The sequence below is a fragment of the Mercenaria mercenaria genome, chromosome 2 (genome assembly GCF_021730395.1).
Source record: "Mercenaria mercenaria strain notata chromosome 2, MADL_Memer_1, whole genome shotgun sequence".
NCBI lineage: Eukaryota > Metazoa > Mollusca > Bivalvia > Venerida > Veneridae > Mercenaria > Mercenaria mercenaria.
Genome location: NC_069362.1, coordinates 54,134,548 through 54,195,495, shown reverse-complemented (window position 1 = coordinate 54,195,495; position 60,948 = coordinate 54,134,548). Strand labels below are relative to the sequence as shown.

At 37.1% G+C, this 60,948-nt stretch overlaps 1 protein-coding gene across 2 annotated transcripts; it reads left to right on the top strand.

Moving 5' to 3' along the window:
- Positions 1–7,927: 7,927 nt before the first annotated feature.
- Positions 7,928–38,698, top strand: LOC128555133 (echinoderm microtubule-associated protein-like 6). 2 transcript variants are annotated; one of them, XM_053536643.1, is made up of 6 exons: positions 7,928–8,128; positions 9,635–9,727; positions 16,018–16,283; positions 29,512–29,661; positions 30,521–30,708; positions 38,518–38,698. In XM_053536643.1, exons 2-5 carry the CDS (start codon positions 9,664–9,666, stop codon positions 30,527–30,529), a joined length of 489 nt encoding a protein of 162 aa, XP_053392618.1. In that variant the 5' UTR covers positions 7,928–8,128; positions 9,635–9,663; the 3' UTR covers positions 30,530–30,708; positions 38,518–38,698. The 2 variants fall into 2 exon arrangements, 1 of the variants encoding a protein (XP_053392618.1); XR_008369815.1 differs by lacking the exons at positions 16,018–16,283; positions 29,512–29,661; positions 30,521–30,708; positions 38,518–38,698 and adding an exon at positions 10,142–10,198.
- Positions 38,699–60,948: the final 22,250 nt, after the last annotated feature.

Here is a 60,948-nt window from a genome sequence, read left to right as displayed (position 1 = left end):
TATCTAATACTGTTAGTTTTGCGCAGATCATTGTTCGTATTTTCACAAAAAACACAATTTTTGTCCGATGTAAGGAATAGTGTGCGAAAATTAGAGGAAAAGGGTGCAGTGCAATTTTTTCAAAGGGATTTTACAGTTTTCTCACATCGTTTTGAAAAAACCAGTAGCCATTTCTCTACCATGTAATAATTAAAGAGGTCTGAATCATGATCCTGGCTGTTAAACTACACTTATACTGTAGGTGGAACCATAGTGTAAACCCTCCTATCGTTAAAAAGTCGTTAATGACGAACAATCGAGTGTTCCTTATCGTGCTCGTTTAAAAATAGGCCCCAGAAGCAAATTAAACATACTATAATGCCAATGAATATGTGTTTATACTTGTTACCTAATGTCAATTGGATTTATCAGATCCATAATCCAAAAAAATGTACTAAAGACAATTTAAAATAATACATACGTTACTGACGCCATGCGCAATTTTTATACAAAAATTCACAACGCTTGACCGCTTTTATAGTTAATGACGGATTTTTTAGTAAATGCAAAGAATACATATTCCCTAATTATTAATAACTGCATCATAATGTGTATGTTTGTGTTTTTACGATTCCTAAACAATAAAACAGATATGACGCCGATGAAGGAATACTTAGGTTATGGATCTATCATACTATGAATTATATGAGCTTGACATACAAAGAATAGCGTTTTGGTGTTTTTAAAGGGTTTATTTCTAGTTTTGTTTCAATAACATGTTATAACATTTGATACAAGATATACTTAGTAGTGATATATTTTTCACATAAACTTTCCTTATGTTAAGATTCCACTTTCGATGATACAAACGTTACCTTTATTCTAAGACATTGAAAATCACAGCAATTCATGTTGAACTGAGAGTAGTTTTTTTCACGCCAAAACAGTGCATGCATTTTAAAATAAATCTATTATGAAGCAGAGGTCCTTCTTAATTTAAATGGCATAAGAAATGGCAAAATGATATGTGATCGATACAAACATTACTAAAATAACATAAACAAATAAGTTCACTCAGTTTTAATTGACAGTGTCATCAGTTTGTATCGTCTACTCATAAGATGCAGATTTCACACATTTAAAGTTGCATATTTGTCCTTGAAGACGTGTTTTCTTTTTATGAAAATGTTCAATGGGCTCCGCTGGTAATGTTCGGTTTTAAATAGGAAGCTAATTTGATATATCTTAAAGTAAAACCTATTTGTGATTATTGACAATTACATTTTTGTTTCAGTTATATTTATGTTGTTATAAATATTGAGTACGCCATAAACACAGTACAAACTATTGATACATACGTTACGTATGGTAACGTATGTATCCTTTCATACTTGATATCTTACTGACAGTCCATTTTATACAACATGAGGCTTCTTTTATTTTTTGAAGTCAAGGGTTTCCCAAAATAAAACGCTCAGGCATTAAATAATTGCTGAAAAGTTTTGTTTTTATCACTATTTTTGTTTAAAAACATGTCATGCAAATTCTATTTTAAAAACTTTAAAATATATGCTTTAATATTAATTCTTGTTAAAAAGGTTTATTTACAGAATTGGTCGTATGTCATAAAGATACATGTTTGACATTTTTAAATACAAAATGAATGGAAACAGCATACCCGTGGTACCCATAGCACAGGATCGGTAACGTATGTATCAATACATATGTTATTGGTGTATGTGTGCGTATATCAGTAATAATAACTCACTGTTGACTTGTGGCGGTTGCACATCAGGTTAACATTATTATAAAATCGAGGGCTGAAGTCTGAAAGGTGTATCGTGAACGTGAGAAGGCTAAAGGCAGTGCAATCCTTAAAAAGAGAGAATCAGACAGTGAAACTATTTAACCCCGTGCTAATTAAATCCTTGGGCAAACAGAAAGGGAGGAGAGAAATAAGAAAAACAAAATGAGAAACAGACTTTGAGACTTCGAAAAAAAAAACAGTACTTTTTCACAAGAAATGTATAATGTCATAATATGACATTATACATTCCCTGTGAAAATGTACCATGTTTCTTTCGGAGTTTTGAGAGTCTGTTTCTTAGTTTGTTGAATAGGCTTTGGTTGTTGGAGCGCAGGGTTAACCGAAAAGATAGTGTTTGTAGTTTTTACTAGAACGTATGCCACCTTATATTACTTTGTTTTCGTTTCTATTAAAATTGATACCTTAAAACGAATCGCTGCCGTAGAACTGGTAACTAAAAGGTAAAAGAGCTACCTTGAATTACTGTTAAGGTAAAAATCTGCAAGTAAAAGGGCATAAAATTTTGTTCCAACCGTGATATATCTTGAAATATTTTTTACAAGACTGATGATATATTTGAAAAAGTCTTTACAGTAAAGACAGACTTAATAAAACTGTTAACTCTCTGAATGAAATTTTATATGTAGAATTGTCGGTTTGTGTTGGTGCTTGGTTCATGAATGTGGTTGTACTCAAATAAAATTATCTTTTCTTCATTTTTTGGAAAAGTTCTGACACGTTGACTTGTGATTACATTTAATTTTCAATATTTGAATAAGTACTTTTTCTTCGTGCATTCATTTTATACAGCTTAATGTTGTGTGATCATGGATCCAATGACAAAAGCGCTTGTTATAAGGGCTGTCACCTTATAAATATACAAGAGAACGAGATTTATCAAAGCTGTCTATACGAATAATTAATTTGACAATCGTAAAAAATAATTGATTTGAATAAATAGTATTTGTGCTTTTGATTTACAATGGTTGGCTTCAATTTGATGGCAATCTTGAACACGAACTTTGGTGCCCGAAAATGAATTTATTCGTTATTCTTAACTTGGGATACATACGTTACCATCAGCATATTTCTGATCAGATGGTAACCCAAAATTGTAAAGTCATAAATTTTGCATAAGATTATGCTAATAAAATGTCAACGGTTTTACTACAAAGGTATAACCACAATATTTGTTGTTAAAAAGTATTATTGTAAAATAAAATTAATTAAATTAATTAAAGTTGCATGTTTTATGTTTGACAAGTTTGATACGTGTTATTGTTGACTGACATAAATGTTTCCAAGAAAAGCTTGATAATTAAATGCACTTAAATTCGTGGTAAAAGATACATAATGTTTGGGAAATAACAATCATATTTGCCACATATTAAGCCATTACTTGAATGTATCTTTTCTCATACCCAGGTAATTCAGTGCAATGATACTTACGTTACTTTTGTAGTGCAGCTTAAGATACAAGCAGGACACATAAAATATTCAAAATTGCTCTTCCAAATGTATATGTTAATGGCATCGTAAGAGTATATCTATGATTTTATGAGCTAATTATGTTTGCGATTTGCCTTTTGTCAATGTTTAAATATGTTTTGTAACAGTTAAATGTCTGTTCAATAATCTACTAGCGAACTTGCGAGGTAATATTCTTAATAACTCTAAGTCAACGTTAACTTATAATGTAAGAGTTAACCATAATTATGAAAAGTCATATACATAGTTATAGCTTCAGCCACGAATGATTTCTTGTGTTTATGTATCCATAAAGTCGTGAATTAGTGCGCCTAAATGTCGCATAACGTATGTATCTTAACGCAAAATTACAAAGAAGAGCGGTATACTTCAACAATGCATAACACCTAAACAAGTTAAGTGGTGTTGCTGATTTTTCACTATCTTTAGTAGCACACTTTGTATTTAAGTAGGGTTTTAAATTTTAATGGTTTCTTAAGACAAAAAAAAATATTTCAACATTTTTTTTAAGGCAATTGCTTGTTATTAACGACTTTGGCGCTATACCAAATAGAAATTTATTGATACTTAAATGTTGGCGAGGGATACTATATTAAATACTTGCTAAACATTTGGCTTCAGTACATCACGTGTCTGAAAGACAGGCGGATACCTTTTAAATCTTACTACATTTAGCAAGAGATAGTTATAAATGATCCCCCAAAATATTATTGTAACAGACTTTTACTTGATTGTCTCTGAAAAGAGCGAAGAAAAAAGTTGCTTGAAGAAGTGAACTGCACCTAATCCTCTTATTTTCGTACACTGTTCCCTTTCCATCAGACAAAAAACTGTGTAATTTAAAATTACGACTTTTAATCGGCTCCAGACTAACCATGATGGAAATATTATTGAATTTTTTTTCTTCTAATCAGAAAATAGCTCACAACTATTTGAATTGTAAGGAAAAAAGACCATTTTGCTAATCGCACTATTCCTAATCCCGTGTTTTCCGAAGGATTTCCATCGATTCAAATCCCATGACCAGCATTCCAGACAAAATTACAGCACTGTTTCCAATGTTAAAGGTACCGATAGATAGAGAAAACAGTGGAGCAGGTTGATAGCCATGTGTCATGGTCTAGAAATCCTTGAAAAAGATAAAAAGTACGAAAAACTCACATTTTCAGTTTTGGCCGCCATTTTGTTTTGGTGGTAAGGAGTAGATCGAATACCCCCCTTGATTCTACCGGCTGAAATTTCCTTGTTGATTTTTTCTTGAACAATACATGGATTTTTTAACGCCGATCGAAGATTTTTACATTCCCGAGCTTTTCTGGGCCCTGAATAATGCATACTGAAACCTGACTGAAACCCGTTCAATAAAGACGATGAATTTTTGTGTTTATACAAAGAAATGTATCTGCATAAAGCCGAAATGTTAATAGGTGTAGATGCCAAATTTGTGACGTCAAGGTTTTGTGGAACATAAGGTGCTTTACTGCCGACTGTTTGAGCTTCTGCTGAGGTTCGAACCCTTAAAGGCACCACGGCCTCTGGCTCTTGCATTAAAGTTGCCTCTGAAGTTTTGAAAATTACTTTTTCTCGGATACGGGAAAGTACTCGTCGGAAGCATCGGTTTTTCAATGTGTGACTTCATATAACAATTAACTGCTGAATGGGAGGCCCCACACTCTGAGCAAGAATGAGTAAATTTACATTCGGGCCACAAACATACACCTTCATTAAATTAATGGCACAACCTACGACTACTTGGCACGGGCATCTTTTCTGAATAAATAGACACGGGGCGCAATTGGACGCATCGCCACCACAATTCATTATTAATGAATGCCCATGACGAGGGGTGTAATGTTTGTCTGAGACGAAACTGTTCGTCATATTCCCACCAGGCAAAGCCGCCTTGCTTGGCCGCGCACTCCCGAATAATCCACATATAATGTAAAATTTCATATATTTTGTTTGCATGTGATGACAGATAGATAGACGTAAATATCAAGGACGCATCTGTCCATTTCTCAATACAACTGACTTTTTCTTTGCATTGTTTAGCTTGTGTTCCGAGTTTACCGTTATCTAAAAGATGTAAACTTCCACCGTTAGGCCTACAATAAACAGCTAATTCTATAGCGCCCTTTAATAAAAGTGCGAGATTAACATATTCACCTCTAGCTATTTGTTGTTTGATTGTTGTAGGCACGTGTGCCGCTATGTCGTCATGCGACAAACGTGTCATTTCCGGAATAACGGGAGCACGTGTTATGGCATCGGAATCATAAAGGTTACCTATAAACTGACAATATGGAGATATTACGTCATCCTGACTGCCTGCAATATTTAAATCATTGCCTAAAGGTTCAACAGAATGAGTGTTGGCCGACTCGTTTGCTTGTGTTACTGCGCTACTGTGCGTTTCTTGTTCGCCTACATTTAATAACGGCTCAACACAAGTACGTCTGCGATTCGATCTAGACCTAGTATTTGGACGTGACACATTTTCATCTGCGTTGCCACCACACCCGTCGGGCAATATGCCCGCTGACCTAATAATATGATCAAAATTTATAATAGAACCAGAACGTAAATTACCTGGGTCTGGCTGTGTAAGCCTAGTGTCTTGTTTGTCGTCGTCCCGACGTTGCATATTTGCCTGCTCATCATTGTTCCGTCGGTGAGTACTGGCCTTTCTCTTCACGCCTTTACCTCTACCAGGCATTGTAACTTATAGATAACGTATACAAGTCAGTACAACTTATCAAAATTTCAGCGATGTGTATTGAATGAAGTCTAACACCAGAAAGGCCGAATACCTGCGGTTACGGTTATTTAACCTCACATGAATATGCCCGAGTGAACACGTCATGTGATCGTGCCACCTACCGGCCGTAACCATGACTACACACGCCGCTTCTATCGCAAAAATAAATTATATTATTTTGTATAAAAAATACAGTCGAATACCGTTACCTCGATATTCAAGGGACTGTAAAAATTACATCGACGTATCCGAAGTTCGACGTAACGATATCGACTATCTGGGACTACTTTGTACTTGTGTCGGACGTCTATATTGTCATTATATCCAATGCTTTTTATGCCCCCAAAGGGAGGCATATAGTTTTTGAACCGTCTGTCAATCTGTCAGTCTGTCGGTCTGTCCGCAATTTTCTTGTCCGGTCCATATCTTTGTCATCGATGGATGGATTTTCAAATAACTTGGCATGAATGTGTACCACAGTAAGACGACATGTCGCGCGCAAGACCCAGGTCCGTAGCTCAAAGGTCAAGGTCACACTTAGACGTTAAAGGATAGTGCATTGATGGGCGTGTCCGGTCCATATCTTTGTCATCGATGGATATATTTTCAAATAACTTGGCATGAATGTGTACCACAGTAAGACGACTTGTCGCGCGCAAGACCCAGGTCCGTAGCTCAAAGGTCAAGGTCACACTTAGACGTTAAAGGATAGTGTATTGATGGGCGTGTCCGGTCCATATCTTTGTCATCGATAGATGGATTTTCAAATAACTTGGCATGAATGTGTACCACAGTAAGATGACGTGTCGCGCGCAAGACCCAGGTCCGTAGCTCAAAGGTCAAGGTCACACTTAGACATAGTAAGGTCATTCAAAGTGCCATCGGGGGCATGTGTCATCCTATGGAGACAGCTCTTGTTTTCAGAGGGCTTGAAAGGGGAAAGAAACAATATAAAACATAAATACGATTTTAATTTTATTTACAAATAAAACATCTAATTAAATACATACATACAACTTTTAATTTTTCAAAATATACATTTAAACATTAGCATTTTTATTCCATCCCTAAACAAGTCTGAATGCAGCGGTAACGTTCCTAGTTGAGTAGTCGTTTTGACTGAGTTTAAATAACAAAACTTTGACAGTTGAATATTGTTACTCAGTCCTAAATGGCAGATTTTACTCCGTCAGACAGAAAATAGTTCATCCAAATTAGTAGACTAGCTCCTAGACTATGATATTATCTTTTTTACATTTTTATGATTAAATGTAGTGAACTGAGCCAGTCTATATTCTGTGTCCAATATCATAATTTCAACATCATTCCTCTGTGATAATCTCTTAAATAGACTGGCTTTTGTCTCTATGAAATTAAATTCGTCAAAAAAGAAAAAATGTGGAAATATATTATTATCAGTCTAGTGGCTAGTCTGCCAAATTAGTTGTTATATTTAAAAACAGCTTTCCTGCTTCCACGGTGTTTTATAACACTAATTATTGGGAATTAAATGCAAACTTCTTGACATTTAAATTGGATTAAAGATTAAATAACAAACAAAGCATACATACAAACTAACTTGAATATGACTAATACATCGCCGGACAAGAATAGGTTGATTTTCACACCTTCAAATAACATGAATATTTTTTGACAAGCTGTGATATCGATGAACCCAGGTGTAAAAACAGTACAGGTAAGTTGACGGGACTGAAAAATCTCATTGAGCTAAACAAAATATCGAGCTAATCATATCGAGGTAATGATAAATAATTACATTAAGATAAATAGGAAAAAATCGGGACCGACTGAAACACATCGTGCTAACCGGAGTATCGAGCTAACCGATATCGAGGTAACGATATTCAACTGTAATATTTTTCATTATTCACAGGGTCATTTAGAAGGAGAAGTATGGGGTTTGTCCATTCACCTGATCAAAGATTTCTGTGTGACAACCAGCAATGATAAAACATTAAGAGTTTGGGATATCTGAGACAGCCACAAGATAGTGAACTTTAAAATACTCAAACAGGGAGCTAGATGTGTAGATTTCTCACCTGATGGGAAATTCCTGGCTGTTGGTCTTAGAGATGGTTAGTTTATGATGTTTTATAATTGCTCTTAGTCATTCACTCTCATTTAATACAAATGAAACTATGTATAGCACTGAATTGTTTTAAACCGATGTAATATTCTAATAGTACATTTTTGCTGTTTAAACAATCCATTGTACTTCTGGAAAACATACAGTCATGATTAAAGGCAGTTACTGTGAAATCATTGATATTCGTGGGGGACTGATTTTCGTGGTTGAGTCGATCCATGAAATTTAATCCCAATGAACAAGTAAAATTCCCATTCATTTTTGTCGAGCCTGCTTGCGGAAGCGAAGACATAGTTGTCCAAATGGCTGTTCGGTGTATGTGTGTGCATGCGTCTGTGCGTCCGTCCAGATTTGTTTGTCTGGACCATAACTTTGACGTGCATAGAGCAATTTCGTTTATATTTGGCATGAGTGTTAACCTCAGTGAGACGGAGTGTCCTGTGCAAATGTCAAGGTCACACTTGGAGGTCAAAGGTTAAATTCAATAATGACTTTGTCTGAAGCATTTCTTCTTCATGCATGGAGGGATTTTGATGTAACTTGGCACAAATGTTTACAACCATGTGACGGAGTGTCGTGCGCAAGAACCAGGACCTTAGGTCTAAGGTCAAGGTCACAGAGGTCAAAGGTTAGATACAAGAATGACTTTGTCCAGAGCTTTTTTTTTCATGCATAGAGGGATTTTGATATAACTTAGCACAGTTGTTCACCATCATGAGACGGAGCGTCATGTGCAAGAACCTAGAATTACTTTCCTTTGTTGTTACTATAAATAGCTTATATTGTAACTATTTTATTACTGGTCATAGGGAAAAATCAAGACCACTTTTCTGTAGTACAATATGCATGTTACATCCAATTTCGAGGTGTATTTTGACCTATCTCTACTGGTAAGAATTTTTGTGTGGACTTAGATCTTTTTAAAGATTTACTTCCCTTTGTTGTTACTATAGATAACTTATATTGTAACTTTTGCAATCATTTTTCATTTGGCATAAATGTTTGCCTCAATGAGACAGGGTGTCATGTGCAACTCCTAGTCCTTTTGACAGCTGGCGGGCTTGACATGTTGCCCGTGGGCATCTAATATGTTTAAAAGTTGAAAGGCACGAATTTAAATTAAATATATCCCTATAAAATTGCCATTTGGACCAAAACCTTGAAATTTCATGTCCACGAAATTAAATGATTTTACAGTATCACAATATTCAGTTTAAAAAGAAATAAAGATGAAATTGTCTGTTAGCAGGTCACTTTAAATGTATAATCTTTGGTCTTTGTACAGTTGAACCTGCCTTAACAGCCTGTGTTAAGTGGCCATTTGCCTTAAGCAGCCAGTCAGCTTACTTCCCAAATTTAATTTTTGTTCTATTATCAACTTGTCTTAAGCAGTCACCTGTCTTAAGCAGCCAGGTTCAGTTCCTTCCTTGACTTTATTTAATACAGGTTTGACAGTAGTCTTGTGTGTAATATGATTAAAATACTTTATTTTCAGGGAGTTTTACAGTGTTGAATTCAGACACAATGGAAGAAATTATCTCCTTACATCACAGGAAAGAGGAAATTGCTGACATTAAATTTTCTCCAGGTAAATTTTGAGGGTGGAGCTCTAATAAATGACTTTAATCAGTGATTTGCATTAGATAGGACTAAACTGTACCAGTCCACAATTTATGATATGCTTGAAGGCTTAAGGTGGCATGTGGTGTGCAAAGACACAAAAAAACTCAATGAACAGTTTTTTTATCTGTGCTGTAGTTTATAATATATGCAGTATAACCTTTATCCAAAGCACCTCCAAAAGAGTGAATAACTCCATAATGAGGCAAACATTTTCTGACTAGAATTATTTCTTAGTAAGGTCCATGCAACAACCTGCAAACAACAAACAAGTTTGTCTTACATCTGCTTTGTTGAAATGAAATTGAGCTTTGTGGTAGTTGTTATATCATTCCCTGGTATATATTTACTGTTTTGTAGATTTATATGTTTTTAATTTCAGACACAGGAAAATACTTGGCAGTAGCTTCACATGACAATTTTGTTGATATCTAGAGTGGTGGAACCTATGCTCGCGGTATTTCGATAAATATGCTCTCTGCAGAAGCACTGATAAAAATATTTCATCATGCTATGTTCAACACCGGCCAGTGGTGAAATGCCTTTACAACAAACGTAGCAATAGCCGCGCGTGCCGCTCACGTGACGTATACAGCAGCCGATACATTTTACACAATCTGTATCCGTCGCACAAATCTCACACAAATATATGTCAAAATCACTAACTAAAGTTAGTTTTTTAGAAATCATGCATTACATTCAGATATAAGATACATTTAAGAGCAAGATGTGATGAATGTGACGCCTGGCTACACTACGATAGCCTTTCGAACCATGAAGAAATCGATGTTGATCTTAGTATTTTAACAAAGTCCAAATGGTTCTTTCTGAGATGTAGGGAGGAGTGAATTTCCTACACAGAAAAGAAGTGTAGAAAACATTAGCGAGTTAATCACTGTCGTTGTTTGAATCTTTAATACTTGAAAATTCTGTTTTTAAACAACATTATTATACGTTTTGAAGCTTTGTTCTAATAGTGACTCCATTTCTGTAAGGGAAATATACACATAGAGGAACATACTAAATTTATCCTCATTTCTTTTGTTTTTCACATAATAAATGTGTAATGTTCTAAATATTATATTCGCATATGTTTGTTTGTTCATTTTTAGCCTGCTGAATTTTTTTTTCGCCCTTAGTTTAATCGATATTACATACCGCCAGCATAGGTTCCCTTCAGGGCGGATTTTCACCTTTTCACGTATGCTGTGTCGATAGCTCACGAGACGACCAAGTCACGTGATGACGCACATCGACAATATGTTTCGATAAAAGGAGGATAACTTTAAGTTTTTGCATAGGCAAATCGAAATAATAATTTTTTCTTGCTTCTTAAAAAGATTACATATTTACAAAAATACCGCGAGCATAGGTTCCACTACTCTACAGTGTTCTAGGCAAGAAACGAGTGGGTACATGTAAAGGGGCTTCCAGCTATATAACCCACATAGACTGGGATAAACAGGGACTATAGGAATGCACTTTTCCATCCATCATTCTGTCTTTCCATCCGTCTGCAATTTCGAGTGTGGTCTATAAAGGTGGGCCGGTGGTCTAGTGGTAACACGCTTGACTGTCAATCCAGGGGTCCGGGGTTTGAATCCTGGTCCAGGCACTGGAAATTTCTGAGATGCTCTTGAGTGTCTCCCACCTAACTAGAGGCCTGTACTGGTTCTTCCCAGGAAAGACGGCTTCGCGTGTATTCGGTGCTATACACCGGGCACGTTAAAGAACCAGACTGTCTATTCGAAAAGAGCTAGGCTAAGTTAGCCGGACACGTCTGTATCTGAAAAGTTCTCTCTGTCTGTTCTGGGGGCTTTATCTCACTCTGTCCCTCTGGTCAGATCGCTCTGTGTCTGTACTAGTAGAGGATGATTTCGCGCCCTCTGTGGCTGCAGTTGCTGTAAAGCGCCTTTGAACATGTTTATCATGAATCTATATAAATCTGGTATAATAATAATAATAATAATAACTCTGTCATTCATGAAGGGATTTTAATATTGCGCAAGACCCGACCCCTAGCTCAAAGGTCAAGGTCACACTTGGCAGTCAAATGTTTACATGTCATGAACAGGGTCTGTTTCGTGTCTGGTCCATAACTCTGTCATTCTTGAAGGGATTTTAATATTACTTGGCACAAATATTCCCTATGATGAGACTACATGTCATGTGCAAAACCTGGACCACTAGCTCAAAGGTCAAGGTCGCAATTGGAGGTCAAAGGTCAACAGGGTTTTTTCCCTGTCTGGTCAATAACTCTGTCATCCATCAAGGGATTACAATATTACTTGGCTTAATGTTCCCCATCATAAGATGACATGTCTTGTGCAACACCTAGAACCCTAGCTTTAAGGTCAAGGTCACACTTGGAGAACAAAGGTCAGTTGGAATTTTTTCTTGTCTGGTCTATATCTTTGTCATGCAAAACAGGATTTAAATATCAGTTGACACAAATATTCCCCTGGATGAGAAAATGTGTCATGGGCAAAAAAACCCGGGCCCATAGCTGAAAGGTCAAGGTCACACTTGGAAGTCAAAGGCCAAAAGGGCTTTTTTCTGTCCAGTCTGTAACAAAAAATCCATAAAGGGATTTTAATATTACTTGGCACAAATATTCACCAATATGAGACGGAGTGTCATGCACAAGAACCAGGTCCCTAGGTCTAAGGTTAAGGTCACACTTAGAGGTCAAAGGTCAGATATAAGAATGACTTTGCCCAGAGTATTTCTTCTTCATGTGTGGAGGGATTTTGATGTAACTTGGCACAGATGTTCACCACCATGAGAGGGATTGTCTTGCGCAAAAACCAGGTCCCTAGGTCTAAGGTCAAGGTCACACTTAGAGCACACTTAAAGGTCAAAGGTCAAATTCAAGAATTACTTTGTCTGGAGTATTTCTTCTTAATGCATGGAGGGATTTTGATGTAACTTGGCACAAATGTTCACCATCATGAGGCACCCTTGTTAGCTCGACTATACAAAGTATAAGGAGAGCTATCCTACTCACCCCGGCGTCGGCATCTTTCCGTGTCCCCACCTTGGTTAAAGTTTTTTTTTACACTTTCTCTTTTTATGCCCCCGAAGGGAGGCATATAGTTTTTGAACCGTCTGTCGGTCTGTCAGTCTGTCTGTCCGCAATTTTCGTGTCCGGTCCATATCTTTGTCATCGATGGATGGATTTTCAAATAACTTGGCATGAATGTGTACCACAGTAAGACGACATGTCGCGCGCAAGACCCAGGTCCGTAGCTCAAAGGTCAAGGTCACACTTAGACATTAAAGGATAGTGCATTGATGGACGTGTCCGGTCCATATCTTTGTCATCGATAGATGGATTTTCAAATAACTTGGCATGAATGTGTACCACAGTAAGACGACGTGTCGCACTCAAGACCCAGGTCCGTAACTCAAAGGTCAAGGTCACACTTAGACGTTAAAGGATAGTGCATTGATGGGCGTGTCCGGTCCATATCTTTGTCATCGATGGATGGATTTTCAAATAACTTGGCATGAATGTGTGACACAGTAAGACGACGTGTCGCACGCAAGACCCAGCTCCGTAGCTCAAAGGTCAAGGTCACACTTAGACGTTAAAGGTCATTTTTCATGATAGTGCATTGATAGGCGTGTCCGGTCCATATCTTTGTCATTCATGCATGGATTTTAAAATAACTACGCATGAATGTGTGACACAGTAAGACGACGTGTCGCGCGCAAGACCCAGTTCCGTAGGTCAAAGGTCCTAAACTCTAACATCGGCCATAACTATATATTCATTCAAAGTGCCATCGGGGGCATGTGTCATCCTATGGAGACAGCTCTTGTTTCAACTTATATCTGTTATTACTTGATGGATTTGATTCAAACTTGAAATACTTATTCCTCATCATCATCCACATCATCTGACATAAGGGCCATAACTCTGGCACTAATATTTCATGAATTATCCCCCCTTTTCACTTAGATTTTCAGGTTAAAGTTTTGATGCACTTTCACTCTATCTCTGTTATTACTGAATGGATTTGATTCAAACTTAAAATAGTTGTTCAACATCATAACCCACATCATATGACACAAGGTGCTTAACTCTGGCACCATTTTTTCATGAATTATTCCCCCTTTTTACTTAGAATTTCAGGTTAAAGTTTTGGTGCACTTTCACTCTGTCTCTGTTATTACTGAATGGATTTGATTCAAACTTAAAATAGTGGTTCAACATCATCACCCACACCATATGACACAAGGTGCATAAATCTGGCACAATTTTTCATGAATTATTCCCCTTTTTACTTAGAATTTCAGGTTAAAGATTTATGCACTTTCACTCTGTCTCTGTTATTACTGAATGGATCTGATTCAAACTTAAATAATTGTTCAACATCATTACCCTTATCATATGACACAAGGTTCATAACTCTGGGACCAATTTTTCATGAATTATTTCCCCTGTTTACTTAGAATTTTAGGTTCAAGTTTTGATGCACTTTCACTCTGTCTCTGTTATTACTGAATGGATTTGATTCAAACTTAAAATAGTTGTTCAACATCATCACCCACACCATATGACGCAAGGTGCATAACTCTGGCACCAATTTTTATGCCCCCGAAGGGAGGCATATAGTTTTTGAACCGTCTGTCTGTCGGTCTGTCCGCATTTTTCGTGTCCGGTCCATATCTTTGTCATCGATGGATGGATTTTCAAATTACTTGGCATGAATGTGTACCACAGTAAGACGACGTGTCGCGCGCAAGACCCAGGTCCGTAGCTCAAAGGTCAAGGTCACACTTAGACATTAAAGGTTATTGCATTGATGGGCGTGTCCGGTCCATATCTTTGTCATCGATGGATGGATTTTCAAATAACTTGGCATGAATGTGTACCACAGTAAGACGACGTGTCGTGCGCAAGACCCAGGTCCGTACCTCAATGGTCAAGGTCACACTTAGACATTAAAGGATAGTGCATTGATGGGCGTGTCCGGTCCATATCTTTGTCATCGATGGATGGATTTTCAAATAACTTGGCATGAATGTGTACCACAGTAAGACGACATGTCGCGCGCAAGACCCAGGTCCGTATCTCAAAAGTCAAGGTCACACTTAGACATTAAGGGATAGTGCATTGATGGGCGTGTCCGGTCCATATCTTTGTCATCGATGGATGGATTTTTAAATAACTTGGCATGAATGTGTACCACAGTAAGACGACGTGTCATGCGCAAGACCCAGGTCCGTAGCTCAAAGGTCAAGGTCACACTTAGATGTTAAAGGTCTTTTTTCATGATAGTGCATTGATGGGCGTGTCCGGTCCATATCTTTGTCATTATGCATGGATTTTAAAATAACTACGCATAAATGTGTGACACAGTAAGACGACGTGTCGCGCGCAAGACCCAGCTCCGTAGGTCAAAGGTTCTAAACTCGAACATCGGCCATAACTATTCATTTAAAGTGCCATCGGGGGCATGTGTCATCCTATGGAGACAGCTCTTGTTCATTAATTATTCCCCCTTTTTACTTAGAATTTTAGGTTAAAGTTTTAATGCACTTTCACTCTGTCTCTGTTATTACTGAATGGATTTGATTCAAACTTAAAATAGTTGTTCAACATCATCACCCACACCATATGACACAAGGTGCATAAATCTGGCACCAATATTTAATGAATTATGCCCCTTTTTGCTTAGGATATACTTATATAGTGTTTTGATACATTTTATCTTTACCTCTCTTATTACTTTGGTATTTTTGATATAGGCTCAGGCTATTGTGCAATATCTTCATCCACAATTGGAGTCATTAAACACTCCAGTGACAGCCCTAGTTTCCTCAGATGTGCCCAGTTTCACTATCCAGCATCGAAATAGTCGAGCGCGCTGTCTCCTGTGACAGCTCTTGTTTTTAGAATTACTTCCCTTTGTTTTACTATAAATAGCTTATATTATAACTTTTTTATTACTGGCTGTAGGGAAAAATCGAGACCACTTTTCTGTGGTACAACATGATTGTTATATCCAATTTTTAGGTGTATTTTGACTTATCTCTACCTGGTTAAGAGTTATGTGTGGACTTATATAGAAGTCATTTTTTTTTTTTTTTTTTGGATTAACTTTCATTTGTTGATACTATAAATAACAATAGAGAAAATTAGGTGCCTTCCAGTAGGGGACTTTGTATTGCATGGCAATACTTTATTCACTTGTTTTTATATGGATTAATCAATGTGGAACTTTTGACCGATTGCCCACTTTATTTCAGGCAAAGTCATAATGTTGAATTCTGGCGCCAAGGAGCAGCTGTTCTTTGAAGCACCAAGAGGGAGAAGGATTACTTTGAGGAATCAGGAAATTGAGAAGTTTGCTTGGCATTCCTGGATGTCGGTTCCAGGCGTGACGTGTGAGGGTATGTGGCCACCAAAATGTGATGTAACAGACATAAACGCTACTTGTGCCTCAAGTGATATGTCAGTGATTGCTACAGCTGATGATTTTGGATTTATGAAACTCTTTAATTACCCAGCTAAGGTGAGATTATAAAACTACTTTGTTCACTGATGAGGTAAAAAAAAATCATAGGAGTTAACATGTGAAAATAGTTGAAAATGAGAGTCCATTTTCCACTAAGGCAATAGAAAATTAGTTTTTAGATTCTCATCCCCACCCGCCCCTATCTGAAACCCCCCGCCTTGAAATTTTTATTGGTCAAAATTTGGATATCCAAAATTTTATGTCCGGATACTGGTACACTTGCATAAACATTGCATAATTCTCTAGTTCAAAGAAAACGTCTGACATATTATGGTGATGCAAAGACAATTTAACAGCATTTGACAGTATCTGATATTAAAATTTACCATGGCATTACCTCTTATTATAATAAATTAAGAGAAATGATCATAAAATATCGGTGATTCACAAGACTAGCAGACATTCTGGCAACCTACTTTGATTTCAAAAACTTTTAGAAATAGGGAAAGCCAATGTATTTTTGTCCCCCCCCCCCCCCCCTTAGATTTGGTCTTGTCCGTACATCACACTTCATTTCTGAGTAATAACTGGAGAACCATTTGACCTAGATCCTTCAAACTTAATAGGGTTGTAGGGCTGTTGGAGTAGATGACCCCTATTGTTTTTGGGGTCACTCTGTCAAAGGTCAAGGCCACAGGGGCCTGAACATTGAAAACCATTTCCGATCAATAACTAGAGAACCAGTTGACCCTGAATGTTGAAACTTCATAGGATGATTGATCATGAAGAGTAGATGACCCCTATTGATTTTGGGGTCACTCCGTCAAAGGTCAAGGTCACAGGGGCCTGAACATTGAAAACCATTTCCGATCAATAACTAGAGAACCACTTGACCCAGAATGTTGAAACTTAATAGCCTCCTAGTGAAACCTTTAAAACCTTTAAAAACCTTTAATTTCAGAGCAAACCTTTAAAACCTTTAAATCTTCTGAAAAAACCTTTAAAATGGCCAAATAGCCTGTAATTTTCACTCAAAACCTATATTTTTGTTCAGACTGCTTGCCGTGCCAGTTTAAAGCAAGTAATGGTTATACTACTGTATTTCTTCCCCCCTTTTAAGTGTTGTTATTAGGATACTGCTTGTGTATCTTTCATCTTGAGTTTTTCAGAATGCTGTTGTGTTCACCAGACCACATACATGTAGATGTTTGCAGTAGTGTTTACCAGACCATGGGTGTTCCATGTATTCAGCATAAGGTACCATGGAGCTGAATGCTTGAAATGGTAAGTCAGTGACCTTGCTACACTGAAGGCCCAGTGAAGGTATCTGAGGGCCCATAGACCAAATAAGGTATTGTGTGTGGCTTAGGTGACAGATTTAAAAGGAAGACATACAATAGGTTAGTCCCCTGAACCACACATAATATTTTTATTTGGCCTTAAATATACTCCTGGTTATCCAGTTGTAGCATAGTACTGCATGTTTGTATGGTTTGCATGGAAACCATACAAACATGCAGTGCTTTTGCTTTGCTAGTTTGCATGCTTTTTTCTGGATTTTCAGATTACTAACAAAGTGACTATCAGTTAATAACAGTCTTACAATGTCACACTCAAAGACAAAGTTTCAGTCAAAATGGCTGGATGAAAAAGATGGAAATGGAGTATTCTGTAGACTATGGTGCCAGCCATCGATTGACTCTGTATATGATGCAAAATGTGTTCTTTGTGCTTGCACTATTAATATTGCTAATAATGGACTTTCTGCTTTACGACAACATTCTATGGGAAAGAAACACAAGCAAAAGGCTGCATGTTTGAATGGTGGCAAATGTGGGGAACAAAAGCCATTGACATCATTTGTAACAAAGATTGAACAGAAACCATCTGTTTGTTCTGCCAAAAGTGAAACAGTGTCAGCTTCTTCCAGTGCAGTTGTCTTTGACAATAATGAAGCAGATGTGAATGATGTGTCAAAACTAACCATACCACCACCACCACCAAGTGAAAATTCTGGAATTTCCAAATGGATATCTGTTAATGAAGCCGTTGCTAAGGCAGAAGCGCTGTGGATGATAAAGACTGCTTCATCTAATTACAGCTTCAGTTCTTGTGATGGATTGCCAGCCTTGTTCCAGGAGATGTTTCCACACTCCATTATTACAAAGCAATTCAGTCTTAGTCATCAGAAGGCATCTTATATGATATCTTACGGTCTTAGACCATACTTCCAGAATAACACTGTAAAGGATGTACTTGCATCAGGAGCTTACTACACAATCCATTTTGATGAAACTGTTACTAGTCAGGCGAAGAAACAAATGGACATTCTAATTCGCTATTAGAACAGTCTGCCTGTGTTCAGGTACGATACTTGTGTTCTCTCTTCTTTGGTCATGCCTTTGCTAAGGTAGTTTGTAAAGGTTTGCTTGAGTGTTTCCAGGACTTGACATTACCAATGAACAAACTTTTAAGTTTATCTGCAGATGGGCCTAATGTGAACAAGAGTATCAAAACAATAGTTGACACAGCTGTAAAAGATGTTGGTGCTGAAGGGTCAGTGAATGTTGGATTCTGCTTCATACATAAGATACATAATGCTTTTAAAGCCGGGAATGCAGCGTTTGGAATTCATGGTCTTGATTTTGCAATGAATATATTCACATGGTTTCATTTGTACCCAGCCAGAGAAGAAGATTTCAGGTTTGTACAAGATGATGAAAATTTGGAAAATTTGAAGTTTCTCAGACATGTTGACTCTAGGTGGTTGTCGTTGTTGCCAGCAGTTGAGAGAATACACGGACAGATGTCTGCCATAAAGAAGTATTTTACTGTGTTCATCCCAAAGAATGAGAAAAGATCTCAGAAGCTAAAAAAGTTTAAGGACATCAATGAATCTCTGACAAAGAATGAAGGTATCATCCTAGTAGAAATGGCGTTCCTGGAATCAGTCAAGCCACTCTTTGATGGGTTTCTGACTGCCTTTCAGGTTGAAGGTCCACTTATACACCTGCTTTACCCATCACTTGTGGACATGCTACGCCAGATCATGTACAGATTCATCAAACCGGAATTGGTTCAGGGTAAAACTGGGACTGAGTTAACACAGACTGATGTGACAAAAGTAGATAATCAGTTGCCTGATGACAAATTAAACATAGGGGTTAAGACCAGGGGCTATCTGAAGAACCTCAGTCCATTACAAAAGAAAGAATGTATAGTTGGAATGAAACTGTTCTTTTCAAAGTCCACAGCATATATACAGGAGCGACTGCCATACAAGAACACTTTACTGAAAGCCTTACCATGCCTACACCCAGATATGAGACAACAGCCTTCATCAGACGCTAAGGTGGCAACAGTGGCTGCTAACTTGCCATGTTGTGAGGAGAATGAATTGCCTCTGGTAACTGATGAGTGGAAAATCTATAGGGAACTTGAGATTCCAAAGAGCTGAACTACTGAAAAGGATAAAAAAGGAAATGAACAGCCAGTTAGAGTTGACAAATATTGGGCAAATATATTTGGACTTACCACTGCAGCTGGAAAACCACGTTTTAGAGTACTGCCCAGAGTTGTGAAGTGTGCATTGACACTGTCACATGGTAATGCTGATACAGAAAGAAGTTTATCTCAGAACAAAAAGATTTTGACAAACGAGAGGTCATCAATGCAGAAAGGCACTTTGATTGGGGTCCGTTTAACTAAAGATGCAGTTGGAGCTTCAGGTGGTCAGGCAGTTGATGTAAAGATAACAAAAGAGTTGCTTTCTCATTGCAGATCAGCCCATCAGGAGAACAAGAAATATATTAGTGAACAACAAAGGCAAGAAAGGGAAGAAAAACAAAAAGGAAAAGGAGCGTGAGAAACAGCGTAAGGCAGAAGAAGAAGAAAAGGTAAGACTAGAAAAAGTGAAAAAGCTGAAAGATGAAAATAAGGACATTGATACTAAGATTGAAGAAGCTGAAGGACAGCTTATAAGGTTGAATGGTCTAAATGTTGAGGCTACTAAAAGAATGACAGAAGCCATCAAAGAAAAGAACATGATGGGTATTGAAATTGCACACGAGTTGCAGGAAGTTGCAGCCAATAAACAAAAAACAGCACATGCAGATTTGCAACAGTTGAACAAAAGGAAGAGGGAGATCACAGACCAACTTGAAAAATATGCCAAGAAAAAAAGACTGGTGTGAAGAATGATTATGTATATTGTCACTCAACTACTAACACTTGAGCTTATAATATAGATTGCTAAGCTTCTAGTTGCTTATTTGGTGTAGGGTGTAACATACATGTAGAGTGTAAAGTTCTATAGTTACTTGTAAGAGTTAGTATTAACCATATATTATTAACACAACCTGTTTGTAAGCTTGAACCTTGTGCCTGAATATTCTTTGAATTAACAAGTTTGCTGTTGTACCTAACTATGATCTGCTCTGTTCTGTTCTGATATTAATCATGCTATGGTGTTTTGTACTATTAGTTTTTAATACTTGAACAAATATCCATGCAAGTTTTTCATGTTTTTAACTAACTGCTTGCTTTATCAAATCATACTAACTTGCTTTAACCATTTTGCATGTATATGTACATAATTATGTGTTTGAACTCAGCATTTGTCAAAATGCCCAATCATTTACCACAATTGAGTACTGCTTGCTTTTATGAATGTCTGAATTTTAGGTTGGAAAATGATTGGGTGGTTGTAACAAATGCTGAGTTTTACTGATTGTGACTAGCTGAATAAAAAATAAAAAAAATTCAGGTCTGGTGACATGATGTTTACACTATGGTAACAGTGGACAAGGTCTGGTGAAGATACAGCATTCTGAGCAAAGTTGATGTAGACACTACAATGTATAAAACAGGAACCATATGCAAAAATAGGTGATATAAATGTGCAGTGAAAGTAGGTATACCCATTAAGTTAGATATGTATATCAATCATAATGTATAATTCAAACAGTATGAGATAATATCAAACATGCCTATTTCTTATATCTGTGGTTTTAGAGTGTGGGTTTCCATATATAAATTAACTTTTTTTTAGTAAATACCTATATATATTATGTGTTTTCAACGAGAATTCCGACAAAAATAGCCTTTATTAGTCCCCTACTGGTTGAAAACCAGTTTCGGGGACTATAGGAATGCACTTTTCCGTCATTCCGTCCGTCCGTCCGTCTGTCCGTCCGTCCGTCCGCAATTTTGTGTCCGGTCCATAACTCTGTCATCCATGAAGGGATTTTAATATTACTTGGCACAAATGTTCCCCATGATGAGACGACGTGTCATGCGCAAAACCCGGACCCCTAGCTAAAAGGTCAAGGTCACAATTGGAGGTCAAAGGTCAACAGGGCTTTTTTCCTGTCCGGTCCACAACTCTCCCATCCTTGAAGGGATTTTAGTATTAATGGGCACAAATGTTCCCCATGATGAGATGATGTGTCATGCGCAAATCCCGGACCCCTAGCTCAAAGGTCAAGGTCACAATTGGAGGTCAAAGGTCAACAGGGCTTTTTTCCTGTCCGGTCCATAACTCTCCCATCCATGAAGAGATTTTAATATTACTTGGCACAAATGTTCCCCATGAGGAGACGACGTGTCGTGCGCAAAACCTGGACCCCTAGCTTAAAGGTCAAGGTCACAATTGGAGGTCAAAGGTCAACAAGGCTTTTTTCCTGTCCGGTCCATAACTCTCCCATCTATGAAGGGATTTCAATATTACTTGGCACAAATGTACCTCATAATAAGACGATGTGTCATGTACAACTTTCAGACCCCTAGCTCAAAGGTCAAGGTCACACTTAGCAGTCAAATGTTAACATAGCATGAACAGGGTCTGTTTCGTGTCCGGTCCATAACTCTGACATTCATTAAGGGATTTTAATATCACTTACCACAAGTGTTCCCCATGATGAGACGATGTGTCATGCGCAAATCCCGGACCCCTGGCTTAAAGGTCAAGGTCACAATTGGGGGTCAAAGGTCAACAGAGTTTTTTTCCTGTCCCGTCCATAACTCTGCCATCCATGAAGGGAATTTAATATTACTTGACCCAATGTTCCCCATGATGAGACAACATGTCATGCGCAAAGCCCAGACCCTTAGCTCAAAGGTCAAGGTCACAATTGGAGGTCAAAGGTCAATAAGGTTTTTTCCCTGTCCGATCCAGAACTCAGTCATCCATCAAGGGATTACAATATTACTTGGCATAAATGTTTCCCATGATGAGATGACGTGTCATGCGCAACACCCAGTACCCTAGCTTAAAGGTCAAGGTCACACTTTGAGATCAAAGGTCAAGAGGATTTTTTTCCTGTCCGGTCTATAACTTTGTCATGCAAAGCAGGATTTAGATATCAGTTGGCACAAATATTCCCCTGGATGAGACATGTCATGCGCAAGAACCAGGTCCCTAGGTCTAAGGTCAAGGTCATATTTAGAGGTCAAAGGTCAAATTCAAGAATGACTTTGTACGGGACATTTCTTCTTCATGCATGGAGGGATTTTGATGTAACTTGGACCAAATGTTCACCACCATGAGGCACCCTTGTTTTTAGAATTACGTCCCTTTGTTGTTACTATAAATAGATTTTATTGTAACTTTTTTATTACTGGCGGTAGAGAAAAATCGAGACCATTTTTCTGTGGTACAGCATGCATGTTACATCCAATTTTTAGGTGTATTTTGACCTATCTCTCTACCTGGTAAAGAGTTTCTTGTGGACTTATATTATATAGATTTTTTTTTTTTTTTTTTTTTTTTTTAAAGATTAATTTCCCTTTGTTGTTACTATAAATAACTTACATGATAACATTTTTATAATCAGCCAAAAAAATTCAATATGAAAACAACTGTGGGTTTTTATATATGCATATTTTAATCCAAGTGTGTTGTTATAACATATTGTATATGTAGTACAATATTGTTTATACATCATTGACAGATATCAGTTCATTATGTTATACTGCAGTAGAGAAAATTAGGTGCCTTCCAGTAGGGGACTTTGTATTGCATGGCAATACTTCATTCACTTGTTTACTCTTTATTTTTTAATATTTTACACTAAAAGGCCTTTATTTCCATAGATTGGAGCCTTTATAAAAACCTTTATTAGTCCCCTACTGGTTGAAAACCAGTTTCGGTGGACTATAGGAATGCACTTTTCCGTCATTCCGTCTGTCCGTCTGTCCGTCCGTCCGTCCGTCCGCAATTTCATGTCCGGTCCATAACTCTGCCATCCATTAAGGGATTTTAATATTACTTGGCACAAATGTTCCCCATGATGAGACGACGTGTCATGTGTAAAACCCGGACCTCTAGCTCAAAGGTCAAGGTCACAATTGGAGGTCAACAGGGCTTTTTTCCTGTCCGGTCCACAACTCTCCCATCCTTGAAGGGATTTTAGTATTACTTGGCACAAATGTTCCCCATGATGAGATGATGTGTCATGCGCAAATCCTGGACCCCTAGCTCAAAGGTCGAGGTCACAATTGGAGGTCAAAGGTCAACAGGGCTTTTTTCCTGTCCGGTCCATAACTCTCCCATCCATGAAGAGATTTTAATATTACTTGGCACAAATGTTCCCCATGAGGAGACGACGTGTCATGCGCAAAACCTGGACCCCTAGCTTAAAGGTCAAGGTCACAATTGGAGGTCAAAGGTCAACAAGGCTTTTTTCCTGTCCGGTCCATAACTTTCCCATCTATGAAGGGATTTTAATATTACTTTGCACAAATGTACCTCATGATAAGACGATGTGTCATGCACAACTTTCAGACCCCTAGCTCAAAGGTCAAGGTCGCACTTAGCAGTCAAATGTTAACATAGCATGAACAGGGTCTGTTTCGTGTCCGGTCCATAACTCTGACATTCATTAAGGAATTTTAATATCACTTAGCACAAGTGTTCCCCATGATGAGACGACGTGTCATGCGCAAATCCCAGACCCCTAGCTCAAAGGTCAAGGTCACAATTGGGGGTCAAAGGTCAACAGAGTTTTTTTCCTGTCCCGTCCATAACTCTGCCATCCATGAAGGGATTTTAATATTACTTGGCACAAATGTTCCCCATGATGAGACAACATGTCATGCGCAAAGCCCAGACCCTTAGCTCAAAGTTTAAGGTCACAATTGGAGGTCAAAGGTCAATAAGGTTTTTGCCCTGTCCGATCCAGAACTCTGTCATCCATCAAGGGATTACAATATTACTTGGCATAAATGTTTCCCATGATGAGACGACGTGTCATGCGCAACACCCAATACCCTAGCTTAAATGTCAAGGTCACACTTTGAGATCAAAGGTCAAGAGGATTTTTTTCCTGTCCGGTCTATAACTTTGTCATGCAAAGCAGGATTTAGATATCAGTTGGCACAAATATTCCCCTGGATGAGACAACATGTCATGCGCAAGAACCAGGTCCCTAGGTCTAAGGTCAAGGTCATATTTAGAGGTCAAAGATCAAATTCAAGAATGACTTTGTACGGGACATTTCTTCTTCATGCATGGAGGGATTTTGATGTAACTTGGACCAAATGTTCACCACCATGAGGCACCCTTGTTTTTAGAATTACGTCCCTTTGTTGTTACTATAAATAGATTCTATTGTAACTTTTTTATTACTGGCAGTAGAGAAAAATCGAGACCACTTTTCTGTGGTACAGCATGCATGTTACATCCAATTTTTAGATGTATTTTGACCTATCTCTACCTGGTAAAGAGTTTCTTGTGGACTTGTATTATATAGATTTTTTTCTTTTTTTTTTGGATTTTTTGTTTTTTTTAAAAGATTAATTTCCCTTTGTTGTTACTATAAATAACTTACATGATAACATTTTTATAATCAGCCAAAAAAATTGAATATGAAAACAACTAGGTTTTTATATATATAAATTTTAATCCAAGTGTTTTGTTATAACATATTGTATATATAGTACAATATTGTTTATACACCATTGACAGATATCAGTTCATTATGTTATACTGCAGTAGAGAAAATTAGGTGCCTTCCAGTAGGGGACTTTGTATTGCATGGCAATACTTCATTCACTTGTTTTTGTTCAGGCCTGCTAGGAGGCCTGTTAAAATAATAGGATGGTTGTATATGCAAAGTAGATGACCCCTATCGATTTTGGGGTCACTCTGTTAAAGATCAAGGTCACAGGGGCCTGAACATTTAAAACCATTTCCGGTCAGTAACTTGAGTACCACTTGACCAAGAATGTTGAAACTTAATAGGATGGTTGTACATGCAAAGTAGATGACCCCTATCGATTTTGGGGTCACTCTGTTAAAGATCAAGGTCACAGGGGCCTGAACATTGAAAACCATTTCCGGTCAGTAACTTGAGTACCACTTGACCAAGAATGTTGAAACTTAATAGGATGATTGTACATGCAAAGTAGATGACCCCTATCGATTTTGGGGTCACTCTGTCTAAGGTCAAGGTCACAGGGGCCTGAACATTGAAAACCATTTCCGGTCAGTAACTTTAGAACCACTTGACCCAGAATGTTGAAACTTAATAGGATGATTGGTCATGCAGAGTAAATGACCCCTAACAATTTTGGGGTCACTGTTAAAGGTCAAGATCACAGGGTCCTGAACATGGAAAACCATTTCCAATCAATAACTTGAGAACTCTCGACCCAGAATGTTGAAGCTTCATAGGATGATTGTTCATGCAGAGTAAATGACCCCTATTGTTTTTGGGGTCACTCCGTTAAAGGTCAAGGTCACAGGGGCCTGAACATTGATGACTATTTCCGATCAATAACTTGAGAACCTCTTGATCCTGAATGTTTAAACTTTATAGGATGATTGGACATGCAGCGTAGATGACCCCTATCGATTTTGGGGTCACTCTGTTAAAGGTCAAGGTCTCAGGAGCCTGAACATGGAAAACAATTTCTGATCAATAACTTGAGAACAATTTGACCCAGAATGTTGAAACTTCACAGGATGATTGAACATGCAGAGTAGATGACCCCTGTTGATTTTGGGGTCAGTCTATTAAAGGTCAAGGTCACAGGGACCTGGTCATGTAAAATCATTTCTGGAAAGTAACTTGAGAACCACTTGACCCAGAATGTTGAAACTTAATAGGATGATTGGACATGCAGAGTAGATGACCCCTATTTATTTTGAGGTCACTTGATCAAAGGTCAAGGTCACAGGACCCTGAACAGTGACTCAAGAGTGTTGAAACTTAGCGGGATGACTGGACATGCCAAGTAGATGATCCCTATTGCAGCCAACCATCAGTGTCTCTTTGACTTTCGCTCCTGACCCCTATTGACTTCTTGCCTATAGGACTTTGAATTGGGGGAGACATGCGCATTTTTAGCTCGACTATACGAAATATAAGGAGAGCTATCCTACTCGCCCCGGCGTCGGTGTCTTTCTGCGTCCCCACCTTGGTTAAAGTTTTGGTGCACTTTCTCTTTTTTCAACTTATCTCTGTAATTACTTGATGGATTTGATTCAAACTTGAAATACTTATTCCTCATCATCATCCACATCATCTGACATAAGGGCCATAACTCTGGCACCAATATTTCATGAATTATCCCCCCTTTTCACTTAGATTTTCAGGTTAAGGTTTTGATGCACTTTCACTCTATCTCTGTTATTGCTGAATGGATTTGATTCAAACTTAAAATAGTTGTTCAACATCACCAACCACATCATATGACACAAGGTGCATAACTCTGGCACCATTTTTTCATGAATTATTCCCCCTTTTTACATAGAATTTCAGGTTAAAGTTTTATGCACTTTCACTCTGTCTCTGTTATTACTGAATGGAGCTGATTCAAACTTAAACAATTGTTCAACATCATTACCCTTATCATATGACACAAGGTGCATAACTCTGGGACCAATTTTTCATGAATTATTTCCCCTTTTTACTTAGAATTTTAGGTTAAAGTTTTGATGCACTTTCACTCTGTCTCTGTTATTACTGAATGGATTTGATTCAGACTTAAAGTAGTTGTTCAACATCATCACCCACACCATATGACGCAAGGTGCATAACTCTGGCACAAATTTTTTATTAATTATTCCCCCTTTTTACTTAGAATTTTAGGTTAAAGTTTTGATGCACTTTCACTCTGTCTCTGTTATTACTGAATGAATTTGATTCAAACTTAAAATAGTTGTTCAACATCATCACCCACACTATATGACGCAAGCTGCATATCTCTGAATGAATTATGCCCCTTTTTGCTTAGGATATACTTATATAGTGTTTTGATACATTTTATCTTTACCTCTCTTATTACTTTAAGTTGATATTTTTGACATAGACTCAGGCTATTGTGCAATATCTTCATCCACAATTGGAGTCATTAAACACTCCAGTGACAGCTCTAGTTTCCTCAGATGTGCCCAGTTTCACTATCCAGCATCGAAATAGTCGAGCGTGCTGTCTCCTGTGACAGCTCTTGTTTACAAAAGCAATTTCTAGTTGATACCTGATATTTACTAAAGATATTGATACTTCAAACAAAATTTTGATTTGAAACAAGATTTTAGAAAAGCATTGGATCCAGTAAACATTTAGTGAACATGTGTAAATTCCAGATTAAGCAAAAATATAAAAGAAAGAATTAGCTTCTGAACAACAGAAATTTTTGTTGAGCTTGCTTGCAGTGAGCTGAACTAGCTGGACTTAGTCTACATTTTGGCGAGTAGGTGTTTGTGTCTGCATCTGTCAGTCTGTGCATCCGCCCGATTTTGTCCGGACCAGGAGGTGCCCGCTCGTGATGAAATAATGCACTGAGGGGCACCTGGGGTCTTCCTCCACCATAAAAGCTGGAAAGTCACTATATTAACCTAAACTTGTGTCAGTGCAACGTTAAACCCACCAAAATAAATAAATAAAATATATGCACGGACAAGTCTTTTTATATTTAGCATGAATGCTTACCTAAGTGAGATGTGACATGCATTACTGTAAGTGTATTAATATTAGCGGAGTACTAATTTTCGCGCTATTAGCGGGATAGGGCATGCGCTAATTCATGTCTAGTGCTAATATTAGACTGAAATGAAAGGCTTTCCTAATAAAAAGTAACATTTATCGTATTGAAAATATCATAATGACAATGCATAGAACACAGAGAAATACATATTTATTGTGTAAATATGACAATAACTGCATTCCTAACTAATATGCTGCTGAAAGTTTTGAAAAGAATAATTAAACCTGTTTGAACATTAGTGCAAAAGTCATCTATTTTTAAATTAAATTGCATTTTTTTTTATCTTCTCCATTGTTCGTAAACATTTGTATAACAGCTTCTGAGTAGATCGCCAATTTTTCTGGTCGCGCTAATTACGAGTGTCACCATAACATTTTACTGCTTTGAAAACCAAGTGTGAATTTGAAAACAATAATTATCACCATTCTGGACTGTATACATGTACAAATTTACAGTATACAGATTAACACTGATCTAAACAAATGTAGATTTTAACTCATATGTTTATTTGCAGGCCAGGTCGATTTCATTACGAATACCAGTTAGCCGCCAGCCATTTAGTATTGTAGAGTTTTTCACACTCTGATGGGCAGTTATAAGCCAGATTGCGTGAATATACTTCATTCGCCATTCCGTATTACATCGGAAATTGGTGTTTCAGATACCATCAATTGGTTATTTTAGCGCTGCTGATACTGCGCTAATACAAGTACGCGCTAATAAGTCGAAACTACTCGATTTAAGGTGTTTGCGCTAAAATTTAGCTGCGCTAATATTAGTACACTTACAGTAACCCAGTGTTCCTATCTCAAAGGTTAAGGTCACAATTTTGGGTCAGATTTCAGATTGAAGTTCTTCTGCATGCATGGATTTTGATGTAACTTGGCATGGATGTTCACCTTTGAATTCGCAGGTGGCACTGCAGTTAAGTGCTTTTGCTTTCTGTTCCTGATTGCCAAAAACAGACAGTGTCCAATTCGTATGTTCTTACAACTCAATTTTAGTGGGTTTTTTTTAGCCCACCTGAGCACAAAGTGCTCAAGGTGAGATTTTGTGATCGCCCTGTGTCCGTCGTCCGTCTTCGGCCTCGTCGTCAACAATTTGGTCAAAAACTAGGTCACCAGAATGTTAATCTTGATGATCTTTAGGTCAATAAGTCGGGTGAGCGATACTGGGCTTCATGGCCCTCTTGTTTTCGTATCAGAAGTCTGCGTCTGCTGCAGAGATTAATCTTTTAATGTGATAATATATATTAAGAGAGGGAGTTCTTGAAGGATAATTTTGATGATTTCAGAGCCAAAATTTTACTTTGATCGGGAACTTTATCATGTGGATGAGAATGTTGGTATGTTGGATGTTAAAGTATGGAAGACTGGCACAGACCTCAGTAGACCATCAAGTATTACCATCAGATCTAGAAGAACAGAGCCAATGTCTGCTGAAGGTAGGATGATGAAATTCATGTAAACTTGGGTAGAAAAGGACCTTGACAGGTCATCAAGTGTTGCTGGAAATTACAGAAAATTTTAACCAAGTTAGGAAAGTTTTATACCCTGCTTTAGACACTGTCAGAATATTTTTATGCCAAAGGTTACCCAGGGTCAGTTTTGTGCCCTTCATAACTCGGCCATTCATCAAGGGATTTTGAAATTACTTGGATTAAATGTTCCCCATAATGAGATGACATGTCATGTGCAACATCCAGACCCGCTAGCTCTAAGGTAAAGGTCACATTTAGAGGTTAAATGTTAACATGGTATGTTTCTTGTCTGGTCCATAACTCTGTCATCGATGAAGGGATTTTAAAATTACTTGGCATAAATGTTCCCTATAATGAGATGACATGTCATGCACAAGACCCAGACCCATAGTTCCAAGGTCGAGGCCACACTTAGAAGTCAAAGGTTAACATTGTTTCTTGTCAGGTCCATAACCCTGCCATTTATCAAGGGATTTGAAAATAATTTGATACAAATGTTAACCATATTGAAAATGTGTCATGATTTCGACACAGTCATGTCCCTCAGGTCAAGGTCAAGTCACAAAATTATTTATACCTTAACTGTTTTGGCATATTTTGCGTAAACAACTAGCATTCTTGGGCACGCTTTGGGGGCATATGTCACTAATTGTGACAGCTCTTGTTTCATTTGATATTACTTAAAATTAAATGAAATTTCAGTTTTCCTTATAAAGCTGAACTGTTCACATTGCTTGGAGATCACATTAATGAAACATAATTTTTCTTCTAGCAAAGGCTTTGAATGCATTGAAATTGATAAAAAAAAGTTTTTACTTTGCAGCTGGAGTAGGTTACATCCCTGTGGTGCGGATATTAGACTTTGCACCAGGTGAGATGACAGACTTTTCGTGTCACTATCCTAGATGATCTTGGTCACCCAGTCCTTGAGGGAACAGAAAAGTTTAAGCTTCATTTAAGGATGTCAGTTGGAGGGTCCATGGGTGAACCAAGTGTAGCCACAGTCTGATTGTAAGTACACAGTTTTAGAAGGTTTCTTATATTTAAAATAATCCAAAGTGTAAAAGACCATGCCAAGTTTCATAAAATTATATTAAATCAGTTTCACTTTCATTAAAATCTACATCATGGAAACATTTTTAGCTCACCAGAGCCACAGGCTCAGGGTGAGCTATTAGGATCAGTCACCGTCCGGCATCCATCCGTAAACTTCTACTTTAAATGACATCTCCTCATAAACCGCTAGGCCAATTTCATCCAAACTTCACAGGAATGTTCCTTGGGTGAAGCTCTGCAAATTTTTTTCAAAGAATTGAATTCCATGCAGAACTCTGGTTGCCATGGCAACCGAAAGGAAAAACTTTAAAAATCTTCTTCTCAAAAACCGGAGGCCCTAGAGCTTAGATAGTTGGTGTGAAGCATTGTGACAGGAAAGGCCGTACCGGCGACAGTAACCATCAGAACAAATCAACACCCTTTACAATATTTACAAATTTATTTACATAAGATGATTATTTACAATGAATAGATGATATGAAGAAAAAAACTGATTATAAGAAAAAAAAATAAAAGTTCAGTATCACCAGATACAAAGTTCGTATAGTTCCATTTTAATGTGACATGGTACAGTTCTTTAATTTAATTGTGAACTTTAAGTAGCACAAACAAAACATATCTCTAAATCCAGTCCCTTTAAACCGTGAATACGTTGATTCCGTGTTGGCTCCCTATGGTGGTAGGTGATTGCATCCCTGAGCTGACTTCAGAGGATAACAAAAATCATCGTCTTTGCGGTTTACGGCACAACCAGGGGACGTAAGCTCTGCGCTGGGAATATCACATCCAGGCGAGTGAAGACAAGTGAACCTCGGGCATTGTACTTCCGGGTTATGACATCACCAGGAAAATCGTCTGGCGGAAGAAGCTAAAATATATAACATATGGTAAGCACCATAGCAAAACAAATAAGTCAGGGCATATAACTGCTCCTTTGGGTACACCATACCTCCGTAGGCTCCCATAAATAATACGTGCTACTTATACAAAATATATGTGCTACTAAGTTCATACGTCACGTTATTAAAATACGTCACTAATTACTTCCATTATTACAAAAATTACTTACTTAAAAGACTAAAGTTAAAGTATGAAATGATATGAAAAGTATATGATGAAACATTATAGATACGGACATGATAAACTGCAGCTATTATTTACAACTACAAATTAACAAAATTCAATGTAAATCAAACGTTATATCATAGTTGGCATCCATATAATATCTAATGCCATACACTACAACGGACATTAATTAGATGTGCTATAGACTGGCACACAATTACAAATTACAATAATATATTACATACATGGTACTAGACTTGCCATATAGATTTATACATAACAATACAATGCAGTAATGGCGTTCCATAATTAACAAAATGTTTGACATAAGTTTTTGAAACAGTGCTTTACAATTATCATGTTACAAGTTTCAGTATAAATCTAACATCTTATATAAACGAAACGTTTACACTCCTCTTTCTAAATAATTTACAAAAGTCTGAAAAATTTAATAAATCATCCTGACATACCGAAACTAGCCAAAATCACATGCGGAAAAGTAAATGTTACAAAATTCTGTAGAATGAACAAAAATTTACCAAATAAAAATCGTAATGCAAAAATCATACAGAAATCTAACAAATAAATTTCTTACCTCGATCGAGCATAAATTTCTAGCAAGAAAAATTAATCAGACATAGATTCGTCTATAATGTCGGAAGGTGGTGTGCGCAAGGCATATCTAGTCCAGTCTATTTAAAGGGTAATGTCCCGCCAAATACTAAATTTCATGGGATTCACGGCCTATGCGTGAACTCTTACTATTTCTATTTTCACGGGATTCACAATATAGCCAGGGAATCTAACTACTTTGGCGCGGATTGAAATTGACAATTTGAGGCCCATTATAGTGGTTTTGGAAATTTAAGTTATGAAATACAGAAAAACATGAGAGGTATTTTATGCGTGAAATCTGACATTTACCTCAATAACTCAAAAATTTACAAAAAGATGATGCAATACCTGCATTTACACTACAGATAAAATAAGGCCCGTATGTCAATTTGTGACAAGCATTGCCTAGTGGACCTCTACCAAATTTGTTCAAATCATGACCCCCAGGAGTCACTTGATTTTACATAGGAAAATCTTAAAAAATCTTCTCAAAAACCAGAAGCCCTAGAGCTTAGATATCTGACATGTAGCATTGCCTAATGGACCTCTACTAAAGTTGTTCAAATCATGACCCCAGGGTCAAAATTGACCCTGCCCTAGGGGTCACTTGATTTTACAAAAAAATTCTAAAAATAAACCAGAAGGCCTCGACCTTAGATATTTGACATGTAGCATTGCCTAGTAGACTTCTACAAAATTTGTTCAAATCATGACCCCGGGGTCAAATTGACCCCGCCCCATGGGGTTTCTTGATTGTACATAGGAAAATCTTCAAAAATTCTCTTAAAATAAACCTGAAGGCCTAGAGCTTAGATATTTCACATGTAGCATTGCCTAGTAGACCTCTACAAAATTTGTTCAAATCATGGGTGACCCCGCTCCAGGGGTCACTTGATTTTACATAGGAAAATCTTCAAAAATTTTCTAAAATTAAAAACCAGAAGCCCTAGAGCTTAGATATGTGACATATACCATTGCCTAGTAGACTTCTACAAAATTTGTTCAAATCATGACCCGGGGTCAAATTGACCCCGCCCCATGGGGTTTCTTGATTATACATAGAAAAATCTTCAAAATTTTCTAAAAATAAACCAGAAGGCCTAGAGCTTAGATATTTGACATGTAGCATTGCCTAGTGGACCTCTACAAAATTCGTTCAAATCATGAACCCCGGGGTAAAAATTGACCCCTCCCCATGGGTCACTTGATTTTACATAGGAAAATCTTCATAAATTTGCTAAAAATAAACCAGAAGGCCTAGATCTTAGATATTTGATATGTAACATTGCCTAGTAGACTTCTAAAAACTTTTTTCAAATCATGACCCCCGGGGTCAAATTGACCCCTGCCCCGTGGAGTTACTTGATTGTACATAGAAAAATCTTCAAAATTTTCTAAAAGTAATCTAGAAGGCCTAGCTTAGATATTTGACATGCAGCATTGCCTAGTGGACCTCTACAAAATTTGTTCAAATCATGACCCCCGGGGTAAAATTGGCCCCGCCCCAAGGGGTTAATTGATTGTACATCGGAAAATCTTCCAAAAAATTAGCTTAGATATTTCACATGTAGCATTGCCTAGTGGACCTCTACAAAATTTGTTTAAATCATGACTCCGGGGTCAAAATTGACCCTGCCCCTTGGGTCACTTGATTTTACATAGAAAAATCTTCAAAAATTTTCTAAAAATAAACCAGAAGGCCTCGAGCTTGGATACTCACATGTAGTATTGCCTAGTGGACCTCTACATGATTTGTTCAAATCATGACCCCTGGAGTCAAAATTGACCCTGCCCCTTGGGTCACTTGATTTTACATAGGAAAATCTTCAATTTTTTTAAAAAGATAAACCAGAAGGCCTAGAGCTTAGATATTTGACATGTAGCATTGCCTAGTAGACTTCTACAAAATTTGTTCAAATCATGACCCCTGGGGTCAAATTGACCCCCGCCCCATGGGGTTACTTGATTGTACATAGGAAAATCTTCAAAATTTTCTAAAAATAAACCTGAAGGCCTAGGACTTAGATATTTGACATGAAGCATTGCCTAGTGGACCTCTGCAAAATTTGTTCAAATCTTGACCCCCCAGGGTCAAATTGACTCAGCCCCAGGGATTACTTGATTGTACATAGGGAAATCTTCATAAATTTGCTAAAAATAAACCAGAAGGCCTAGATCTTAGATATTTGATATGTAACATTGCCTAGTAAACTTCTAAAAACTTTTTTCAAATCATGACCCCCGGGGTCAAATTGACCCCTGCCCCGTGGGGTTACTTGATTGTACATAGAAAAATCTTCAAAATTTTCTAAAAGTAATCTAGAAGGCCTAGCTTAGATATTTGACATGCAGCATTGCCTAGTGGACCTCTACAAAATTTGTTCAAATCATGACCCCCGGGGTAAAATTGGCCCCGCCCCAAGGGGTTAATTGATTGTACATCGGAAAATCTTCCAAAAAATTTCTAAAAATCATCAGTTTGACATTTAAAACATGTGGCTCATATTACTCAGGTGAGCGATCCAGGGTCATCATGACCCTGGTCATAATTTTCCATCAATATGTGAAATTTTGTACCCTCACCTGGTCACCCCAGCTGCCCCCCCCCCCCCCACACACCTCCCAAAAAAAAAAAAAAAAATTCTGTTAAAATGATTTTGACTTATGAAATTTTTTGCTTCTTAGTATTCTTAGTAACATCCTTAACTTTTTGCCGGATATATTTTTTTACCATTCCTCACCACAAGTCTTTTCAGCAGGGGATACCAATTCATCGAATTTGCTTGTTCCAAGGGGTGTTCACTGAAAATTTACTGACTTGATAGCGAACAGTACAGACCATGATCAGCCTACATGGACGTGCAGTCAGATCTTGGTCTGCACTGGTCACAAAGGCAGAAACACATGCCCCCAGCAGGCTAAAGGTTAAATAATTGAGAATGGTTAAAAAAAAGTCCTGACCTATTATATAATATGTACTTACTGTACCTCTTAGTGGAATTGGATATACTTGCAGTTACTTGCGGAGAACAGGTTTGTACTGGTACAGAATCCAGGAACACTGGTTAGGTTAACTGCCCGCCGTTACATGACTGAAATACTGTTGAAAAACGGTGTTAAACCCAAAACAAACAAACAAACAAAACAATTTTGGCCTAATCTTAATGAAACTTGGTCAGAATGTTAAACTCAATAAAATCTTGGACGAGTTAGATATTGGGTCATCTGGGATCAAAAACTAGGTCACCAGGTCAAATCAAAGGAAAAGTTTGTTAACACTCTAGAGGTCACAATTTTGGCCCAATCTAAATGAAACTTTGTCAGAATGTTACCCTCAATAAAATCTTGGATGATTTAAATATTGGGACATCTGGAGTCAAAAACTAGGTCACAGGATCAGATCAAAGGAAAAGCTTGTTAACACTCTGAAGATCACAATTTTGTTCCAATCTTAATGAAACTTGGTTAGAATGTTACCCTTAATAAAATCTTAGACAATTTCGATATTGGGTCATCTGGGGTTAAAAACTAGGTCACCAGGTCAAATCAAAGGAAAAGCTTGTTAACACTCTAGAAGTCACAGTTTTGGCTCAATCTTAATGAAACTTGGTCAGAATGTTACCCTCATTAAAATCTTGGACTAGTTCGATATTGGGGTTTTCTGGGATCAAAAGCTAGGTCACCAGGTCAAATCAAAGGAAAACCTTATTAACACTCTAGAGGCTACATTTATGAATGTCTCTTCATGAAACTTGGTCAGAATGTTAATTATGATAATCTCAAAGTTCAATTTGAATCTTGGTCATGTAGAATCAAAAACAAGGTCTCCAGATCAAATCAAAGGAAAAGCTAGTTAACACTCTAGAGGCCACATTTATGACCATATCTAAATGAAACTTGGTCAGAATGTTAATCTTGATGATCTATAGGTCAAGTTCAAATCTGGGTCAGGTGGGGTCAAAAACTAGGTCACTGGGTCAAATCAAAGAGAAGCTTGTTAACACTAGAGACCACATTTATGTATGTATCTTCATGAAACTTAGTCAGAATGTTAAACTTGATGATTTTTAAGTCAAGTTCGAATCTGGGTCATGTGGGTCAAAAACTAGGTCACAGGGTCAAATCAAAGGAAAAGTTAGTTAACACTTTAGAGGCCACATTTATGACCATATCTTAATGAAACTATCTTGATGATCTTGAGGTCAATAGGTCAGGTGAGCAGTAGAGGGCCTTCATAGCCCTCTAGTTATATTTTTTTAGCTTACCTTAGGTGAGCTTTTGTGATCGCCCTGTGTCTGTCGTCGTCTGTCCGTCCGTCCGTTGTCAACAATTTGACTGTTAACACTTTAGAGGTCACATTTTTGGCCAAATCTTAACGAAACTTGGTCAGAATGTTACCCTCAATAAAATCTTGGATGAGTTCGATATTGGGTCATCTAAGATCAAAAACTAGGTCACTAGGTCAAATCAAATGAAAAGCTTGTTAACACTCTAGAGGTCACAATTTTGGCCCAATCTTAATGAAACTTGGTCAGAATGTTACCCTCTATAAAAATCTTGGACGAGTTTGGTATTGGGTCATCTGGGGTCAAAAGCAAGGTCACCAGGTCAAATCAAAGCAAAAGTTTGTTAACACTCTAGAGGTTACATTTTTGGCCCAATCTTAATGAAACTTGGTCAGAATGTTACCCTTAATAAAATCTTGATATTGGGTCATCTGGTTTTAAAAACTAGGTCACAGGGTCAAATCAAAGGAAAAGCTAGTTTACACTGTAGAGGCCACATTTATGACCATATCTTAATGAAACTTGGTCAAAATGTTAATCTTGATGATCTATAGGTCAAGTTCAAATCTGGATTCGGTGGGGTTAAAAACTAGGTCAATAGGTCAAATCAAAGAAAAACCTTATTAACACTCTAGAGGCTACATTTATGACTGTATCTTCATGAAACTTAGTCAGAATGTTAAACTTGATGATCTGTAGGTCAAGTTTGAATCTGGATCATGTTGGGTCAAAAACTAGTCACTGGGTCAGATCAAAGGAAAAGCTAGTTAACACTTTAGAGGCCACATTTATGACCATATCTGAATGAAACTTGGTCAGAATGTTAATCTTGATGATCTATAGGTCAAGTTCAAATCTGGGTCACTAGGTCATATCAAAGGAAAAGCTTGATACCACTCTAGAGGCCACATTTATGATTGTATCTTCATGTAACTTAGTCAGAATGTTAAACTTGATGATCTTTAGGTCAAGTTTGAATCTGGGTCATGTCGGATCAAATACTAGGTCAGAGGGTCAGATCATAGGAATAGCTAGTTAACATTTTAGAGGCCACATTTATGACCATATCTTAATGAAACTTGGTCAGAATGTTAATCTTGATGATCTTTAGGTCAATAGGTCAGGTGAGCGATACAGGGCCTTCATGGCCCTCTTGTTTGAAAATGTTAGCAAATATCAACTTACTTGGTCAAATAAAACTCTTTAAACATATTTAAAAAATAAATTTCCTCTTCTTTTCTATTTAGTGTATCTATTTTGGGTTTATTAAAAAAAAGTAACATTTCCTGTTATCGGATAATGGCCTAATTTGTGGTTGAGATATGAATTTGTATCAAAACGGGATTTAATTGGCAGTAGTTTCGAATGCATTAATAGAACATATTTGCCTGTAGACACTAATGACTATCATAATTCAAGACAAGCTTATCTTTCCGGAAAAAGCTAGTGTGAAAATAGTTACTTTAACATGCCTGTAAACATCAATATTTTGAAAAAATCAAACAACATTTTGACATTGGTAAGCGACCGGGGATCGAATCTGGAGGCGGACGCTCGACCATATGACAAAATTACTTTGCTGAAAGGTCCCAGTTTGGCAGAAAACTTGGTTCAGCAAAGAGTCTTTATTCATTTATTTATTTTATTTCCATCAAGCATTGTAGCTGGTCCGACGCAGAGAATTTATTCTTGAGAGAATGTCTTCATATTACCATTAAGCAAAGAATGTATTCCTTGTCATCAAGTTTCTTTTTTCCATAACCAAGGACTTTATCGTATATTTTCATATGAATTTCAGATCGTAGTATCGGACCGCTGATGCAAGCCGGAAAAAAATACTTTGCAAGTGAAATGCTTCAAAACCGGTTGATTTAAAAATACGAAAGTGTTCGCATATGATTTCCGCTGTGAAATGCAATTTGCAATGGTGATATGAACATTTTTGCATACTTTCCAGTAAGGAAATTAAATTCTCTAAAATATACAAATGTAAAATTAATGGTGTGGATTTCATTTGATAGATTTAGATGTAAAACATATTGTTGCCCAGTATTCATACTCCTGCAAACTTGATCAATACACAGAAGTTGATCCATTATGTGAAAGTGACAGTGCTGTTTGTTTGTTAGCTTAATAACAATTTATATCCCCCCATGGGAGGATAGTGCTAGATGAACAAGACGTTCCAATTGTAGTATAAAGCCTATTGTTCTTTAGCTGGTTGGTACAATGCACCTTTACATGGGACTCCTACCTCAATGTTATTATTATATAGTATGGCAGTAGGAGGCCGGAACACATTACCTTTAGTTTTGTTGTCCGACAGTGTTACCATTAGACCTCTGTGTCCAGTCCAAATACTTCAGGTGTGTCTGTTTGTATTTTGACTCATATGGGCGACTCTTCCATAGGACTTTCAATACTTACTATTGTGATGAGTGTGCACTCTTAAACAAGTCTACCTGATTCTTACCAGGTACAAAACACCAACACAAGGAAACGCATTCGCATGTTAGTTCTTCAGTTGGGTGAGCGAGGATCGAACTCAAGTCACCTGGAGCGTGTTTCATCAAAGTTCCTAGGACAAAATTTGATCTTAAGTCCTAAATTTTGCCCAAAATGCATTTCATCAAAATTCCTAAAGTTTTTCCTAAGTGCAAAAATGGTCCTAACTTAGGAGTTCTCCTGGGTTATCCAAAGTGCAAATTATATCCTAAGTCCTGATGCATTGTGGGATGCTGAGTACATCTACACGGTAATTACTTGTCAATGGCAGCGTTTATTGCATTGCTAGATGATAGAAACCGCCGAGCACTCCGTCGGGAGCACACAGCAAGGTGCTAGACACGTTCAGCGACCAACATTTAATTGCGCGATACAGATTTGATAGAAACTGCATTTTTGAAATTATTGACAAAGTCAGAGGGGATGTTACACTACCTACAAACAGAGGCAGTCATGTTATACCTGCACGTATTCAGGTTTATACTGTACCATTGTAACTTTATATGCCAATATTCTTTCTGCTCTTTACGCTGCTTTTTGTTGCATAAACCTGTTTACATGAAAGGAGATTTCTGGTGCACCGGTTACATTGTGAACAAAGAAGTTGATATTCAATAGTTTCTTTTTGTTCTGGAACATGTTTTCAATCATTATTTTGTTAACAACAGTAATTGAAGAATTTTTATTATCGACTAAATTTGACTGTCTTGTATTTGATATGATACTGCAAATTGGAAAAACTACAACGCTAGTCTATACTATGCCTGATGCAACTGGAGTAGAGCATAAACTGACAAGAGATAACTCTGAGAAGGATTTGGGAGTATTGTTTACTAGTAAACTGAAATTTGAGCAACATATAAGCAGTTTAGTGAATAAAGGGAATAAAATACTTGGTCTTATGAAAAGGAAATTTACGTACATAGATAAATCATTGTTTTTGACATTGTATAAGGCATTAGTTCGCTCCCATATTGATTATGGTAACCTAGTGTATTATCCAGTTACGAAAAAATGTAAACAACTCTCTTATTGTGAGAGGTTAAAGGAATTAAATCTTCCTTCTTTAGATTATCGCAGACATAGATTTGATATGATCCAGGTATTTAAAATAATACACAAGATAGATGATGTAAACATGAACACTTTCTTCAGTTTTGCTGGAAATGAGGTCATAATTTGAAACTCTACAAACCAAAAGCCAAAAAATCATTACGTTTAAACTCCTTTGGACATCGCACCATAACAGTATGGAATAACTTACCAGAGGAATTAGTCAACAGTGACACTGTAACTTCTTTCAAATCAAAACTGGACAAATACAGGATATCTAAACGATATGATGTTTCTCAAGTATATTAGGTTTAGACTAGACCGGAGGCAGAGAACAGTTTTTATGACGTATTTCAAGGGGGCTTATTTTAGCTAAAGGGCTATGGAGTGTCCCCAGAAGACAAAAGGTAGACAAAAAGTAGTTTGCATTCGTACCAAAGTCAGTTCGTACTTAACAGCTGAAGGAGAAATTTTCTTTTATCAAAACATATTGGAGAGTGAGGCGCTTTGGATTGCAAAGTTTATATGTTTCAAGGAGACTGGACTGAAAGACTGAGAGATGTAAACCAATTACATAATATGTTTGATTGAACTGTTTAGTGCCTTGTTAGTCCCCTACTGGTTGAAAACCAGTTTCGGGGACTATAGGAATGCGCTTTTCCGTCATTCCGTCTTTCCGTCATTCCGTCCGTCCGCAATTTCGTGTCCGGTCCATAACTCTTTTATCCGTGAAGGGATTTTATTATTACTTGGCACAAATGTTCCCCATGATGAGACGACGTGTCATGTGCAAAAACCGGACCCCTAGCTTAAAGGTCAAGGTCACAATTGGAGGTCAAAGGTCAACAGGGCTTTTTTCCTGTCCGGTCCATAACTCTCCCATCCATGAAGGGATTTTAATATCGCTTGGCACAATTGTACCTCATAATAAGATGATGTGTCATGCACAACTTTCATACCCCTAGCTCAAAGGTCAAGGTCACACTTAGAAGTCAAATGTTAACATGGCATGAACAGGGTCTGTTTCGTGTCCGGTCCATAATTCTTTCATCCATGAAGGGATTTTAATATTACTTGACACAAATGTTCCCCATGATGTGACGACGTGTCATGCGCAAAACCCGCACCCCTAACTCAAAGGTCAAGGTCACAATTGGAGGTCAACAGGGTTTTTTTCCTGTCCGGTCCATAACTCTCTCATCCATGAAGGGATTTTAATATCAATTGGCAAAATTGTACATCATAATAAGACGATGTGTCATGCACAACTTTCAGACCCCTAGCTCAAAGGTCAAGGTCACACTTAGTAGTCAAATGTTAACATGGCATGAACAGGGTCTGTTTCGTGTCCGGTCCATAACTCTGTCATTCATTAAGGGATTTCAATATTACTTGGCACAGATGTTCTCCATGATGAGACAACGTGTCATGCTCATACTTAGAGGTCAAAGGTCTAATTCAAGAATGACTTTGTCTGGAGCATTTCTTCTTTATGCATGGAGGGATTTTAATGTAACTTGGCACAAATGTTCACCACCATGAGACGAATTGTCTTGCGCCAGAACCAGGTCGCTAGGTCTAAGGTCAAGGTCATACATAGAGGTCAAAGGTCAAATTCAAGAATGACTTTGTCCAGAGCATTTCTTCTTCATGCATGGAGAGATTTTGATATTACTTGGCACAGATGTTCACCACCATGAAGCACACTTTTTTAGAATTACGTCCCTTTGTTGTTACTATAAATAGATTACATTGTAACTTTTTTATTACTGGCCGTAGGGAAAAATCGAGACCACTTTTCTGTGGTACAACATGCATGTTACATCCAATATTTAGGTGTATTTTGATCTATCTCTACCTGGTAAAGATTTTCTTGTGGACTTACATTTTATAGATTTTTTTTTTTTTTTTTTTTTTTTTAGGATTAATTTCACTTTGTTGTTACTATAAATAACTTTTATGATAACTTTTTGTATAATCGGCCAAAAAAAATCCAAATGAAAACAACTGTACGTTTTTATATCTGCAAATTTTAATCCAAGTGCTTTGTTATATTATATTGTATATATAGTACAATATTGTTTATACATCATAGACAGATATCAGTTCATTATGTTATACTGCAGTAGAGAAAATTAGGTGCCTTCCAGTAGGGGACTTTGTATTGCATGGCAATACTTCATTCACTTGTTACATGTGGCACACAGTTCAATAACCATGTTATGGTTGGTAATTCCAACATGATCTACATGTACCTTGGTCTGGTATGGAGTAGGAACTAAGGAGAATGTTTATAAAAGCGGATTGCATATGGGTAATTCTAGTATAAAAGTATAGACATAAAGTGATTGGTAATAACAGGTGAGTGACATATATCTTTAAAATTTCAGCAGTTTCAAACTGGCAGTATGTTCCTTTAGACTGTTTGTCAAGAACTGTTTGCATAGCTACTGTTACGCACAATAGGCACAAGCATTTATAACTCCTTGTCAAAGTACCACCTTAAAAAGTCGGCAGATGTGCAAGCCTTCAAAAACTGTATGGGTGAGTACCCAGCCCGACAGGAGGGAGATACCCCTCCTGTACTCACCCACTATCCTGTGCATATAATCTATTTGTCCTTGTACCCCTTGTTTGTCAATTGGTACTGTAGTAAGGTATAACTAGACTATATAGAGGTATAGTCTAGGAAAGCAATATCTATCTTTATCATATTGAAATAGTACTCAAAATTATTTGATGTCGGTGTTCATGAGATAGTTTTATGCCCTGTAATAATCCCTGTAAGGAAAACATAATTGAGCCGTGCCATGTGAAAAGCAACATAGTGGCTTTGGTACCAGCATGGATCCAGACCAGCCTGCAGTCTGTACAGTAGCTTAATATGATAAACAGAAGCAAGTCTATCAATTGTCCAGTCTTGTATATTGGCTCTTACTGCCAATATGCAGACCATAGGCCACATACCTTGCATACCAGAATCAGTGTCTTTAATGATGTAAACTTCAGTAATAATTGGCATACAGACACTAAATAGAAAAATGGCGCGAAAAAAAATGGTAGTCGCATAATGGCGGATACAAATAGTCCTCAGTTTTTTTGCTCTCTAGAGCTATTTTCCTTATTTTCTTTGCAATTTTTTTGCTAAAACCACATGACAGATCTATGCTTGACATGTAGGTAACATTTTCATAATGAAATAACAACCAGGGATCATCCTACAAGGCGATTTGAGCGATATCGTCGCTTTAAAGTCGGCCACTTCGCCTAATTATCGCCTGTGGGCGAAATCCGAATCGCCGAGTTTTTCAGCGAGTTATTATCTGTATACTTAAAGTTGTAAAACTTGATGCATATTCTAGATTAAATTATCAATAAATCCATAGTCAACCCCGCCTGCCGTACAAAATATTGTAAAAAGATAGCCATTACCTACGAGTTTGGTATTATTTTCGAAAAAAAAATTAAATAATTAAATTAAATGTATAAATCTGAACAAGTTGATGCAAAAATCAGGCATTATAAAAGCACGAGAATCAAAACATGAATGAAAAATTTCACGGCGTTTTGATCGTGCAACTGTTAAATTTATGAGTTTCGGACATGTAAATTTCGGATAAAAATTTCACGGCGACTTTTCATAGCTAAGTTTATACTTTATTTAGAAATTCATGAAAATGATAATGCAAGAATCAATTTCCTTAAATAATTACTGTTTATAAGTTACAGCTAGACCCATAGACAGTGGATATATAGGCAGGAAAGTATGCTATGCCTATTCTTCTCCTTATATAAATTCCTCAACTTCTCCCTAAATTCTGTGGAGGGTCACTTCTCCCTAAAATTTTGACCTAGGATGATCCCTGACAACATGACAAAATTTTTCATAAAAACTTAGATAATTTGGGGTCTCATTTTTTAGCTGATTTTGCAGTTTGTGTGTTTGACTGAAATTATTTTTCTTGCATCAAACATGATCCCCACTTTTCTTTTGATTTTTTAGCTCACCTGAGCACGAAGTGCTCAGGTGAGCTTTTGTGATCGCCCTGTGTCCGTCCTCAGTCGTCCGTCCGTCCGTCGTCAACAATTTGACTGTTAACACTCTAGAGGTCACGATTTTGGCCTAATCTTAATATAACTTGGTCAGACTGTTACCCTCATAAAAATCTTGGAAGAGTTCGATGTTGGGTCATCTGGGATCAAAAAGTAGGTCACCAGGTCAAATCAAAGGAAAAGCTTGTTAACACTCTAGAGGTCACAATTTTAGCCCAATCTTAATGAAACTTGGTCAGAATGTTAACCTCAATAAAATCTTGGATGAGTTTGATATTGGGTCATCTGAGGTCAAAAACTAGGTCAGCTGGTCAAATCAAAGGAAAAGCTTGTTAACACTCTAGAGGTCACAATTTTGACCCAATCTTAATGAAACTTGGTCAGAATGTTACCCACAATAAAATCTTGGACAAGTTCGATATTGGGTCATCTGGGGTCAAAAACTAGGTCAAGGGTCAAATCAAAGGAAAAACTTGTTAACACTCTAGAGGTCATAATTTTGACCCAATCTTAATGAAACTTGGTCAGAATGTTACCCTCAATAAAATCTTGACAAATTCGATATTGGGTCATCTGGGGTTAAAAACTAGGTCACCAGGTCAAATCAAAGGAAAAACTTGTTAACACTGTAGAGGCCACATTTATGACTTTATCTTCATGGAACTTTGTCAGAATGTTTCTCATGATGATCTCAATGTCCAGATTGAATCTGGGTCATGTAGGGTCAAAAACTAGGTCATGAGGTCAAATCAAAGGAAAAGCTAGTTAACACTTTAGAGGCTAGAATAATGACCGTATCTTAATGAAACTTGGTCAGAATGTTAATCTTGATGATCTATAGGCCTTTTTCAAATCTGGGTCAGGTTGGATCAAAATCTAGGTCACCGGGTCAAATCAAAGGAAAAGCTTGTTAACACTCTAGAGGCCACATTTATGACTGTATCTTCATGAAACTTAGTCAGTGTGTTAATTTTGATGATCTTTAGGTCAGGTTCGAATCTGGGTTATGTGGGGTCAAAAACTAGGTCACCAGGTCAAATCAAAGGAAAAGCTAGTTAACACTTTAGAGGCCAGAATAATGACCGTATCTTAATGAAACTTGGTCAGAATGTTAATCCTGATGATCTGTAGGCCTCTTTTAAATCTGGGTCAGGTTGGATCAAAATCTAGGTCACCGGGTCAAATCAAAGGAAAAGCTTGTTAACACTCTAGAGGCTACATTTATGATTGTATCTTCATGAAACTTAGTCAGAATGTTAATCTTGGTGATCTTTAGGTCAGGTTTAAATCTGGGTCATATGGGTTCAAAAACTAGGTCACCGGGTCAAATCAAAGGGAAAGCTAGTTAACACTCTAGAGGCCAGATTTATGACCATATCTTAATGAAACTTATTCAGAATGTTAATCTTGATGATCTATAGGTCATGTTTAAATCTGGGTCATGTGGGTTCAAAAACTAGGTCACTGGGTCAAATCAAAGGAAAAGCTTGTTAACACTTTAGAGGCCACATTTATGACTATATCTTCATGAAACTTAGTCAGAATGTTATTCTTGATAATCTTTAGGTCAAGTTCGAATCTGGGTCATGTGGGATCAAAAACTAGGTCACCGGGTCAAATCAAAGGAAAAGCTGGTTAACTCTCTAGAGGCCACATTTATGTCTGTATCTTCATGAAACTTAGTCAGAATGTTAATCTTGATGGTCTTTAGGTCAAGTTCGAATCTGGGTCATATGGGGTCAAAAACAAAGTCACCAGGTCAAAGGAAAAGTTAGTTAACACTTTATGACCATATCTTAATGAAACTAACTTGATGATCTTTAGGTCAATAGGTCAGGTGAGTGATACAGGGCCTTCATGGCCCTCTTGTACTATTTAGTGTGTTATAACCTTATTCTTTATTCTATATAAAATTGACCTATTTCAAATGACCGCAGCACACATCAGGACCCATTTTAAATTTCTGTAACTTACATTTTTAGCTCACCTGTCACATAGTGACAGGGTGAGCTTTTGTGATCGCCCTCCATCCATCGTCCATCCACAATTTCTTGTGAACAAGATAGAGACAACATTTTGCAAGCAATTTTGATTAAACTTACACAAAACGTGTATTGGCATGATATCTCAGTTCCTTTCGAAAACTGGCCAGATCCCATCATGGGTTCTAGAGTTATTGCCCCTTAAAGGGCCAGAATTTGCTATTTTTGTGCGTCAACAATTTCTTGTCTCCTCGATAGTGGTTTCATTTATGATTTTATTTTAACCAAACTTGCACACAACTTGTATCACCATAAGATCACGGTTCCTTTCTTGAACTGGCCAGATCCCATTATGGGTTCCAGAGTTATGGCCCCTGAAAGGGCCAAAATGAGCTATTTTGACCTTGTCTGCACAGTAGCAGCTTTATTTATGATTTGATTTTTACCAAACTTGCACACAACTTGAATCACCATAAGATCTTTTTTCCTTTCTTGAACTGGCCAGATTCCATTATGGGTTGCAGAGTTATGGCCCCTGAAAGGACCAAAATTAGCTATTTTGACCTTGTCTGCACAATAGCAGCTTCATTTATGATTTTATTTTAACCAAACTTGCACACAACTTGTATCACCATAAGATCTTGGTTCCTTTCTTGAACTGGCGAGATTCCATTATGGGTTCCAGAGTGATGGCCCCTGAAAGGGCCAGAATTAGCTATTTTGACCTTGTCTGCACAATAGCAGCTTCATTTATGACTTGAATTTAATCAGACTTGCACAAAACTTGTGTCACCATAAGATCTCGGTTCCTTTCTTGAACCGGCCAGATCCCATAATGGGTTCCAGAGTTGTGGCCCCTAAAAGGGCCAGAATTAGCTATTTTGACCTTGTCTGCACAATAGCAGCTTCATTTAGGATTTGATTTTAACCAAACTTGCACACAACATGTATCACCACAAGATCTTGCTTCCTTTCTTCAACTGGCCAGATTCCTTCATGGGTTCCAGAGTTAGGGCCCCCTTGAAGGTCCAAAATTGGCTATTTTGGCTTTTGCAGCCATATAGAGACTTCATTTATGGTTTTATTTGATACAAACTTCCTAAATACCTTCAACAACAAGAAATCTTGGATTCCATGACAAATCAGATCCAATCATAGGTTCCAGAGTTATTTTATATCTGATTACCTCCCCTGATTGTAATCAAAATGGATTTATATCAGTAAGTACTTACAGGACTTATTTGAAAATTCATTATTGTTATTAGTTGGACTGAGACAATCAGGGTAGATAACTATGGACTATCTTCTGTGCGTCCGTGCGTGCGTCAACAATTTCTTGTCTGCACGATAGTGGTTTCATTTATGAATTTATTTTAACCAAACTTGCACACAACTTGTATCATCATAAGATCTCGGTTCCTTTCTTGAACTGGCCAGGTCCCATTATGGGTTTCAGAGTTATGGCCCCTGAAAGGGCCAGAATTAGCTATTTTCACCTTGTCTGCACAATAGCAGCTTTATTTATGATTTGATTTTTACCAAACTGGCACACAACTTGTATCACCATAAGATCTTGCTTCCTTTCTTCAACTGGCCAGATTCCATTATGGGTTGCAGAGTTATGGCCCCTGAAAGGGCCAGAATTAGATATTTTGACCTTGTCTGCACAATAGCAGCTTCATTTATGATTTGATTTTAACCAAACCTGCACACAACTTGTATCTCCATAAGATCTTGGTTCCTTTCTTGAACTGGCGAGATTCCTTTATGGGTTCTATAGTTATGGCCCCTGAAAGGGCCAAAATTAGCTATTTTGACCTTGTCTGCACAATAGCAGCTTCATTTATGATTTGAATTTAATCAAACTTGCACAAAACTTGTGTCACCATAAGATCTCAGTTCCTTTCTTGAACCGATTAGATCCCGTAATGGGTTCCAGAGTTATGGCCCCTGAAAGGGCCAAAATTAGCTATTTTGACCTTGTCTGCACAATAGCAGCTTCATTTATGATTTGATTTTAACCAAACTTGCACACAACTTGAATCACCATAAGATCTTGGTTCCTTTCTTGAACTGGCCAGATTCCATTATGGGTTGCAGAGTTATGGCCCCTGAAAGGACCAAAATTAGCTATTTTGACCTTGTCTGCACAATAGCAGCTTCATTTATGATTTTATTTTAACCAAACTTGCACACAACTTGTATCACCATAAGATCTTGGTTCCTTTCTTGAACTGGCGAGATTCCATTATGGGTTCCAGAGTGATGGCCCCTGAAAGGGCCAGAATTAGCTATTTTGACCTTGTCTGCACAATAGCAGCTTCATTTATGACTTGAATTTAATCAGACTTGCACAAAACTTGTGTCACCATAAGATCTCGGTTCCTTTCTTGAACCGGCCAGATCCCATAATGGGTTCCAGAGTTGTGGCCCCTAAAAGGGCCAAAATTAGCTATTTTGACCACGTCTGCACAATAGCAGCTTCATTTAGGATTTGATTTTAACCAAACTTGCACACAACATGTATCACCACAAGATCTTGCTTCCTTTCTTCAACTGGCCAGATTCCTTCATGGGTTCCAGAGTTATGGCCCCTTGAAGGTCCAAAATTGGCTATTTTGGCTTTTGCAGCCATATAGAGACTTCATTTATGGTTTTATTTGATACAAACTTCCTAAATACCTTCAACAACAAGAAATCTTGGATTCCATGACAAATCAGATCCAATCATAGGTTCCAGAGTTATTTTATATCTGATTACCTCCCCTGATTGTAATCAAAATGGATTTATATCAGTAAGTACTTACAGGACTTATTTGAAAATTCATTATTGTTATTAGTTGGACTGAGACAATCAGGGTAGATAACTATGGACTATCTTCTGTGCGTCCGTGCGTGCGTCAACAATTTCTTGTCTGCACGATAGTGGTTTCATTTATGATTTTATTTTAACCAAACTTGCACACAACTTGTATCACCATAAGATCTCGGTTTCTTTCTTGAACTGGCCAGGTCCCATTATGGGTTTCAGAGTTATGGCCCCTGAAGGGGCCAGAATTAGCTATTTTGACCTTGTCTGCACAATAGCAGCTTTATTTATGATTTGATTTTTACCAAACTGGCACACAACTTGTATCACCATAAGATCTTGCTTCCTTTCTTCAACTGGCCAGATTCCATTATGGGTTGCAGAGTTATGGCCCCTGAAAGGGCCAGAATTAGATATTTTGACCTTGTCTGCACAATAGCAGCTTCATTTATGATTTGATTTTAACCAAACCTGCACACAACTTGTATCTCCATAAGATCTTGGTTCCTTTCTTGAACTGGCGAGATTCCTTTATGGGTTCTATAGTTATGGCCCCTGAAAGGGCCAAAATTAGCTATTTTGACCTTGTCTGCACAATAGCAGCTTCATTTATGATTTGAATTTAATCAAACTTGCACAAAACTTGTGTCACCATAAGATCTCAGTTCCTTTCTTGAACCGATTAGATCCCGTAATGGGTTCCAGAGTTGTGGCCCCTGAAAGGGCCAAAATTAGCTATTTTGACCTTGTCTGCACAATAGCAGCTTCATTTATGATTTGATTTTAACCAAACTTGCACACAACTTGTATCACCACAAAGTCTTGGTTCCTTTCTTGAACTGGCCAAATTCCGTCATGGGTTCCAGAGTTATGGCCCCTTAAAGGTCCAAAATTGGCTATTTTGGCTTTTGCAGCCATATAGAGACTTCATTTATGGTTTTATTTGATACAAACTTCCAAAATATCTTCAGCAACAATAAATCTTAGATTCCATGACACATCAGATCCTATCGGAGTTATTTTATATCTTGATTACCTCCCCTGATTGTAATCAAAATGGATTTATATCAGTAAGTACTTATAGGACTTATTTGAAATTTCATTATTGTCATTAGTTGGACTGAGACAATCAGGGTAGATAACTATGGACTGATTTTATGTCAAATTACCTCCCTTTATTTCAAATTAAAATTGGTATATCTCCGTAACTAATGAAGATACTATTCTGAAATTTCATTTATGTCAACAGATTTATTTGGCAGAGCCTTCTTTTGTTCACTTACAATATTTTTTTTTAATTACTTCCCTTTTATGTTACTATAAATAGCTTATTTTTAGTAACTTTTTTATTATTGGCTGTAGGGAAAAACCGAGACCACTTTTCTATGGTACAACATGGATGGTACCTCCAATTTTTAGGTGCATTTTGACATATCTGTACCTTGTAAGATTTTTTTTTCTTTTTGGTTAAATTTCTTCCCTTTGTTGTTCCTGTCCTTTGGACTTAAATATTTTTACTGAGGACCTTCTTGTCCTCAAGTGCAATGATAACAGGTGAGCGATATAGGGCCATCATGGCCTTCTTGTTTCCTTTTTGGTTAAATTTCTTCCCTTTGTTGTTCCTGTCCTTTGGACTTAGATATTTTTTCTGAGGACCTTCTTGTCCTCCAGTGCAATGATAACAGGTGAGCGATATAGGGCCATCGTGGCCCTTTTGTCTTGAAGAATATTGTCAGTGCTAACTAAAAATTAATTAGTGATGAAATATTGGTTATTTGGTACCTGGTTAACCAGACTAATGGGCCTCGTGTCATATGATGCAGAATAACTACTTCATGTTTGAATCAAATCCATTTAGTAACAACTAAGATGTAGTGAAAGTGCATCAAAACTTTAACCTGAAATTCTGAGTAACAGGTGGGATAATTCATGAAATATTGGTATACATCAGAGTTATAGGCCTTGAGTCATATGAAGAGAGGGATGATGTGGAACAATTACTTCCAGTTTAATCAAATCCATTTACATAGTCTCTGAAAACATAAAGTAGTTGTTCCGCATCATATGACACGAGGCCCATTACTATGGTTAACCAGGTACCAAATAACCAATATTTCATCATTAATCCTCCCCTTTTGATTAAGAATTTTAGGTTAAAAGTTACGATGCACTTTCACTCTACCCCATTATTTCGATTTAAATGAGATATGAAACCAAAATTTGTAGTCCTGTTTGACGCCATATAACCTATACTGTGTTGGTGTGCCGTAAAACCCAAATAAAATAAAATAAATAGATTCACTCTATCCCAGTTATTCCGAAATGGATTTGATTCAAACTGAAAGTAGTTGCTTCACATCATCACTCACCCATATGACAAGGGTCATAACTCTTGTATTTCAGGAATTCCTTACTTTTTTACTTAAAAATTCAGGTTAAAGTTTTGATACTAGGTCACTAGGTCAAGTCAAAGGAAAAATGTTTGTACACTAGAGGCCAATTTTTTGCTCCAGTCTTCCCGAAATTTTGTCAGATTGTTAGCTCACCTGTCACATAGTGACAAGGTGAGCTTTTGTGATCACCCTTTGTCCGTCATGTGTGCATCCGTCCGTCTGTCAACATTTACTTGTCTGCAGGATAGGGGTTTCATTTATGACTTTATTTTAACCAAACTTGCACACACCTTGTATCATCATAAGATCTTGGTTCCTTTTGTTGAACTGACATTCCCATTATGGGTTTCAGAGTTATGGCCCCTGAAAGGGCCAAAATTAGATATTTTAACCATGTCTGCACAATAGCAGCTTAATGTATGATTTGATTTTTACCAAACTTGCACACAACTTGTATCACCATAAGATCTTGGTTCCTTTCTTGAACTGGCTAGATTTTATTATGGGTTCCAGAGTTATGGCCCCTGAGAGGGCCAGAATTAGATATTTTGACCTTATCTGCACAATAGCAGCTTCATTTATATTTGATTTTAACCAAACTTGCACACAACATGTATAACCATAAGTTCTTGGTTCCTTTGTTGAACTGGCCAGATTCCATCATGGGTTCCAGAGTGATGGCCCCTGAAAGGGCCAGAATAAGCTATTTTGACCTTGTCGGCACAATAGCAGCTTCATTTATGATTTGAATTTAATCAGACTTGCACAAAACTTGTGTCACAATAAGAGCTCGGGTCCTTTCTTGAACTGGCCAGATCCCATAATGGGTTCCGGAGTTATGGTCCCTGAAATGGCCAAAATTAGCTATTTTGACCTTGTCTGCACAATAGCAGCTTCATTTATGATTTAATTTCAACCAGACTTCTACACAACTTGTATCACCACAAGATCTTGGTTCCTTTCTTGAACTGGCCAGATTTCATCATCTGTTCCAGAGTAATGACCCCTTAAATGCCCTTCATGGGTTCCAGAGTTATGGCCCCTTGAAGGTCCAAAATTGGCTATTTTGGCTTTTGCAGCCATATAGAGACTTCATTTATGGTTTGATTTGATACAAACTTCCAAAATACCTTCAACAACAATAAATCTTGGATTCCATGACAAATCCATGAGATAGATTTGCTCTTGTCCGTGCATCCGTCCGAAGTTTGTGACATGCCTAGTTCAAAAAGTATTTGATATAAATTGATGAAACCTTACATGAGTCTTTATCATGATATGAACTTGCGCACCTTCTATTTTTCGTCTGGCTCCGCCCCTAATTTTAGAGTTATGGCCCCTGAAATAGTCAAAAATGCACATTTTCACCTTGTGACACGCCTAGCTCAAAAAGTATTTGATATAAATTGATGAAACCTTGCATGAGTCTTTATCATGATATGAATTACGCACCTCATATTTTTCATCTGGCTCCATCCCCTATTTTTAGAGTTATGGCCTCTAAAATGATCAAAAATGCACATTTTCATCTTGTGACACGCCTAGCTCAAAAAGTATTTGATATAAATTGATGAAACCTTGCATGAGTCTTTATCATGATATGAACTTGTGCACTTACTATTTTTCATCTGACTCTGCCCCCTATTTTTAGAGTTATGGCCCCTGAAATAGTCAAAATGCACATTTTCACCTTGTGACACGCCTAGCTCAAAAAGTATTTGATATAGATTCATGAAACCTTGCATGTGTCTTAATCATGATATGAACTTGTGCATCTCCTATTTTTAATATGTGTCTGCACCCTATTTCTAGAGTTATGGCCCCTGAAATAGTCAAAAATGCACATTTTTACCTTGTGACACCCCTAGCTAAGAAAGTATTTGATATAAATTGATGAAACCTTGCATGAGTCTTTATCATGATATGAACTTGCGCACCTTCTATTTTTTGTCTGGCTCCACCCCCTATTTTTAGAGTTACGGCCCCTGATATAGTAAAAAAATGCACATTTTCACCTAATTATGTGCCTCACGCAGAAAATATTTAATGTAAATTCATGAAACCTTGCTCGAGTCTTTATCATAATGTGACCTTGCACACTTGGCATTCTTCTTGAGAATTTTAGCACTTATTACTGAGTTATGGCCCATGAAATAGCCAAAATAGTGGATTTTTTGTTTCTGATGCTCCTAGCTCAAAAAGGATATGGCTTAGAATAATGAATCCTTCTCATATTTTTTTTTGAGGCTATACCACATTAAGACTGCAAACATTTGAATTATTTCACCTTATTTGTGACAAATGTACAAGTGGGGGGCACACCCTGTGTCCTACAGACACATTCTAGTTTATCTATTAAATGAATACACCTTAACAGCTTCTAATGAGATTGGTTTAAAATGATCATACCATTTTGAATAATGATAATCAGGTGAGCGATACGGGGCCATCATAGCCTTCTTGTTTGTTTTCATGGTATCTTGGACAAGCACGAGTCTTGTTCATGTGGGTTCAAAAACTATGTCACTAAATCAAATCGAAGAAAATACTTGTTTATACTCAAGAGGTCACATAATTTGGTCCAATCTTAATGAAAAGTGGTCAGAATATTAATTTCCATGAGATCACCAGGTCAAACATGTTTACACTGTTACGGTGTGTTTCTCAGGTGAGCAAACCAGGGCCATCCCATTTGTTTTCAGAATAATTCATGTAACTTAAAATTATCAATACAATTTCTTTTTAATGGTACAATTGTTTAACACTGCATTATAACATTGAGTATTTCTTTTCTATATGCATGTTTTATTCAGCATTTTGGGTACACATCATATACTCTGTAATTGTTTATATGGAAATTTTCTTTAAATAATTACCTGAAATTATCTCCAAATAAGTCATCATTCATGCTTTTATGATATTTGTCAAGGTATCATTCTTAAAGCAGTGTTAAACTAAGATGTACTATTTGAAAGCATTACTTTCCTTTTAGGTATCCAACAGACCCATAGACAATAACAGATATGAAGACAAAGTTCTACAGAATCGCCAATTTTCCAAATGTAATAGAGTGCATTGATGGAGTTCTGATTGGCATACAGACACCGTACCAAGATGAGGCATCCTACATCTGCAGAAAGGGTTTCCATGCCCTAAATGTCCAAGTATAGCGGATGCAGAGATGAAGTTGGTTACACATTTGAATAACTTAAACACAGTTCTTGTCTCTAAAAGTATAAGGGATTTTAAAACAGCACCTTTTAAATAGCAGTAAAGAAATCAATAGATTCTAGCATAAAATTGCTGTTATTGTCAATTTTTCTGGGTGTTTAAACAGGAGAGAAAACATGTGTTAACAGAGAGATTCACGCGTTCGCGTGCTCTAAGAACACCTTTTTATATATGTGCGTTTGATGGCAAAGCGTAAATGTATTATGGTCCCAAAACGGATAATTCAAAAGGAAAAGACGCCAACGTGAAAAGACAACGTAGACTTTACTCTGTATTTTATGGAAATCAAATGACGTTGAGGGGCAATATATTCATGTAGCTGGTGTTTGCGCGTATTATGGTGGAATAGGAGAGATCGTGTTTGTATCATCCAGTCATGTAGGAGTTATGACCTCTGACTTTGTAAAAAATTGGTCATTTTAGTGTTGTGCATACATGTGATCTCCCGCGCGGGAGGGTCAAAATCCGGATTTTTTCACCTTGCCTCCCGTCTCCCGACCAAAACCATAATTCTCCCGCTTTTCAAAAAAAAAAGAAATCAGTATTATGACTGGGTTGATAATTACCGAGGAGTGCCAAACATGTTTACACAGTAAATCAAAGTGTCACCGACTGTTGTGTATTATACATGTTTGACACATGTGTAGCTGAAGGAAAGAGTTGTTTTTCACAGGTGAATTTTGAATACATGATTGTTTGTTTTGATAAGGGATTAGACAAGCAGGGCCTTTTCCACCTGTCTCACAGGGCCGAATATCAGCCAGTTCTCAATGCCAATTAGGCTCCAATTTTTACCAATTTGAAGCAAAAAACTGCCAGTCATAAGAAATAATTCCCAGCTGAAAAAAATTTTTGATTATTCAAAGAGAAGTTTTGTTCGGTAAAAAAATCACATAAATCACATAAATAATTTTTGGAAAAACCAACCCATTACTATTTTTAGAAAATGAATGTTATTTCCCCTTATGCAGTTACGCCATTTTCTTCCAATGTTTACCAAATTAATTTGCTACTAAAATTGGACTTATTTCATTGAAAATTGGATGAAAACACACACTCATTTATTTGATAACATCAATCTACATAATTTTGGTAAGGGTAAATACATGTTGATGCATTTCTGTTTTCTGTTTTTCATGTCAAAATCGTTTATGATCAGTATTTTTATACGAAAGTGGGTCGGGTAAGGAATTTACATAATTTATGATTCGTGTTCAGACCAATTTAGAGCTTTGGTTTTTTTTTTCAGTCCTCGAGTAGAATAATGTTAATGCATGTTCACCACCATTTTAGACCTAAATTGAGACCTTGTTTCTACAAATTTAATCTGTTAAGAAAGTTTAAAGTTAGAACAAGAGGGAGCTTCTGTAAGACAGCATAGCATGCTCGACTTTTCTCAGTGATTGACTCTGAATTAAAGCTTTGCCAGCAAAAGGGGCAATTAAAGCTTTGCCAGTAAAAGGGGAATAATAGTCAATATAGCTTTGAATGTAACAGAGATATTATATTGGACATTCTATAAAACTTTAACCAAAAAAATGTAAGTTAAAAAGTGGCATAACTCTGTCAAAATTCAAATCAAGAGTTATGAGGATTGTTTCTTCTGGTGTAGACTTATGCGTTATTGTGAGACCTAAAATGTTGGATTTTGTCTCTAAGTTTTGTGTCCGCGCGCTTAATTTATGTCGATAAAAAACCTTCAGTTTTGAGACCCAAACTCCAGCTGAAAAATGGCAAACCTCCAGTTTTGGGATTCTGAACTTATCACATGTATGGTGTTGTGTCGCGCCTAGCTCTAAAAGTATTTGACATAGAGTCACAAAACTTTACAGGAATATTGGTCAGCATGTGTAGTTGTGCACCTGGGGTTTCGCATCCGGATTCATTCAGACATGTAGGAGTTATGGCCACTGACTTAGTTAAAAATTGGTCATTTTAATGTTGTGTTGCACATAGCTCCAAAAGTATTTGACGCAGAGTCACAAAAGTTTAAAGGAATGTTAGTCGACATGTGCAGTTGTGCACCTGGGGTTTCTTGTCCAGATTCATTCAGTCATGTAGGAGTTATGGCCCCCGACCTAGGAAAAAGTTTGTGTCCTTTATCATGTAGTGGGGGCATCTGTGTCCCATGGACACATTTCTAGTTAGTGATAAGACAAAGATTGGGTGAGCAGAAGCCGAGTGTCCATGTCTTTTTTTTGTTAATAGTGATGTTTTTCTAACGGCTTAAACTTTCTTAAAACACAAATGATGTCAATAATTTTTTGATCAATGGAAAGGATATAAAACAAGCAATTCATTGATAACTTTTAATTATTATTGTGAAATAAAATGGATTAATTATGAATGCTTAATTACTTACAGTGTTTTTTAGAAAAAGTTTGGAGCATCACTACGCCGCTTTTAAAATCATACTTCATTTAAAACGGTTATTCATTTTCAAAGATATTTGAATAAAAAAAATATGGAACAGTAAGCAATTTTTAATTTTTTGGATTGTTAAAATCCATAAATGAACGAAAAGGTTATTAAAAATTGAAAATTCCAATTCCATACACAAACAATGTAAAAACATTTTATTTTGCCCACCACCAGATAAACAGGTGTTGATGCATGACGTCAGGGCGATCTCTCCTATAGCGTTAGCGCATGTTCTTTTCTTGTAATAACATCTTCAGAATCCCCTGCAGATGTTATAACATGAAAGAACATGTTTTACCCTACAAAATAATTTTATCACATAAGGACTCTGATTCATGTGGGGAAGTTGGCAGTTACTTGCGGAGAACAGGTTTGTACTGGTACAGAATCCAGGAACACTGGTTAGGTTAACTGCCCGCCGTTACATGACTGAAATACTGTTGAAAAACGTCGTTAAACCCAAAACAAACAAAGAATAATAAACAATTTCCATATAAACAGTTACGGAGTAAATGATGTGTAGTAGTTTTTATGCAAGAATGTCTGTTTATTCATACTTTTTCTACCATTAAAACATGAGCAAACAGTCAGTTTTATGCTAAATTCTAACACGATCGGATTCATTTTCCTATTAAACAAAGAAGGCTGTGATTATACGACAATTCACTGTTCTGATGTCACAATTATTGCGTCATGGTGTCAAACGGCAAAGCAGTACGCTGGAATAGAAACTGATTGAAAACGAGCCAATATTTAATAAATGGATATACTTTAAAGTCCTTGGTAACGTGTTAGAATCGAAATAATACATCTCATGTAGTGATTTGCTCTTGAATAAAATCATTGTCTTTCAGATGCGTATCATCTGAACTCCAAACAATGATTCATTCAGCGACAAATCACTGAATGAGATATATTATTTCTTAAATGATTACACACCTATATTTCTCCCATTCAGATAACTTATACAATTGATATATACAATTCAATACTTTTTAGCTCGACTATTCATAGAATAGTAGAGCTATTGGACTCGCCCATGCGTCCGCGTCCCGATTTGGTTAAGTTTTTGTATGTAAGCTGGTATCTCAGCAACCACTTGTGGGAATGGATTGAAACTTCACACACTTATTCACTGTGATAAACTGACCTACACTGCACAGGTTCCATAACTCTATTATGCTTTTTTACAAAATTATGCCCCTTTTTCGACTTAGAAATTTATGGTTAAGGTTTTGTATGTAAGCTGGTATCTCAGTGCTCACTAATTGGAATGGATTGAAACTTCACACACTTGTTCACTGTCATGATCTGACATGCACAAAGCAGGTCCCATAACTTTTTTTTGCTTTTTTTTTCAAAATTATGCCCATTTTTCGACTTAGAAATTTTTGGTTAAGGTTTTGTATGTAAGCTGGTATCTCAGTAACCACTTGTTGGAATGGATTGAAACTTCACACACTTATTCACTGTGATAAACTGACTTACATTGCACAGGTTTCATAACTCTATTTTGCTTTTTTACAAAATTATGCCCCTTTTTCGACTTAGAATTTTTTGGTTAAGGTTTTGTATGTAAGCTGGTATCTCAGTGCTCACTAATTGGAATGGATTGAAACTTCACACACTTGTTCACTGTCATGATCTGACTTGCAATGCAAAGGGTCAATAACTCAACTTCGCATTTTACAAAATTATGCCCCTTTTTCGACTTAGGAGTTTTTGGTTTAATTCCTATTATGTAAGCTGGTATCTTAGTACCCACTAATGGGAATGGATTGAAACTTCACACGTTTGTCCACTGTCATGAGCTGATAAGCACTATGCGGGTTCCATAACCCTATTTTGCTTTTTTACTAAATTATGTCCCTTTTTCGACTCGTATTCATTCAATCGACAAGGCTGTTGAATAGTCGAGCGTTGCTGTCCTCTGACAGCTCTTGTTCAATTATTTTCCCATTCAATTTTCACACCAAAATACACATATAAAGAGTTCAGTCACAGAGAATAAATACGGCTTAATTATTGAATATTTTTATCTTCAGATTCATAAATGTTATCAGGTGGCCAGGATCGACTCACGACTCGTTTATTCTAACGAATTCTAATATCTCAAATGAGTTAGAACAAAGAAACAATGGCTGGCTGCTTGGTGACAATGGGTATGCGTTAAAAACCTGGCTGATGACACCCTTCATTCACCAAGTCAACGTCCAACAACAGAGATACAACTCGGCACATGCCAGAACAAGAAATATTGTTGAATGGTCGTTTGTTGTGCTTAAATCCAGATTTCAATTTGTAATATTTACTTGCAAATGATAATATTTTTAGCTCATGAACTGCTCAATGCTAGATATTGTGACCAGTCTTTGTCTGTTAGTGTCCATCGTCTGTCCACAAAATCCTTGTTAACACGATAGAGACCACATTTTGTATTTGATCTTTAGCTCACCTGAGCATGAAGTGCTCAAAGATGAGCTTTTGTGATCGCCCTGTGTCCGTCGTCAACAATTTGACTGTTAACACTCTGGAGGTCACATTTTTGGCCCAATCTTAATGAAACTTAGTCAGAATGTTACCCTCAATAAAATCTTGGATGAGTTTGATATTGGGTCATCTGGGGTCATAAACTAAGTCACCAGGTCAAATCAAAGGAAAACCTTGTTAACACTCTAGAGGTCACAATTTTGGTCCAATCATAATGAAAATTTGTTAGAATGTTACCCTGAATAAAATCTTGGACGAGTTTGATATTGGGTTATCTGGGGTCAAAAACTAGGTCACCAGGTCAAATCAAAGGAAAACCTTGTTAACACTCTAGAGGTCACAATTTTGGCCCAATCTTAATGAAACTTGGTTAGAATGTTACCATGAATAAAATCTTGGACGAGTTTGATATTGGGCCATCTGGGGTCAAAAACTAAGCCACCAGGTCAAATCAAAGGAAAACATTGTTAACATTCTAGAGGTCACATTTTTGGCCCAATCTTAATGAAACTTGGACAGAATGTTACCCTTAATAAAATCTTGGACAAATTTGATAATGTGTCATCTGGGGTCAGAAACTAGGTTATCAGGTCAAATCAAAGGAAAAGCTTATTAACACTGTAGAGGCCACATTTATGACTGTATCTTCATGAAACTTGTTCAGAATGTTAATATTGATGATCTTAAGGTCCAGTTTGAATCTGGGTCATGTTGGATCAAAAACTAGGTCACCAGGTCAAATCAAAGGAAAAGCTAGTTTTCACTGCAGAGGCCACATTTATGACCCAATCTTAATGAAACTTGGTCAGAATGTTAATCTTGATGATCTATAGGTCATGTTCAGATCTTGATCAGGGGGTGAAAAATTAGGTTACCAGGTCAAATCAAAGGAAAAGCTTGTTAACAGTGTAGACACCACATTTATGACCATATCTTAATGAAACTTGGTCAGAATGTTAATCTTGATGATCTTTAAGGTCAATAGGTCAGGTGAGCGATACAAGGCCTTCGTGGCCCTCTTGTTTTAAATTGTTACAAGGCTATCTGGGAGTTGTTTGGTTCTGTTTGAAGCAGCTTGTTCAGAGTTACGGGAGAAAAAATTAACATTCAGCACAGAGTTTAGTATTGAATGTTTATTAGCTCACCTGTCACATAGTGACAAGGTGAGCTTTTGTGATCACCCTTCGTCTGTCGTGTGTGCGTCCGTCCGTCAACAATTTCTTGTCTGCACGATAGTGGTTTCATTTATGATTTTATCTTAACCAAACTTACACACAACTTGTATCACCATA

Coding starts and splice junctions, on each gene's coding strand:
- LOC128555133 (XM_053536643.1), top strand. CDS start 9,664: ATGGAAGAAATTATCTCCTTACATCACAGGAAAGAGGAAATTGCTGAC. Junction 9,728..16,017: donor TGACATTAAATTTTCTCCAG/GTAAATTTTGAG, acceptor ACTTTATTTCAG/GCAAAGTCATAATGTTGAAT. Junction 16,284..29,511: donor TCTTTAATTACCCAGCTAAG/GTGAGATTATAA, acceptor TGATGATTTCAG/AGCCAAAATTTTACTTTGAT.